Below are 72,089 nucleotides of genomic sequence, written 5' to 3'. Positions count from 1 at the left end.
ACATTGTACAACCCTAATATACGACATTTTACTACCCCATGTACAACATTGTACTACCCTCATGTAATGTACTGTAGTGCACTGTACTCCCATGATTTTCTTTTTTAATACAGGGAAGAAGGAACCAAAGGCCAGGAGCCCCATAAATTGTTCCCTTCAAGAAAAAACAAAAACAAAGGATCAGAGACCCAAATTCAAGATCTGTACATTTCGAGATGCCTGGACACACTGCGTTTGAGAGACTGGAGATCATAGGCAGTAGGAAATACAGACAGAAGAAGACAGTTCCAGAGTTGACCTGTTGCATATATGAAGAACTGGGAGGAACAGTTAAATCTTGCATTAAAGAGTTGGACAGAAAAGGGTTGAGAGTTTGTTGCTAGACGGGTGTTATGCGCCTGTCACAGTGGTGGGGATGCAAGCAGACGGTTCCGAGGAGCAGTGACCACTGAAGTAGCGACAGAAAATAGATAAAGATGCGACAGTGCTGCGAAGAGACAGAGGTTGAAGGAAGCCAGTAAGAGCAAGAGAGTTAACGAAACGAAATGCCTTTGACCCACCTCATTGAGAAGTGCTGTATGTGGTGAGTCTCCCCACACATGAGACTTGTACTCTACACAGGGGTGAATAAACCCATGAATAAAGGCAACAACTGTGCAGGGGTAAAGTAGGCACAAAGTCAGCTTAGCACACCTAATCTCATGGAAGATTTTTCAAGAGAGGAAATATGTTTTTTCCAAGATAAATCCTGAGAGAATGAAACCCCAAGTATATTTAATGGTGAAGCAGGACTGGTCTGAATTTTATTAAAAATTAGACGGGACTCCTATGGAAGATTTTGTCAGGTTGATAGATGTAAGAACTGAGTTTTTGAACAAGATTACTTTTACTCAGTCAGAGATTAGTTGTGACAAAGACTCATCTCTTGTTTGTTGGGGTAACTGCTGGGATGCATGCTGTGGGAAATGAATGGAAAGGTGAAGGGTGGAGTCATCAGCATATGAGTGGATAGGGTTAGATGCACAGCCTGTGTCATTCATGAATAAAAGGAAGAGCATTGGTGATAGGACAAAGCCTAAGGAACACCACTATTGATAGATCTAGTAGAAGAACGGTGGCCGTCTACAACAGCAGCTATAGAACGACCAGAAAGGAAGCTAGAGATGAAGGCACAGATAGAAGGACAGAAACCATAAGAGGGCAGTTTGGAAATTAAGAAAGTATGGAGTAGATGAAAAGTTATTGAATGCCGTGAAAAGTAAATATGATGTTGCCAAGGCTGCAGTATGTGTGTGGATAGTGAACTGAGTGAATTTTCCTATTTGAAGGTTGGATTGAAACAAGGATGTGTAATGTCTACATGGTTGTTCAATCTGTATAAGGATGGGGTTATAAAAGAGATACCATGTAGGGCAGTGGATGTTGGAGTGCCGCTAATGAGAGAGGACAGTGTTTGGAAACTACGTGTACTGTTATTTGCAGATGATACTATCTTAATTGAAGACGAAGGGGAGCTGCAAGACTTGGTGGACGAGTTTGGGAGAGTATGTAAGAAACAGAATCTAAATGTAAACGTAGGGAAGAATAAAGTTATGGTCTTCGAGAGAAGTGAAGTCAGTGAATGTACAGTGAGGTTGGATGCGAAGGAAATGGAAAATGTGAGTGTGTTTAAGTACTTGGGTGATGTGATGAGTATGGACGGAAGTTTAGAGGAGGATGTGCTTGAAAGGGTACAACAAGGAAGAAAGGTTGCTGGTTCCTTGAAGGCAGTGATAAGAAACAGGGAAGTGAGCATGGAAGTGAAAAAGTTATTACATGACAGCATTGTGATACCAACTCTAACGTATGGAGATGAAGCTTGGACGTTGTTAGAGGGACATAAGTCAAGAGTGAAAGCAGTGGAAGAGTTATTTGGAAGAAGCCTGTCGAGTCACATGGAGAGAAGACAGACTGACAAATAAAAATGTGAAGGAGCGCTGTGGTGTGCATGTGGATGTGATAGGAAGCATTAGAAACACACTGAGGTGGTTTGGCCATGTGGAGCGGATGGAGAGTGAGAGACTGACGAGGAGAGTGTATGTGAGTGAGGTGGAGGGGGAGAGACGGAGGGGAAGGCCAAGGATGAGATGGAGGGATGGAGTGGAGAGGTATATGAGAGAGGGGGTGTGTGAATTGGGAGCACGGCAGTGAAATGGCGGGGGACAGGGTGACGTGGAGGCGATTTGTTTGTGGGCACCCCGTATAAGGGATTAAGGCATCTGGAAATAGATAGATAGATAGATAGATAGGTATTTTTGTAAACTGTAACATTCCAGGAGCACGGGAAGTAAGATACTAATAAAAATCTCATCGCAAAATCCATAAAATGAAGCGTAGTGTACAAGTGACTCTTTGTGTCAATAGTGTTCAAGTAAGAACCACTTTATCTGCAACACAGTAGTGCCATAACCTCATAGTATTAATTTTGCAGCTTGAATGTACTAAATACCCCTTCATTACACCCACTGATACATGGTAGCTCTGTAAAACAAATATATTTTGAAATTTTATTGAAACAATACATACGGAAATATGAGATTTACTGAACAAAATATACATGTTTCTGACTACTGTGTCTAAAATACATTGTTTCACTTCTGTCATCAAAAAATATCAAACTACTGATGTTCTTTGAACAGAGAAATACTTTAGTAATTATATCTATGGCAACACAGGCTCATAAAGTGAATCAACTGACTATTGTCTCAGACCCAGAACTTTGCTAACTGTAGCCTATAACTTGAACTGACTTTTCCATAGTGGGTGAGTTTCTTTGTGATTATCATAACTAAAAACATAACTGAATATGAAGAATATAAAGGTATTATCTCAAAGAAGACACTTAAAAAATGAATCACCATATGAATATTGTCAAGGACACAGAACTTTGTTATCTGTTTGACTTGAACTGACTTTACCAAACAGGTGTGTTTCTTATGTCTTTGTTATGGTAAACCAAATACATAACTGAATATGAAAAAAAAAGTAATGACATCATCTCAAATCAATGAACCTTCATCTTCATATGATTCTTGGGCCTCAATACGTAAGCATTTACCAGCTTTCCCAAGGCATGTACAGTCGTCAGCATAAATTCGCTGCAAGTCCACTCGTGTGATGTGAGTTCTTTGTCTGCCAACAGTGTAAGGGGATTAGTTGCCACATAGACTTTTTTTCACTTTAAAGACGTGTTTTAAGATGTGGTACTAGAGACTGACTAGAGTACAATATTCTGCATACCGTATTTGATCAGTATAAAAAAGTGCTAGAGTTGACAGAAGAATGTTATGGAACGACGTATGAGCGCATCATTCTGGTATTCCTCATTATAACGGTGTCTAAGCACCTCTCTCCCCCTTACTCCTCCTGTCCCCCCTACCCCTCCTCTCCCTCCTACACCCCACCCATGTTAATGTCTCTCCACTTTCTCCTCTCTCCACCCTCTCTACCTTCATTCATTTATCCATGGCACTAACCCGACTGGTGCATCACAATTCTCTTGACATTTACTAAACCCAGCCCATCCTGTTCTCAATTGCTCCCAATGCCTTAATAAAACTAACTGCAGCCAAGGTTAATTATCAATATTCCTTCCTGTTCGAGTCCCATTCTTGCCCTCACAATCTCCTTCCCACTCCCTTTATTCCAGTTGTCATTCTTTTCTCCCCGTCACCACCAACAGCTGCTAGATATAGAAACATTTGAGGTTTCGGTCTTGTGATGTATTCCTCACTTTTTTTTTTTTTTTTTTTAGAATAAGCCTGGCAGTCGGTGGCTATTATTTCAGCAGGCGTAATCAAACAAACATTCGTGCCCATTCCTCTTACCTGTCTTTCTCTTTCCACGAAAATGTTCCCATTCTTCTCATACTGTTCACTGATTCATGAAGCAGTATCAGAACCATAATGATTCGAATTGCTGCATCATTTTTGAAGTTAAGGGTGGGAGAAAAAGACTATGGCATGACATGAATCTCACGAATGTAGAGAAACAAAAAGGTTACAGGAATAGACAAGAAATAGAGAAGAGTGCGGTTTATTATGTCGATTAGCGCCGTGGATAATATAAGGGAGACAGGGTGGGGAGAGAGGGGAGTGGAAATGAAGGAGAGCAGGGAGGGAGGTGTGGTGGGAGGTACTGTAGGCTCGGGAGGGTCATCGGGAGGGGTACGGGGGAGAGAGCTGAAGTTTCATCATTCCACATTCTTCTGTCGTCTTAATCACATTATTTTGCTAAACAAATATAAAAAATATTGCATTCTGGGCGATTTACGGTACTAATTCTCACAAACACGTCTTTCGAGAGTAAAAATTTTTTATGTGGCAACTAGTTCCCAAACACCGTTGCCAGACAAAACGACCCACATCACACGAGCAGGGTTGTAGCGAATATGTGCTGACGACTGTACATCCTATATAGCAGGGTACCTGTGCTTTTGCGCATAGGCAGTTGCGTAAACACTTTGATACTTTGCACTTGCAAGAAGCTGATTTTGCCGATGTTGGTTTGGTCATCATTATGGGTTGTAGTATGCCATTGACAACTCTACTGCCATACTGGGTGGCAGGTGGCACAGACAGTTTGCACATGTGGGCTCGCTTGTAAACAGTAAGTTGGTATTGCACGAAGTAAATGCTGATGAAAAACCTCTTCAGTAGAGGTAAGTTTCGCAGACCTGTTCTGCTTGATTCAAAAACTTGTTCCCTCAACACATTTATGTCTTCAGATGTCTAGGCAACATAAAAAAATGACCATAAAAGCTCCTGCTTCTTTGACAATGTCGTCTGTTAGATCCAGTTCAGCACCACTTTCACCGTATTATGATATATGAAAACTGTGCGCTTTATCTCTGAAAGTTGTCCAGCTTTCTCTGAAAGCTATCCAGCTTTCTGTGCTTTTTGTAAAGTTCTTGGTTGCTTTCCTTTTTCCACGACGGTAAATGTAGCTCACTCTGTCACCTCCAGAAATCACATCAGCGAATATCAGTGCACGTGCAAGGGTCTGTTTTTCTATCTGGTATTTATGTGACAACAACTGTACAAGTTCATGCCTTAATAAATACTTGTCCAGCTTCTGGATCCACATTTCTGTCACAGACTGTAAATGACAGTAGTGGTACATGGACAGGACAACAACGTCTGTGTCTGTTGCTTGGACAACAACACGTGACACTTCATGAAGCCTAGTTGCATACGCAAGATGAGCTATTATACGGGTATCTGTTCTTCGTGTTCTTCACATCTGAGTTCTTCAGTTTCATGAACACTGTCTCTAGTAATCCTTACAGTCTTATCTTTGCTGGAAAATGTACCACAAAGGACAAAGGAGGTACCTTTTGGTATAAGGGTGTTTTTCTTTGCTTTTTGGTGACTTGAATGTTGCATATCAGTAAGACTTAATAATACAAGTATATACCTACCTTTAGGATCGCGACTCTTTTCACAAAGAAAACAGCAAGTTTTAGCATCCATCTTTGTTGGTAAGGTTGCTTGACTCGTTACACTACCAGTTGTATCCATTGGCAACCTGCCACTCGGTTCCCCTGCTCCTTGTTCCTGTCTGCCTCTAAGAGCTTCGATCTTATTAACTTGTAATTCATATATCCGTTTACAATTTTATATGTCGTATCTACAGCCCAATTGGCGGTAGTGGACCAAATCTGGGCTTAATTGGATCAAAGTTAAGTTTTTAGCAAATTTGTAATTTTGGGGAAAATCGAGAATTTCGCATTAAACGCTTCAAAAAATAGTTTCGCAACTTGATTTTGAAAAGTATGTTACTTTTTGATACACCTTAGATATCCTTCTTAACAGCTAAAGGTACTGCGAAAAATTTATCTGTCGGGTTCAACAAAACTCTATTTTTTGCATGATAGCCTAAAGTTGCTTCCTGACTAATCATACAGTTAGCCAGTTATTTTGACAAACGTAATATTTACACATGTGTTCTTCGACCTCTTTGTATTCTTGTCTTCAGGTCCCTTGTTGATGTTACACAAGAGGTTACCTTAGGGTCCTCAGGTGGTCATATTAAACATACCCTCATAGTTGATGTTACACAAGAGGTTACCTTAGGGTCCTCAGGTATAGTTTATACTAAACATACCCTCATAGTTGGATTGTTGATGTTACACAAGAGGTTACCTTAGGGTCCTCAGGTATAGTTTATATTAAACATACATTCAGAGTTGATGTTACACAAGAGGTTGCTTTAGGGTCCTCAGGTATAGTTTATATTAAACATACCCTCATTGTTGATGTTACACAAGAGGTTACCTTAGGGTCTTCAGGTATAGTCTATACTAAACATACCCTCATAGTTGGAGCGAAGCCTCTTTATTGTGGCTACACAGTAACAGGAAGTAACTAGTTATTCTTAATTTGTTATTGTTATTATTATTACTGCGAGTCATAAAGAAACTATCTTGATATTCACTTGACGTGATGAAAAAAGATGAATGATAATATCTGACCCCATCTGACAGTATTTAATTTCTTTCCATCCATCTTATCTATGTCTCCATTGTCAGACGTCTTAATCCGGTAAGGGGTGGCCACTGAGAGAGGGAAGGGGGGAGGGAGGGAGGGGGTGATAGAGAGATCATTACAGAGACAGAGAGACAAAGATAGACGGAGAAGGAGAAAGAAAAAGATAGATAGATAGAGACGCACAGATAGATAGACATATTTTGATAGATGGATCAGACACAGAGAGAGAGACAGACAGAAAGACAGACAGACAGACTGATAGGTAGATAGATATTTTGACACACACACACACACACACACACACACACACACACAGACACACACAGAAGAGAACAAATTTTTTTTTACAAAGTAATAGGATTGCAGGTACGAAAGTGGTACACAAACAGGATGGAATAAAAAGGAGGAAGGTAGTAGAACCATGTCATGACAAGTATATAAACAAGATGATAAAGTTGATGTACTCAAATGTGGATGGAATGGTATCTTCATTACTAGAGATGAATGATTATGTCAGAGAAAATGAACCACAAATAATATGCCTAACTGAAACAAAATTAACACCAAGGCTATCCAATGACATACTAAACTTAGAGGAATACAATATATGGAGAAGAGACAGAAATTTAAAAAAAGGAGGAGGAATTATAATAGTAACTAAGAAAAATCTAAAAGTCAATGAAATAAAACTAGATATACCATCACAAGTAGAACTGATTGCAGTAGAGATCAACACATCTGAAGGGAAAGTAATTGTAGCCAATTTGTACATGCCACTCAGATGAAACATATGGGAAAGAGACGAATATGAGGACCTGGCAGAGAGTACAATTCAGAGTTTAAGATCATTACTACATAAAATGGAAGAGAAATCGGAAAGAATTATACTAACTGGAGATTTTAGTACAAATATAAATTGGAATACTCTAGATATAATTAGCCAAGAAAGCTGTTGGGACCAAAAGCTCCTGGATCTCGTGCAAGAGTTTTTCCTAACGCAACATGTGAGGGAAACCACCAGAAAAAGAGGACTCGATGTACCTTCAGTGCTAGATCTAATATTTACTAGGCAAGAAAATGATATTGACAGTTTAATATATCACCCTCCACTCGGCAAAAGCGATCATGCAGTACTAAATTACAACTTCAGGATAGCATATGACATAGTTAACAGCAATGAAAGTTACAAAAAGAGCCTAAACTATAAAAAGGGAAATTATCAAGACCTAAAGAAGTATTTCTTAGAAGTTGATTGGGAAAATGAACTTAGAGGACAAGATTTAAATACTGTATATAAAAAATTCTGTGAATTTTATGAAACAGGAGTCCAGAAGTACATCCCACAGCACAAAGAAGCAGATAAGAAAATACAGAAATGGCTCAATACAGAATGTAAAAAATCAAAAGAAAGAAGAGATTTCTTGTGGAATAGATACAGAAAACACAATAGTGAAATGGCGTATAATAATTACAAACAGGCAAGAAACGATTATACAATAATAAGGAGGGAAGCCCAAAAACAGTTTGAGTATATAATAAATAAAAGTACTGATCAACCAAAGCTGTTTTACAGCTCCATCAGAAGCAAAACCAAAGTAAAAGATATAATACAATCCATTACGGACGAGGGAATCACTTATACGCAAGAGAAAGATATTTGTGAAGCACTAAATAAGAATTTCCAATTAGTTTTTACGGAAGAAAAATCTTTTGAGAGGGACTATGTGGAACATGCATATCCACACATACTACCAGATATACAAATAGCAGAAAAAGTAATACAGGAGGAGTTAAGTAAATTAGCAAGAGGAAAAGCAAGTGGTCCTGATGAAATTTCATGTTGGGTACTACGAGAATGTGCAAAGGAGTTAAGTAAACCATTATTTTTAATTTTCAAGGAATTCTTGAGTCAAGGTAAACTACCTGATATTTGGAAGAAAGCAAATATTGTCCCCTTATTCAAGAAAGGAAATAGACAAAATCCACTCAACTACCGACCGGTATCACTGACCAGTGTTGTAAGTAAGGTATTAGAAAAGCTTATAGGAAAAGCTTGGGTAAATCATCTAGAAGAACACAGTATGATAACAGAAAGACAGTTTGGTTTCAGAAAAGGAAAATCATGTGTTACTAATCTGTTGAGCTACTATGACAGAGTAGCAAACACAATACAGGAAAGAGAAGGATGGGTGGACAGTATCTATTTAGATTTCAAGAAAACTTTTCACATAGTACCACACCAAAGACTCTTATGGAAACTGTACCATCAAGGAGGAATTCGAGGCAAACGGTTTTGTTGGATGCAAGATTTTCTCATAAAAAGAGAAATGAGAACAGTACTAAGAGGAACCTTCTCATCATGGAAAGAAGTGACTAGTGGAGTACCACAGGGTTCAATGCTGGCACCAATCATGTTTTTTGTGTATATAAATGATATAAACAGTAACACTGGAAATGAGAGCTATCTGAATATGTTTGCAGATGTTGCAAAAATACAAAGGAGAATTACTAACACAGACTCTTGTAAAGAGCTACAAGAAAAATTAAATAAACTTCATGAATGGAGTAGTACATGGCAAATGGAATTCAATGTGGACAAGTGTCATGTAATCAAGTTTGGTAAAAGTGGAAAAAGACCTGATTTTGATTTTAAGTTAGGAAATAAAACCCTATACACATCAGAAAAAGAGAAGGACCTAGGTGTGATTATCAATAACAGACTATCTCCGGCTGACCACATCAGCGAGAAGGTACGGAACATGTATACACTGCTTGCAAATATGAGAATAGCATTCACATACATAAACAAAGACATGCTAAGAAGGATAATAACATCATTCATTAGACCAACCCTGGAATATGCATTAGTAGTCTGGAGTCCTCATCTCAAAAAACACATAGACAAGATTGAAAAAGTTCAAAGGGCCACTACAAGATGGTTACCAAGCTTCATTGATCTAAGCTACGAAGAAAGACTAAATAAACTGAATCTACCAACACTACAGGAGAGAAGGAAAAGAGGTGACATGATAGTGCTATATAAGTGCATATCAGGGAAGGAGAAAATATACATAAATGATTACTTAACATATGGAGAAGCATCAGCAAGAGGACACTGCAAAAAACTGCATAAGAAGAGAGGTGATAAAGACGTAAGGAAATTCAGTTTCCCAAACAGAGCAATTGATCAATGGAATGCACTACCGAATGAAATAGTGTGTGCCAAAACAATTCACAAATTTAAGGATATGTACGATAAATATTGTTTAAGACACGGGACAGTAGGAGCTTGACTCATTCCTGTAAAGATACAATTAGGTAAGGTAAGAACACACACACAGGGAGGGAGGGAGATTAAGGTGAGGAGGTAAACTAGACAGACAGACGGACAGACAGTGAGACAGTCAGACAGACTAAGATACAGATAGACAGACACAGAGACAGACAGACACACAAACAGGAAGAGAGAGAAGGAGGTGAACGGGTGAAGTAGGAAAGCGTTGAAGGTGACGGGGGGGGGGGAGGCTGTTATTATTAAGCTGTCTGTTACCTTTTTTTCTTTCTCTGTCGGTCTATCTTATCTATCTATCTGTCTATATGTATATATGTATATCTATATTTATCTATTTTCTTTTCTGTCTATGTATGTATGTCTCTGACTGTCTATCTGTATATCTATCTATATATATCTTTCGGCCTATTCTGTCGGTCTATCTATCTACCTATCTGTTTATATATATATGTATGTATATATTTATCTGTGTACTTATCTATCTATATATGTATGTCCGTCTGTCTGCCTGTCTGTCTGTATATCTATCTACATATATATATCTTTTTGCATATCTATCTATATATCTATCTATCCATGTCTTTGTCAGTGACTATCTGTATCTATCGGTTAGTCTATCTATATCTATTCATCTGTCTATCTATCTTTCTATCCTTGTCTGTCTATATATAACTATATCTATCTATCTATGTATATCTGCCTGTCTGTAGGTCTGTCTATATATGTGAATCCTATCTATCTATCTGTCTATCTATCCAGTCTATCAGTCTATCCATATATCTATCTGTCTATCCATACACCATTCTATCCATCTATCTAACTATCCACTTTTATTACCTGTCTATCTTTGTCACTACGTCCTGTTTGACGTAACCTTGCCACCATAAAGATGCCATATTATTATTATTATTATTATTATAACACCACACCAGTTGTGAGTTATAATGTTCTTGTTATTATTATTGTTATTATTTTATTATTATTATTGTTATTATTATTATTATTATTTATTATTATTATTTATTATTATTATTATTATTATTATTATTATTATTTCAAGACTACCCGTCATGTGTGAGGCAGGTAGACTGTAATAATACTGTAAAATGAAAACTTGACTATTATATATCCATCCTGGATGACTGCCAGTGCTGGTGGACTGACATGTGAACTCAAGTTGTGACTCTAAACAACTTTTATTAATAACTTTTCATTCTACAGTCAGTACTTTCTGACATTTGAGTTTTCTATACAGACAGACACACACACAGATACAGTTCATGCAAAAAAAAAAAAAACACCATCGACTTCGTCTACGTGGCTCAGTTATTATTATTGTTATTATTATTATTAATATTGTTATTATTAATATTGTTATTATTATTATTATTATTATTATTATTATTATTTCTTACGAAGAAGTAAACTGCTCGTATTCGCTCAATTTCAACGCCACAGCCATCGTACTTGGCCACCTGAGTGCCCCAGCTGGCGGCTTCATATGACCCAGTATCATCCAGTTCCCAGTACTGGTTTTCCAGTTACAGCCAAAAATCTATCAAAATAGTCTATTCGCGGATTCTCAGAAACGCTAAAAGTACAGACTTTAAATTTTTGTGGGACATAACCATGGTCGGGGAGCAGGTCTGAAATGACTATGGGCCCATTTGGCTCAGTAGTTTATGAGATCAGCCGGGGGTAAATGGAAAGTAGTTTGGGGTCATTGAGTGCACCATTTAAGAAGCCAAGATAGAACTGAGTTACAATCAGCAAACTTAGTACATTTATAGAAAATCATATGCCGTGCATGGTTTCCATGTACTAATGACCTTGACACAAAACTCTAGGCCACAGCCAAGGTCAAAGATCAAAATATGCTTATTTAAACAAATTATACTGCTTAATAATGGGCCTACGGAAAAAATAAAAATGATTTAAGAATCGTCAGACTGTGGTCTTTAAGGCCTGGCGAGTAAATAAGACAGCAGGAGGTGGTGTGCCCTGCTGTTAATAATGATGTAGAATCATCAAACTTGGTGGACATGTAGACTTGTGTGTACTGTCACATGCACCACACGGATGACCTTGTCGTGTGGTGAGTTATTAAAATGGCTAATTGTAATTTCCATTGTCTAGTTATTATTATTATTATTATTATTATTATTTTTGTTACTACTACTACTACTACTACTACCACTACTCCTTCTACTACTACTTTTACCTCTACTACTTTTTATTATTATTATTATTATTATTATTATTATTATTACAGTATTATCATCATCATCATGATCATCATCATCATCATCATCATCATCATCATTATCATCATCATCATCATCATCATCATCATTATCACATCATCATCATCATCATCATCATCATCATCGTCGTCGTATCGTCATTATTATTATTATTATTATTGTTATTATTATTAATATTATTATTATTATTATAAGTATTATTATTATTATTTTCATTTTTATGATTTAGATGGTAAGCATAATTTCCATGGGACTTTACTGACTATACTGATAGTATCGAATATTATTCTCTCTCTCTCTCTCTCTCTCTCTCAAAAGACGAAGTCCTCTCTCTCTCTCTCTCTCTCTCTCAAAAGACGAAGTCCTCTCTCTCTCTCTCTCTCTCTCTCTCTCTCTCTCTCTCAAAAGACGAAGTCCTCTCTCTCTCTCTCTCTCTCAAAAGACGAAGTCCTCTCTCTCTCTCTCTCTCTCTCTCTCAAAAGACGAAGTCCTCTCTCTCTCTCTCTCTCTCTCTCAAAAGACGAAGTAAGAAAACTTTCTTTGCCTGGACCCAGAGACAGACAGAACCAGTATTCCCATTGGGTAAGGAAGTTCCCTAACGCCTTTACCTAAGCGATTTATTTTGTAAAAGCTTGATGGTCTCTTCTGTGTTACATAAATCCTTCCAATATAGCCATACTTTGCATAAATAGTGTACAAAAGGATAGTAACCACCCATATCCAAAAATAAATCACTAAAGAAGAGGTGCTGGGGAGCTTCCTTAACCCGAGGCATCTCGTTGACGCGTGTATACGTTACCGCGTTTTGTCACTGTGACACTTGATGACGTATCCATACGTTTTGCAGTTGTAAGGTCCGTCATTTGCACATTTTTCAAGTTTCATGGGTGATTTGCATATGTGAGAGACCTTCTATCCACCGGCAGGTGGGAATACTGCCTGGCCCCACCTGACCCCACCTCTCCCCTGCACACCATTTTCTCGGCAACTCACCTGTTAGCAGTGACCTGGCCAGTAAAGACATGTCGCACCACGGTCTCGCCAATGACGAAATTCAAGGCGATAGTGATTCCTGAGGTGGAAGACAAAGGAAGAAACAAGTCAGAGGAAGAAAGAAGAGTGATGAGGCAGTAACGTCGTAAAAGAAGGTGCCATATGTTGATGTGTTTGGTGAGTGAACAAGGGTTATATTGCCTATATTATTGTGTGAAAACCAATAAACTCTTGTATTACATATAATTTCGTACCAAATAAATAAATATTTAACTATTAAGAGTGGTTTGGAATAGTTACCCCTCCCATAGAAAACATCTTCTCTGGAGCCTGGCCTGAGAGAACATGGTACCAAGGGGAGGGTTCTCTTACCTGTACTGTGTTTCTAAAGTCACTAAGCACTTTCTGAATTTTCGATTTTTCTCATAAAAAGCAAAGGTTTTAGCCAAAAAAAACTTTTTGAAAATCTGTCGGGATTGGGGGGGATCATCGGTGAAAAATTGTCAGGATGCGGCGGGGTAAGTGACGAAAATACGTTTTGAATTTCGCAGGGCTGCGCAGTGTAATGGATTTTCTGTGCATATTTTCAACGCGCCTATGCATATTTTTGATGCATATATTATCATCACATATTTTCAACGCATCAGGTGGAGGGATGGAGTGGAGAGGTATATTAGAGAAGGAGTGTAAGTTGGAGGGAGGGCAGTTAAATAGCAGGGGACAGGGTGACATGGAGTCGATTTGTCTGTGGCCACCCCTTACGGGATTAAATCGTCTGGCTATAGATAGATCCAAACGTGATGTATAATAAAACTACAAAAATGATCAATGTCAATATTTCTACTTCCCTCATCAAAACTCACAAGCAGTCACTTAAACACGTAGCCTCGTCGATTATGGAAGCTCCCTAACACTTTTTCCTAGCTAACTTATTTTCTTTAATGCACCTTAGTCACCCCTCCTGTGTTATATAAATCATTCAAATATCGCCATACTTTGCATAAATAACATGCAGAAGAATATTAATCATCCATATCCAGAAATAAATCGCTAAGGAGGAAGTGTTAGGGAGCTTCCTTACCCAACGAGAATAAGTAGCTTCCAAAGTGTTGTTAGCAATGATACACAAAGCTCCAACATCCAGTGATACAGCACGAACTGTGATATTACAGCACCGCACCCGCCACTGTGCTGCGTGCTGACGTCATATGTAGGCAACAGTCAACTCTGGAACTGTCTCCCTATGTCTGTATTTCGTATAACCTCCAGTCTTTCTAACGTAGTGTGTCCAGGCATCTCAAAAAGAACGCATTTTGAATTTGGCTCTCTGTGATCTTGTTTTTTATTTTTCTTGAAGGGAGCGATGTTGCTGGCTTCTGGCCTTTAGTTCCTTCTTCCTTGCATTAATATATATATATATATATATATATATATATATATATATATATATATATATATATCTATATATGTGTGTGTGTGTGTGTGTGTGTGTGTGTGTGTGTGTATTTATAATTTATTTCCTCCTTTTTGGTTCCACAGTCCTCACATTTACGTTATTTCACATTCTGAAAATATTTAAATGTTGTATAAGGCAGTGGTAAGGATTTTTTCTTTTTTTGTCAAGATAACCTTCCTGGTGAGTGATAAAGTGAGTGGCAAACGATGGCAACTGTTGTGGGTGTGGGTGTGGGAGGTGTATATATACCGGGTGTTGAGGTGAGGTCTGAGGAGAGGTTAGCCATTCCCTGCCATTACCACTGCTACCATTGCAACTACCACCGCGACCACTACCACCACAACTACTGCCACCACTGGTGATGAAGGGGTTACACGAGAGCGTCCTGGTGTTGGTGGTGACGATGGGCCTTGTGTCCGCCAACCCAGGTTAGTAATAATAATAATAATTACTATTATAATTATAATTTTAATTACCAGTAAGGTGGAGTTGTGGGCGCATGAGGAGCGGGAGGGCGCCATGTTATCAAAATTTCCCTGTGATATAAAATTATAGGCGGAATCTCCGATATTTAACTGCTAGAGTTGATGCCAATGTTATTACACAAATACTGTTTAAATCTGATTTAGTAATTGAGGTGTTCACAGATTAGAACCAAACACTGCCTTTGAAAACTGTAGATTCCAAGGGGTTGCTATGCCTTAATTGGTGAGTTTTTAGTTGATAACAAAATTAATTGAATAAATGTATCACATTCAGAAAGAATTTCAACTCTACTTCACATTAGAGAACAAAAATATTCTTCTAAAATTATTGTGAAGAAGTTGGAATGGACAAGGCGCACAGATAAGAGATGAAGAAAAGCACAGAAACAAGAGCATTCCACCGGCTACAAATACATGTTTGTGGCTACGGTGTGGAATGTAGTAATGCATACAGGTCTCCAAATCTGCAGAGGGCAAAAGAGCTGAGGTAAGAGGTGAAAAAAGCACAGAAACCAGATAGCATTCAGGATGGGAGGAGATTTGGAGACCTGTTCCCAGTACATTCCACCAGCTACATGTTTGTGGCTAGAGTGTGAAATGTAGTAATGGGTATAGGTCACCAAATCTCCTTCCATCCTGATGCTCTCTTGTTTCTGTGCTTTTTTCATCTTTTATCTGTGCATTTTTGCCATTCCTACTCTATAACAATCATTTTTGATTTTTTTTTTTTTTCTAGTTTATGATCTTTCTGTCCAAGTATAATTAGGCATATAGCAAATGTAAGACTTGGATTGTTTCATGCATAGCATAAGCTATAGCTAACTACGGTAGAGCGATTCTGTGTGGACTGCAGCTTACTTGTAGAACATAGCTCCATTTATCGATGAAGTAGCCATAGCCAGACGTAGAGAGATAGGGAGGTTGGTTTTAATTGCAGATCGTCGATGCACCGCCAGTATAAAGTCCTGAGGCATCGTATGGCTCGTACTTGCCTCTGTCACCAGTATCGAAGAAAGTAGCCGAAGGGTTAGATTAGATGGTGAGAGACTGTAGGTGTATCGTGATGAATGACTGCACCTGTGTCACTAGTGGAGTGTGTGGGTCGCTGCGAGTAAAATGGTGCGTCGTGAAGTAAAGGAGAGCTCTCTCTCTCTCTCTCTCTCTCTCTCTCTCTCTCTCTCTCTCTCTCTCACCTTCCCGCTCTGATGTATCCTTATATCTCAAGTGAGGTGAGTTATAGTCACTTCTCAGGGTTACGAGGTTTTATTGCACAAAGTTATATGAAGACTGGACAGTGTAATGTAACGTAACCTAACGTAACATAACCTAGCGTGTCGGCGAGCCACCTAGCTATCCTACTCCAACCCCTTCTCTCCTCTGCTCTCCTCTCCAACCTCCCAGCCTGTATGTACCGACCAGTGCATAGGTGTGTCTTTGTCTGGTACCTTTCCACAGGTAGTTTTCCATGACGTCAAATGACTGGCTCAAGTTGGTTATACTGCATTCTCGTGACATACCTGTATTGCCTGGATTAAAGAGTTTGTGATTCATCGACATTCTTGAGCTAGAATATGTGCTCGACTCTCCTTATACATCAGACATGACTTATTGTGTTACTCATGTCAGTACCTATATTTTAATTTCTACCGTACAACTATTACATACTGTCGTAACATGGTAATGTCTACATATCACTACTGAGAGACTAACACGAGGCTGCCTTCCCGTGAAAAGAAATGTTTTGGTACGCTCTTTAACTGTAGGCTGGCTGTAGCTTACCAATATTGCGCAAAATGACGTACTTACGGGTGACCGCGATGCGGTTTTGAAGCTGTTCTTCGCGAACCATAGCCTGAATGCCTTTCTAACAGGTAAAAAAAAACTTATGCACTTGATAAGCAGCGTTTTGGTGTATAGTACGCTTGTGTACTCCTGTTTGTTTTGGAGTTATGACTGATGAAGAAGTAGGAAAAAAAGAAGGAAAAGAGAGAAAGAAGAACAAATCCGATTTTTCTGCAGTTCGATTTTGCGACTCCTACGAAGGTTAGTAAGACTTTACGAGTAGGTTTTGTATCTGAATAGCGAAGGTCTCTTAGTTCATAAGCTTAGAACGAACTTTGCCACCGTTTTCGCGCGAACGCTCTTATACCTATGTACAGTTGAGTTCATGATTCCCTGGACACATCTGGAGGTATCTGGCATCCTCTTACTACACGACGTAGTATTAATCTATACGATTTGTGTCGTGCCCGCCGATTGGTTACAGAGGCTCAGTTCCATTGGTTAAGAATAAAGAATTACATTCTAAGCATCTCTAGAATGTATTGCGTGATATTGTCAGTATAGTGGTAGTGATATCACATGGTTCAGTCATACTGGGTAGATGTATCAGCATTATTTACATACATCTACAGTTGGCTAAACTGTAGTAATATGAGGAACAGGAGCCAATGGCAACCTATGTTACATGTAGTTGGCTTCGCTTCGGAGGATCGAAATAGAATTCATACTGACCAAATTAAGTTACAGTATTGTTTCTGCATAGCTAATTGATGTTTAACATATAACATTTTGGTTTGGCGGTGCCTTAATCCTCCGTTGATGTGTCCTAATATTGTTTAATCTAAGGAGCACTGCATCATTTCATACACTGTGTAACGGAACCCCGTGTGTGTGTGTGTGTGTGTGTGTGTGTGTGTGTGTGTGTGTGTGTGTTCCCATTATATCCTGTGTGTGTGTGTGTGTGTGTGTGTGTGTGTGTGTTCCCATTATATCCTATGAGCTTGAGAAATCGACATGAAACTTCAGGATATCAAGATATGGCAAAAATCTTAGCCGAGTTCGAAAATGGGCACTTGGGGTCAAGGCCAAGGTCACCAAAATGGCTGTCAAAGGTCAACCAATTGTTATCGCTAGCCTTTAGCACCATTATATCTCATGAACGGCTTGTGCTATCAAAATAAAACCTTCAGGGTATAAAGATATGGTCAAAATCTTTGACTTGGCCAACAGCATATTCTGGGGGTCGATTAACATTCGGCTCCAGAGTGCTTTTCTTTCATTTATATTCAATTTGCTTACACATATTTTTTTACGGGACAGTAATTCGAACCTGACAGGTTCCTGCGTCCTTCTGGCGTCGTGGATAAGTGTTTGGTTAGCATCAGCGGATATCATACAGGCATACCGATATTCATTTTGCAATTATTCATAGTCAGTGTAACCCTGCATGACTTAAAACGTGGGCTCCCTGACCCTAACCTGGGAGGGATAGGCATCTCTATATCTCGTTTCTTACTGTGCGTTACATTATTAATAACTACTTTTGAGGTCACCGATCAGTATATTAATGCTCAAGTTCACATCATAACATGGGTGAAAATCATACACATGCAAATAATTACTATTATTCTGAAATAAAATACCGGACTGTTGCGCAGTTACAGGGACAATTGTTCACGCAAGCGACGCTCACGTTATCTAAAGTAAACCCCATTGCTTATTCTGTATTCTCTAATTGTTTGTTATTGTTGTAACACAGATAACTGTCCAGGGAAAATAAGTAATAATTATTACAATTATGAATCACATTATAATAACGGTAATGTGAAAAGAACCGACGTCCCTCTCAGTGAAGTTCCAACACTCTCTCTCTCTCTCTCTCTCTCTCTCTCTCTCTCTCTCACACACACATACACACACACACACACACACACACACACGGGGTTCCGTTACACAGTGTATGAAATGATGCAGTGCTCCTTAGGTTAAACAAATTAGGACACATCAACGGAGGATTGAGGCACCGCCAAACCAAAATGTTATATGTTAAACATCAATTAGCTACGCAGAAACAATACTGTAACTTAATTTGGTCAGTATGAATTCTATTTCGATCCTCCGAAGCGAATCCAACTACATGTAACATAGGTTGCCATTGGCTCCTGTTCCTCATATTACTACAGTTTACCCAACTGTAGATGTATGTAAATAATGCTGATACATCTACCCAGTATGACTGAACCATGTGATATCACTACCACTATACTGACAATATCACGCAATACATTCTAGAGATGCTTAGAATGTAATTCTTTATTCTTAACCAATGGAACTGAGCCTCTGTAACCAATCGGTGGGCACGACACAAATCGTTGCCTTCATTTATAGATTATTACTACGTCGTGTAGTAAGAGGATGCCAGATACCTCCAGATGTTCTTACCTAATTGTTCTTACCTAATTGTATCTTTACAGGAATGAGTCAAACTCATACTGTCCCGTGTCTTAAACCATATTTATCGTACTTATCCTTAAATTTTTTCATTGTTTTGGCACACGCTATTTCATTCGGTAGTGCATTCCACTGATCAATTGCTCTGTTTGGGAAACTGAATTTCCTCACGTTTTTATCACCTCTCTTCTTATGCAGTTTTTTTGCAGTGTCCTCTTGTTGATGCTTCCCCATATGTTAAGTAATCATTTATGTCCATTTTCTCCTTCCCTGATATGCATTTACATAGCATTATCATGTCACCTCTTTTCCTTCTCTCCTGTAGTGTTGGTAGATTCAGTTTATTTAGTCTTTCTTAGTAGCTTAGATCCCTTAAGCTTGGTATCCATCTTGTAGCGGCCCTTTGCACTTTTTCAATCTTGTCTATGTGTTTTTTGAGATGAGGACTCCAGACTACTGATGCATACTCCAGGGTTGGTCTGATGAATGATGTTATTATCCTTCTTAGCATGTCTTCATTTATGTATGTGAATGCTATTCTCATATTTGCAAGCAGTGTATACATGTTCCGTACCTTCTCGCTGATGTGGTCAGCCGGAGATGGTCTGTTATTGATAATCACACCTTCTCTCTTTCTGATGTGTGTAGGGTTTTATTTCCTAACATATAATCCCAATCAGGTCTTTTTCCACTTTTACCAAACTTGATTACATGACACTTGTCCACATTGAATTCCATTTGCCATGTATTACTCCATTCATGAAGCTTATTTAATTCTTCTTGTAGCTCTTTACAAGAGTCTGTGTTAGTAATTCTCCTTTGTATTTTTGCATCATCTGCAAACATACTTAGATAGCTTTCATTTCCAGTGTTACTGTCTATATCATTTATATACACTAAAAACATGATTGGTGCCAGCATTGAACCCTGTGGTGCTCCACTAGTCACTTCTTTCCATGATGAGTAGTTTCCTCTTAGTACTGTTCTCGTTTCTCTTTTTATGAGAAAATCTTGCATCCAACAAAACAGTTTGCCTCGAATTCCTCCTTGATGGTACAGTTTCCATAAAACTCTTTGGTGTGGTACTGTGTCAAATGCTTTCTTGAAATCTAAATAGATACTGTCCACCCATCCTTCTCTTTCCTGTATTGTGTCTGTTACTCTGTCATAGTAGCTCAACAGATTAGTAACACATGATTTTCCTTTTCTGAAACCAAACTGTCTTTCTGTTATCATATTGTGTTCTAGATGATTTACCCAAGCTTTTCTTATAAGCTTTTCTAATACCTTGCTTACAACACTGGTCAGTGATACTGGTCGGTAGTTGGGTGGATTTTGTCTATTCCCATTCTTGAATAAGGGGACAATATTTGCTTTCTTCCAAATATCAGGTAGTTTACCTTGACTCAAGGATTTCTTGAAAATTAAAAATAATGGTTTACTTAACTCCTTTGCACATTCTCGTAGCACCCAACGTGAAATTTCATCAGGACCATTTGCTTTTCCTTTGTCTATGTGTCCAGGGAATCATGAACTCAATTAGACAGGACGTCATTTTGAACTTGCACCATTCCTACTTTACATCCTAACATTACTTTTATCACGGAGTGGCTACCACACTCCGTGATAAGGGTAATTATTAGCTTCTGCCTAGCGTGAGAGTCTGGTCGGGTCGGGCCACCCATTTCCAAACTTAATAACATGACTCTCTCGCTTAGCTCGCTTGGTTGTGTTTATTTATTTATTTATTATTATTATTATTATTATTATTATTATTGTTGTTATTGTTATTATTGTTGTTGTTGTCATTGTATGATTATTGTTCTTATTATTAGCTTCTGCTTAGCCTAACGGTCGGGTCGGGTCGGGCTGCTCATTTCCAAACTTAAGTGAGAGTAATCATCGGTTACTCGCTTCGCTCGCTTGTTCGTACTAACACTGCCTAACTAAAACTTTCCGTCTAACTATGTACCATCCTCTTTTCAGGTCATCATGACCCCTTCGCGGGATTGCCTCCTGGTGCTACGTGTGTGCCAGGCTCGGAGTTCAAGATTGATGCCTGTAACTGGTGCAGGTGTACGGACACAGGCGTTCCTGTGTGTACCTTGATTGGATGCCGTACGTACTTTCATTGTCTCTTTGTCTCTCTCTCAGTTATTATTATTATTATTATTTTTTTTTTTAACACAAAGTACGGACAGAAAACATATCGTAACTATTCTGTTTAGTATAGTTTAGTTTATGGTGGATGGGGGCGCCCATCATCCACTCACTCAATATAGAGTGATGCCATATGAGCTCTACACTGAGTGACAAGCCAAGTGGTTTCCTGTACCCAGGAAACCATTCACTACGCTGGTTGGTAACCATATAACTAGGGTTTCTGGCAGGGTTAAATGTCCCCCAGATTCCCCTATCCAAAATCACTTAATCATGGCAGTCGTTTCAGAGAGCCTCGGAGGGCCCAATCCCTGCCCAGGGCCCCAACCAAATGGGCAGACTTGCGTGGCCATGTGGAATGTGAGAGGTGTGAATGAGGAGAGCAAGAGGGAGGAAAGGGTGAATGTGTTCAAGAGTGTGAGATATGCTGTGATGGCATTGTGTGAAACGAAGATGAAAGGGTGTGAAGTGGAGGAGTGGGAGGGTGTGAAATATGTAAGATCGGGAATGAATGGGGAAGGAAGATGCAAGGAAGGAGATATTTTGTTGATGAATGAGGTGTGGCAGAGTGGAATGAGAGACTACAGATGTTCCAACTCGAGGTGTTTGTATGTCAAGTTCAAGTTTGAGGTGCAAGTGGCAGTGATTGTGGCATATGCACCGTGTGAGGACAGTAGTGAGAGAGAGAAAGACAGATTTTGGGATGCGCTGGATGAGGTAGTGGGAGAAATGCCCAGGAGCTACAAAGTGATCATCACAGGGGGATATGAATGGAAGAGTAGGCACTGGTCCTGAGGATGACATAGTGGGTTGTTATGGAGTACCAGGAGAAAATGATAATGGGACGCGACAATAGGATATGTGTCAGGAGAGGAGGTTGTGCATTTGTAACTCATATTTCAAACACAAAGATGCACATAAATATACATAGTATAGAGGAAACAGGGATCATGTTGAAAAAAGCCTGATTGATTATGTACTCGTATAGAGGTCAATGACGGGAATGGTTGCTGAAACGAGGGCCGTGAGAGGACGATGTGGAGGTCTGTGAGATCATATGATTGTGGTATGCAAGATCAACCTGAGAGGAGTGAGGTGGATCAGGAGAGAGAGGAGCAGCCAAGGAGAAAGACTCAAAGTTGAGAAGCTCAGGATCAAAGAAATGGTAGATGATTACAGGACCAAAGTAGAGGAGGAGTTAGAATCAGTGAACTAGAATGAAATGGATCTGGACAGCCTGTGGAATGCATATAGGGATTGCTTAGTTAGGAATGCTAAAGTGGTGTGTGTATGGCAAGAGTAACAAGAAGAAAGGTATGGCAGGGTGGGATGAGAAGGTTAAGAGAGCAGTGGAGGTAAAGAGGAAGAAGTGGCTAAAGTGGTTACAGGACAGGGGTTCAGTTGAAATGAGAACTGAGTATATTGAGAGCAAGAAGTACATAAAGAGACTAGTGAAGAGGAAAAGAAGGAGGTAAATGATGATCTGCGAAGAAAAACGAATACGAACTACTCTGAAAATAGGAAGTTACTCTGGAAAGAGGTGTGGAAATGTAGAAGTGAAGGCGGAAAGAAATGTGATGGTGTCAAGGATGCAGGTGGTAGATTATTAACCCATGGAGATGAAGTAAGGACCAGATGGAAAGATTATTTTGAAAGCTTGATGAATGGGAATAGAGAGAACAGAGCGACTATAAACATAACTGGTTTTGGGGGTGTGCAGGGAAGGAATACAGTGCCAGGAGATGTGACACTCGCACAGGTGAAGAGTGCTGTGAAGCGGATGAAAAATGGGAAAGCAGCAGGGGTTGATGAGGTGTATGCAGAGATGCTTAAGTGTAGTGGACAGAGTGGAATGAAGTGCTTGTTGGAGATATGTAAGAAGGCATGGATGAGTGAAACTGTGCCTGCAGAGAGGAAACAAACTGTGATTGTACCCCTGTGCAAAAATAAAGGTGAGCGAAGTGAGTGCAAGAATTATCGTGGGATAAGTTTATTGAGTGTGGTAGGGAAGGTACATGGAAGAATTATTATAGAGAAAGTAAGAGAGATATCAGAAGTCCTAGTGAGTGATGAACCGGGTGGCATTAGGAGTGGCAGAGGATGTGTGGATCAAGTATTTGCAGTGAGACAGTTAGCAGAGAAGGCTTGTAAGAAAGACCATAGGTGTTTATGGCATTCATGGATCTGAAGAAAGCATACGACAAAGTAGACAGAGAGGAATTGTGGAAAGTTTTGCACATGTATGGCGTAGATCGTAAGCTGCTAGGAACTGTCAAAAGTTTTTATGATGGTAGCGAAGCATGTATAAGAGTTAATGGGCATCTAAGTGAAAGGTTCACAGTCGGTGTGAGCTTGCGACGAGGTTGTGTGTTATCCTCATGGTTGTTCAGAATACAGTATATATGGATGGGATGATGAAAAAACTAAACACACGAGTAATGGAGAGAGGGATGGCATTCGTAATGAATGATGATGGATGGAATACCTCAAATATGTTGTATGCTGATGATGCAGGACTGCTTGCAATTACCGGACAAGAACTTGGTAGGCTCGTGCAGAGTTTTGCTGATGTCTGTGAGCGTCGTGCCTTGAGAGTAACTGTAGAAAAGAGAGTAAAGTGATGGTTATTGAGAGAGAAGGTGACTCCCAGTGTGATGTTACAGTGAATGGAGAGAAACTGGAATTGGTGAGAGAGTTCAAATGCCTGAGTACATTGACAGAAAAGAGAGGAAGATGTGCAGAAGAAGTGAAAAGTAGAATGACACAAGGAAGAAAGGTAGCTGATGCAATGAAGGCTTGAGTGTTGCACCTGCACGAGGCTTACATGAAGGAGTGTTAGTGCCAACTTTTACATATGGCTGTGAGACTATGGTGTGGCATGAAAATGAAACATCAGGAGTGAGGGCAGTGGAAATGGGAAAGCTGAGGAATGTATGTGGAGTATAGAGGGTGGATTGGATACGAAATTATGTGATTCGTGAAAGGTGTGGAATGAGGAAGTCGGTGGACACCAGAATCGAAGAGTGTGCTGAGATGGTATGGTCATGTGGAGAGAATGGATGACAATAGGGTGGTGAAAAAGGTATATTTAAGCAAATTTGAAAGAGGGAGGAGGCGAGGTAGGCCAAGGAGAGGGTGGAGAGATATGGTGGATGAGAATGTGAGGAAGAGAGGTTTGGAAGTCAGTGAGGCTAGGGAACTGACAAGAGATTGAGCTGGCTAGATGAATGTTGTGAGAAGTGCATAACCAGGGATTTTGGCACCCCTTTTTAACGTGGCAGCATCTGGATTGACTCAATCGGATACGTTTTTATGAAACTACAGAACGTGGTGGGTGTTTTTGGCTTATACGATAGAGCCAGGATTCCCGGGCTTGAATGATGAGTGAATGGAAGCGTGGCCCATTGGATTGGGCAAATCTGGGCTGTCTGGACATTGTTACTCCTCACCCTGCCCTTGGGTGGGAAAGGAAGTCCGGATGATGATGATGATGATGATGATGATGATGATGATGAATTACTGTTTAGTCCTTATTTCCCTAACACCTTTTCCTAAGTGATTTGTTTTGTTATTTACACCTTACTGTCCTATTCTGTGCTGGATGAATCCTTCCACTTTCATCATACTCTTCCCTAATAAAGTCTATCTATCTATATATTGCCAGACGCCTCAATCCCGTTTGGGGTGGCCACAAACAAACCGCCTCCAAGTCGCCTTATCCCCCGCCATCTCACCGCCCTGCTCCCAAATCACCCCCCCTCCTCTCATATACCTCTCCACCCCATCCCTCCATCTCATCCTTGGCCTCCCCCTCCCTCTTCCCCCCTCCACCTCACTCACATACACTCTCTTCGTCAGTCTATCACCCTCCATCCTCGCCACATGGCCAAACCACCTCATTGTGTTCCTCGTAACACTTCCTATCACATCCACATCCACACCACAACGCTCCTTTATATCCTCATTCGTCAGCCTGTCTCTCCATGTGACTCCACAGGCTCCTCTTAAATAACTCATTTCCACTGCTCTCACTCTTGACTTGTTTCCTTCCAACAACGTCCAAGCTTCACTTCCGTACGTTAGAGTTGGTATCACAATACTGTCATGTAGTAACTTTTTCACTTCCATGCTCACTTCCCTGTTTCTTATCACTGCCTTCAAAGAACCAGCAACCTTTCTTCCCTGCTGTACCCTTTCAAGCACTTCACCCTCCAAACTTCCATCCTTACTCATCACACTACCCAAGTACTTAAACGTACTCATATTTTCCAGTTCCTCATCATCCAACATCACTGTACATTCACTGACTTCACCTTTCTCAAAGACCATCACTTTACTCTTCCCTACCTTCACCTTTAGATTCCGTTTCTTACACACTCTCCCAAACTCATCCACCAAGCCTTGCAGCTCCCCTTCGTCTTCAATCAACAACACAGTATCATCTGCAAACAACAGTACAGGGAGTTTCCAAACACTATCCTCTCTCACCAGGGCCACTCCAACATCCACTGTCCTACCTTGTAACTCTTTTATTACCCCATCCATGTAAAGATTGAACAACCATGGAGACATGACACATCCCTGTTTCAACCCAACCTTCAAAGAGAAAAATTCACTTAGTTCACCATCCACACGCACTGCAGCCTTCGCACCATCGTACATACTCTTCACAGCATTCAACAACTTCCCATTTACTCCATATATTCTTAACACTTTCCACAATCCTTGTCTATCCATCCTGTCATATGCTTTCTCCAAATCCATGAAAGCCGCATACAACTTCTTTCCCTTCTCTAGAAACTTTTCCACTAAAGATCTAAGAATGAATATCTGATTTACAAAACCTCTTCCCTTCCTAAAGCCTCCCTGTTCTTCTCCAACTAATTCCTCTGTTCTTTCTCTAACTCTGTCAATAAGTATCCTACCATACACTTTTCCTATTATACTAAGAAGACAAATGCTCCTATGATTACCACACAATTCTTTTTCCCCTGTTCTTTCTCTAACTCTGTCAATAAGTATCCTACCATACACTTTTCATATTATACTAAGAAGACAAATGCTCCTATGATTACCACACACTTCTTTTTCCCCTTTTCCTTTGTACAAGGGAATAATTATACCTGACTTCCAATCCTCCGGGACTCTACCTTCCTCCCAGGCCAATCTGCACATCTTCCACATCCATTCTACTACTATCTCTCCCCCATGCTTCAGCATTTCACCACACACTCCATCAATTCCTGGGGCTTTCCCCGATTTAACTTTCTTCATTTCTGCCACAACTTCTATCCTACTGATTTCTTCCTGTCTTCTCACCTCCCTCCTTCTCCCAGCCATTCCCCAGCCACTTATACTCCCATTACTTCCATCCTCTATGTTCAACAATTCCTTAAAGTGTTCTCTCCATCTGCTCACTTTGTCTCCCTTCTCTGCTAGTAATCTACCATTTTTATCTTTCACTCCCCTGCTAACTTCACTTCCACCCTGTCTTACTGTTTTCACCTCTTTCCAGAACATTTTATTATAGTTCCTCCACTTTACACTCAAATTCCTTCCAAATTCCTCATCCACTCTCTTCTTACTCTCTCTTACTAATCTTTTCACCTCTCTCTTTCTTTCCACATATAACTCTCTCTTCCGCCTCTCAACTTCTTCCACGCCCCTATTTCTCATCCATTCATTGTATGCTTTCTTCTTTTGTGCCACAGCCTGTCTCACCTCTTCAGTCCACCACGCTGTTCCTTGCACCCCCTCCGTCTTCTCTTCCTTCCACACACCACATCACATGCTGCACATATTTCTTCTGTAAATATCCTACACACACCTTCCACGTCTCCCAACTGCTCCAATTCATATTTGCCCAATCGTTCCTCCACTTCTCTCTTAAACTCTGCCTTTTTCTCATCCTCTTGTAACCTTTCCACTCTCCTTGCAACTACTCCTTCCTCTCGTCTTTCCCTTCTTCTATTCCTCCATCTTACTTGAATTCTAATTCTGGCCACCACCAAGTAGTGGTCAGAAAGTCCACTCCCCCAACCTCTATGAGCTCTTGCATCCATTACACACCTTCGCACCCTTTCATCCACACACACATAATCAATCATTGCCTTCCTTTCATTCAGTTCACCACCCACCCTTCTCATCACTCGCCATGTATACCTGTGGATTATTTTATGCCTGAAGAGGGTATTGGCTATCACCAACCCCCTCCCAGCACAAATGTCCACTAATGCACTCCCATTCTCATCTATTTCAGCAGGCACACCCCACTCACCAACTATTCCATCCACCTTCACATTCCCAACTTCACCATTCATATCACCAATCAAAAGCACTCTCTCATTCCTTCCAAACTTTTCCATGCACACTTCTACATTTGTCCAGAACTCTTCTCTCACTCTTCTAGCACGATCTTGTGTTGGCGCATACACACACACAATCGCCCACATTTGTATTCCAACTTTCAACTTTACCCACACAATCCTTGACCCAACTGATCCATACTGTCTTATGCTCTTCTTCCATCTTTTACTCACAACTATACATACTCCTTCCTTTGCCCTCTCATTCTCACCTACTGCACATATACCCCATCCATATTCCCATTCTCTCACATTTTCTTCTCTCCATTTTGTTTCAGTTATACCACATACATCCATTTTCGCACCCTCAAGCACCTGGACAATCTCTCTCTCTTTCACCTCATCATTCGCTCCCCTTACATTCCACGTACTGATAACCATGTCCTTTGTCCGGTCCTTGGTCGTCATCGTTTGGTCAGTCCTTGTCCGAGGCTTATTGTTTGTTTTTTAGTTAGTTGTTTTCCAGGGAGAGGCACTAACCCTTCGCCAACCCTTTTAGTCGCCTTTTACGACAAGCAGGGATACTGGGGGAGTATTCTTGAAAACCCCCCCTACCCCATGGGGTACAAAAGGATATTAACCACACATTTCCAAAAATAAAATGCTAAGAAAAGGCCATTTCACACGGGATGCAGTGCTAGCTCTGCTGCAGATGGGAAGCGACATGGCTTTCAATTGCTTGTTTTCTTTTGAGTGAGGCTGTTCAGACTGGATGCGATACCATGTAACTGTCATGCGTGATGTCGCTTGCATAGCTTTACAGATTGCCACCTCTGAGGTTTCTCTCAACACAGCTTCCGTCACGCATGCGTACAAGAGTGCTTGAGAAGAGAGTTGTCACAGTTTGCCAGTGTGTCCTTCACACTTGGGGACTGCCTGTCCTTCACACTTAGGGACTGCCTGTCCTTCACACTTAGGGACTGCTTATCCTTCACATTTAGGGACAGCCAGTCCTTCACACTTAGGAACTGCCTGTCCTTCACATTTAAGGACTGCCTGTTCTTCACAGTTAGGGGCTGCCTGTCCTTCACACTTAAGAACTGCCTATCCTTCACACTTAGGAACTGCCTGTCCTTCACACTTAGGAACTGCCTGTCCTTCACACTTAGGGACTGCCTGTCCTTCACACTTAGGGACTGCCTGTCCTTCACACTTAGGGGCTGCCTGTAGTTTGTATCTTGTTTCTGGATATCTCATTCAGTCACTGATAAGACTTCATTCAACTGAGTGGGAGACATTCTAAAATAGTGCCTGAATTCTTCCTGATCATGTGAAAGTTCTTGAAAAAGACAATGGTATTCACCCAGCTTTAACCCATCCCATCCAGGTGACATGTATACATGTCCTCCCAGGGCCTTCCGGGGGCCATGTATACATGATCTAGTAATTCTTGCCATTGTTTGAATATTCAGCTGGTTAATTCCACCATACACAGCCACTGGCAACTCTCCTGCATGCATCACAGTCATGCTCCAGTTGCCTGTGTACCTCGGTCTGGGATAGACCTATGCAAAAAAATATTCCTGTGTTCCGACCCTCGGGTGACCGCCTGCGACCGCCAACTTCAACACCATTGAAGTCAAAAGGCTCTAAGAGGAAACGCCTTAGTAATAGTGCGATAGAAAAGGAGTTGGATCTGCTGTTATTGCCAGTGGTGAGTGGGGAAAGTGACTCCTCCTCTGAGGAAAGTGACATCGCCATACTGAGTGTGGAGATGTATGCCTCAGAGGAGGAGAGTGACCATGATTTCTTCACTGTGCGGCGATGTTTTTTCTGTGCACGATCATCAACCTTCTCTGATGATGAAGGGTCAGATGTTGTTGATGGTCCTGCAGAGGATGATATTCACTCAATGGTGAAGGTGGAAGGGGAGGTAGGGAGTGAAGAAAGGGAGGAGATGGAGTATGGTGGGAGGAGGAAATGCTGCAGGCTGAGCCGCGCACCAGAGCGGCCTACAGTGGGAATTTACACCCGTCCTTCATCATCACAACCTTCACGTACACGGCCTGCATCGGTTCCCACATCGCCATGTGCCTCACCACGCTGGCCTGCATCACTACATGCCTCACCACATTGGTCTGCTTCACCACATGCCTCACCACACTGGCCTGCCTCACTACGTGCCTCACCATGCTGCCCTATCTCACTACATGCCTCACCATGCCAGCCTGCCTCATTACATGCCTCACCATGCTGGCCTGCCTCATTACATGCCTTACCATGCTGGCCTGCCTCACTACATGCCTCACCACGCTGGCCTGCCTCACTACATGCCCCATCACGCTGGCCTCCCTCACCATGTGCCTCACTACGCTGGCCTGCCTCACCACGTGCCTCACCATGCTGCCCTATCTCACTACATGCCTCACCATGCTGGCCTGCCTCACTACATGCCTCATCACGCTGGCCTCCCTCACCATGTGCCTCACTACGCTGGCCTGCCTCACCACGTGACTTGCCACACCAGCCTGCCTCACCACGTGGCTCACCACGCCGGCCTGCCCCACCACGTGCCTTATCACCACAGCCCAGCACATCAGGCTATGTAGGTGCAAGTGCACGCCGGCAGGAACGTGCCTGACAACGCCTATCACCATCGCCATCACCACCACGATCGCCGTCACCAGCATCATCACCTGCCTCATCTGATGGTAAGTCAGCAGACTAACCACCATGCTACCATGCAAGGGGCCATGGCAGGGCACGGGGCAGGCCACGTGCACGGCAGACAAGGCACCTAGGATTGGTAGGTTTGAAGCTTTTGCCTGGGAGGAAGGGACGGGGTTTCAGCCCGAGGTACCTGTGTCTGATGACACAAATGCAGATGTGCAGCCAGAATTCCCATGTAATCGATCTTCTGCAGTGGACTTCTTCCTTGCTTTTTTCACTACTGCAGTGATGGAGTTCATTGTGAAAGAAGTGAATAGTTTCGGGGAATTCTGCTGCAACTGAGCTGAAACCTCGCACCTGAGAGAGAGGTGCGAAGATGAAACAATGGACTGCGACGAATGTTAGTGAAATTTATGCTTGTCTAGCTCTGACTATGTTGATGCATCATGTTAGGAAACACAATACACATGATTACAGGCGTGTGGATGATATTGCTGCAATGCCAGTATTTGGTAAGTATATGCCACGGGACCACTACCTTGACATCCTGAGGTACCTGTATTTTTCCACGAATATGGGCCCACATTAGAACGACGGGCTGTGGAAAATTCGCTCGATTCTGGAGATGATGAAGGAAGATTTTCATTTTTTTTTTCAGACCATTTCAGAAGGTTGTTATCAACCAGTTGCTTGTTTTGTTCAGGGGACGTCTTGCCTTCATTTAGTACATTCCCTCAAAGAGACATCGTTTCGGAATATAGTTTTTTGTACTGTGTGCTTTCAAGACTGGGTACAGTACATGTTAGATTACATTGTGTGTGCAGTGAATGATGCAGCGTTGTCGAAGGACGTTCCCCATTGCTTCTCTGGCTCAGTTGTCAAGAAGCTGATGGACAGCTACTTGGTGGCAACCATATCCTGTACATGGATAATTATTACATGGCACCAAGTCTTGCAAAGAACCTGCAGGAACACAAAATTAGATCATATGGCACTGTCTGTGCAAAGAAGAAGCATCGGCCATCCTTTCCCAAAGGCACCATGAAAGGGGAGTGCAGGACCTTGAAATCAGGTAAACTCCTAGCAATTCACTGGCACAATAAGAGAAGGTGAATGTCCTCTCTATGGTCCACGAAGGTAGGTTGATCAACACAGGCAAGGTCGATAGGAGAACGAGGCAGCCAGTCTTCAAGCCTGATGCTGTTATCAATTATAACGTGAACATGCGACTCGTCAATAAATCTGATATGCAGCTCGGCACCATCGACTGTCTGAGGAGGTGTTGTAAGTGGTATAAGAAGGCATTCCTACATATACTGGACATCTGTGTACTGAATGCCTTCATTCTGTACAAGGATGTTACACAGACTAGCACATCCCTCAGATAGTTCGAGAAGGATGTAATTTATGGCCTTCTGGAGAGATACGGACAGGTAAAACCTTCCGTGAAATGGAGGCACAGTGTGCAGCAACTGCCTGACCCCCTGCAGTGCAGGGACTACCTCAGAGGCATTTCATGGAAATACTGCCTTCAACAGCTGCAGGCAAAGAAGCCTTCCAGCGTTGCTATGTTTGCACCAATTCATTGCGCCGACCACAGCAACGCCGTATGATGATGTGGTGGTGTGCTGGATGTGAGGTGGCAATGTGCACTAACTGTCTCTTCGATTTCCACTCAAAGACCGAGTTGTAGGAGTCTGGGTATTATGCACAAGTTAGTTTTGTGTATACTGGTATGTTGTTTTTTGTGTGAATAGAAAAAATGATTTTACTGCTCTGCATATACTAATGTAAATAATGGAAGAAGAAAGTTTGTTTCATGATAAAGTCACTCTCTTATTTCGTTTTCAAAATACTTCTTTATACATATTTCTTATGATGAAAAAGTACAAATCACAGTCAAGAGAAAGTCACGGTGGTAAGTATTTCTGATTATGGGCAGTATTTCCCATTAGGGGCAGTACATAAATAACTACCGGTACTTTATTCATAATATTTTTTTTATAGCTTTTTTGTAGTAGTACTTGTAGTGGTAGTAGTAGTGGTAGTATATGTTGTAGGTGTGGTACTAATAGTAGTAGTTATGCTAGTTGTAGTAATAGTAGTAGTTGTAGTAGTAGTAGTTGTAGTGTTAGTAGTAGTGGTATAGTGGTAGTAGTGGTAGATGTAGTATTAGTAGTAGTTGCAGTAGTGTAGTTGTAGTTGTAGTAGTAGTAACAACAGTATTATTTCTAGTAATTGTAATACCCAGACTCCTACTCGATCAGTGGTGCCAGAATCGGACGACAGTGCTAACCAAACAAACATTTCTGTATGTGTGTAAATGTGTGTGTGTGTGTGTGTGTGTGTGTGTGTGTGTGTGTGTGTGAGAGAGAGAGAGAGAGAGAGAGAGAGAGAGAGAGAGAGAGAGACAGTCAGAAAGCATGTGAGAGTGTCTGTCTGTCTGTCTGTCTGTACAGCAAGGCGGGGTGGTGGTGGTGCAGGCGAGCGGACAGCCTGCCTTCAAGGTTGTTGCTACGGTTACTGGCCTACCAGCACCAAGTACGACAGCTTATGGAAAAATATTCACATAAACAGTGTTTGTAGTGAATTTTGGTCTTCTGGAAGAGTTATCAAAGTGTTATTATTGTGGAGGGCTACCGGAAGCCTTAGTTGTGCCACCGAACCTCCACAACGCATACGGACACCGGCAAAAAAAAAAAAAAAAAAAAAAAAAATGCCCTCATTCCCCACTCACTCACTCTCCTTACATGAACTTCCCGGACCATCTCATGCAATCAGCTTGAATTCGAAGGATTGATGAGTAATATGACACCTTGTTTGTTATATTTGTTTAAGTTTTAAGTGAGATATGATAGTTTAAAAATGGACGATTTTCCAGATTTCTCTCGGGAATGCCCAGCTGGTGGGAGCGCTCGTGACAACATCTGCCGGAGGGGAGAGGTTAATCTTTACACATTTGTCTCATACTCATTTCTTTTTCATTTTCTTGGTAATGGCTAGAGTGAGCAATAACAGCTCCTCCTCCTCCTCCTCCTCCCCCACCACATAAGACCACTCGGTACTGTCATCCATGGCTCCAGTGATACAAATCATCGCAACATCCGCAACGTAACTCGCTGACATCGCTACGGTGTAAAAGTCGCATCTTAAGCATCACCAGCGTACGACCGCAGGGCAGTTAGCATCACATCCGGTGTGAAACGGCCTGAAGAGGTGTAAGGGAGCTTTGTCTTTAAGTTGGCCTTAAATTGCCACCTCTACCCTGAATGTTGAGTTGTCATATTAACACTAGAGTATCATGCTAGTCACGAAGAAGTGCAATGGAAAGGATTTATATTAAAACTAGAACATGATGCTAGTCACGAAGTGCTTTGGTAAGGATGTATTACGTTAACAATTGAATTTGATGCGAGTCACGAAGAAGTACTATAGAATGGGTGTATTGTATTAACTCTAGAATATGATGCTAGTCACGAAGAAGTGCTATGGAAAGGGTGTAGAGCCATAGCATTGGCTTTTTCTGCCACTGAGCTACGTGAAATAAACTGCAAAACGACTATAATCTGGGCCAAGTTAAGGTGAAAGGAGTATATGCACATAGAATCATCCCTACTCAAACATCACCACACCCTCTATGACAATATCCCTAACACCTACCCATAAGCGATTTGTTTTACTTATTGCACCTTCTTTTCCTCTTCTGTGTTACAAAAATTTGTGACAAGTTAGAGTTAAAGAACTATATATAGTAATAAATATTATTTTTCTCTTTATCTTTTTCTACCACATCCACGCCCACACCAGCAGACTGAGCCATCTTGCATTACTTATTCATTTCCAAATCTCACTACCACACCCACGCCCACACCAGCAGACTGACCCATCTTGCATTACTTATTCATTTCCAACTCTCACTACCACACCCACACCAGCAGACTGAGCCATCTTGCATTACTTATTCATTTCCAACTCTCACTACCACACCCACGCCCACACCAGCAGACATACCGATTTATTTCTGATTCTGCTTCATTTTTCTTACTAATACTTCTTCCTTATCGATATATTTCTGATTCTGCTTCGTTACTATATTTTTACTAACACATCTTCCTTACTGATTTATTTCTGATTCTGCTCCATTACTATATTCATGTGAGTTATTCATGCAATCTGGGTCGATATAAAAAAGACAAAAGAATCAAACCAGGGGATATTAATGAGTAGTTTGGAAAATAATTCGCTAAGGAAGACGTGTTAAGGAGCCTCCTTACCCGACGAGAATACGGGCCACTGACCGTCCTGCCGTTCCTTCTGTCTATAAACTATCTATCTGTCTGCCTATCTATCTATCAGTCTATTTATCTATATGTCTATCTATCTGCAACCCTCTCGCTATTACGACCCAGCAAGATACCTGGAACCACTGTCTGACTCACTTCTTCATTTCAGCAGCATTCGTGGCCTTTCCCCTAACGTTCTCTCTGTTGAGCACCACCTCTCCTCCTCTATACCTCACTTTCTCTTCCCAACTGAGATTCAGCTGTCTGAGGCAACTGATAGCAAAGCCATTCTCTGTATCCTCCTTCTCTCTCTATACTCATATCAGAGTCAAACGTGCCTGTTGTGTAATGTACGCAACAGCATATCGTGCTCTCTTGTTCCTGAATTGAATCTTCTGAATTCTCTACTCTCTGGCTTCGACTTTCCCATTATTCTCTGACTAAATATATCTGTGCTGTTTACATATCCTCTAATTCTACTATAAAAAATTCCTCGACTATATTACTTCTCCGATGGAACACATCCTTTCCATTTCTACTTTCTCTGAAACTCCATTCTAGGATATTTCAATGTTCACCACCACCTTTGGCTCTTCTTTCCTTTCACTGATCCACCTGGTGAACAAGCCCATGCCTCATCTATCATTAATGACCTAGAGCAGCTTGTACAGCACCCTACCTGTATCCCTGACCGCCTTAGAGAGAGCTCCAACACTTGACCCCTTCCTGATCCTTCTACTTACACTGTTAATTTTTCCTCTAGGTTGGGCTCTTCCATTCACAACCTTGTCACCCCAACCTGTCCTATCTCTCCAGTAAGGCCTGTTGACCCTCCCAAGAAGCAATGGTTGTGGCACTTCGGAGCTGCTGATTTGGAGGCTCTCAAGCAGTGCTTCTTTGATCTTCCCTGGAATGATTATTGCTTTCATGGCCGAGCACCATCTGAGTGTGCCTTACACATTATGGAGGTTATTCTCTCGGGAAGTGAAGCATACATTTCTTTCTCATATTCTTTTACTAAAGCCAAAAGAAAAAAAAAAAAATCTTGGTTTAATCATTCTTGTTCTAATGCTGTCCACAGCAAGGACAAGGCCTACAAAAAGTAACAGTGCCAACCCACTCCTGAATCTCATCTCTTTCGTGTTTCTGCCAAGAATCATGCAAAGTCTGTTTTTCACTCTGCTAAAAATAATTCCATTCGTATTAAATGCTCTGAGCTCTCCAACTCTAATTCTTCCCGCTCCTTCTGGCACTTTGCCATAAACCTTTCTAACAATCATCGTTCCCTCCCCTTTTCCACTCCGATGGCTCTATAGCTAATTTTCTTCTACTGATAAAGCAGAACTCTTCGCTCAACCTTTCTCTTCCAATTCCACCTTGGATGATACTATTGCTGTTCCTCCATCACTTCCCGCCTCTGACTTCCTCTTGGCTGACGTTGAAAGCTCTTTAGTTGATTTTTTTTTTTTTTTTTCATCACTGGCCACAATGTTAACAAAGCATATGGGCCTGGTGGGGTCCCACCTGTCGTCCTCAAGAACTGTGCTTCTGTGCTTATACCCTGCCTAGGTAACTCTTTCGCCTTTGTCTATTAACTTGCATCTTTCCTTCTTGCTGGATGTCTGCTCTCATTCAGCCAGACTTAAAAAATGACGACCATTCCCAACCCTCTAACTATAACCCAGTTGCTGGAACATCCTGTGTGTTAAGTTTTCTAGTATATTCTTTACAAAAAAAAATAAATAAATAAAGCATCTTTCCTATTACAACCTCTTCCTGATCGTCAGTAAGGGTTCAGCCAGGGGCACTTCGCTGGCAAACTTCTCACATACCTTTCAGACTCCTGGTCATCCTACTTTTGGGACTTTGGCGAAAGCTTTGCCATTTCACTCGGCCTCTCAAACACTGTCGATCGAGTCTGGCATAAATCTTTAATTTCCAAACTGCCCTCTTACGGTTTCTATCTTTCTATCTCTGCTTTCATCTCTAGCTTCCTTTCTGGTCGTTCTATAGCGGCTCTTGTAGATGGCAACCATTCTTCTCATAGAGCTATCAATACTGGTGTTCCTCAGGGTTCTGTCCTATCACCAACTCTCTTCCTTCTATTCATCAGTGACCTTCTAAGCTGTACATATAACCCTATCCACCCATACGCTGATGACTCCTCCCTTCACCTTTCCATTCACTTCCCACAGTGTCCATCTCAGCAGTTACCTCAACAAACAAGGGATGAGGGTATGGCACACCTAATGTCTGACTTGGTTCATATCTCTGGGATCAAAGTAATTTTGTTGTTTTAAATGCATCAAAAACTCTCCTTACATCTACCAACCTGATAATATCTTCCACAGGAGAACTCTCCAATTCTTAATAGTATCCAGCTCAGCCCTGTATCATCTTTGAACATACTTGGGGTCTCATTCATCCAATATTAATCTTGGAAAGAACATATTACCTCACTTGTAAAATCTGCTTCAATGAGACTGGGTGTGCTAAGCCGACTCCATGCCTTCATTACCCAGGCACAGTTGTTAGCTTTATACACGGATGTTATTCGCCCATGTGTGGAGTATGACTCTGTGTGGAGGAATTCCCCACATATTGCTCATCTTAACCACATGGAGTCAAAAGCTTCTCGTCGCATTAACCCTCCTTCTCTTAATAGCTTCCTCCAACCTCTGTTTCTTCCAGCGTACCCATCACCAGGACCTGGTCCAACCTGCCGTGGCAACGCCGTGTGGAAGGTAGGGGGAAAGATCTGCCGCTGCTGGAAGGAACGCAGTGTGTGTACGAGGTATCACTGTAAGTTGTGCATTTGTGTTGTTCTAAATATTTCACTGGCAACCTACTCTTTATTGCCTTACTTACAACAAACTTATTTTCAGTACTTCAGTCTTTACACACACACACACACACACACACACACACACACATATATATATATATATATATATATATATATATATATATATATATATATATATATATATATATATATATGAAAAATGGAACCAAAGGCCGGAGCCCGGAAATCGTTCTCTCTGAGAAAAAACAAATACAATACAAATACAATTCAGGTGCTATACCTCCATCACTTCCCCACCAGACTTCCTCATGGCTGACAATAAAATTTCTTCAGCTGATGTATTTTCTGCCATCACTGGCCTCAATACTAACAAGGCATATGGGCCTGATGGGGTCCCTCCTGTTGTTCTCAAGAACTGTACTTCAGTGCTTACACCCTGCCTAGGTAAACTCTTTTGCCTTTGTTAACTTGTACCTTTCCTTCTTGCTGGAAGTTTGGTCTCTTTCAGCCTGTTCCAAAGAAGGGTGACCATTCTCAACCCTCTAACAATCGTCCAATTGATTTAACATCCTGTGTCTCTAAAGTTTTCGAGTCAGTTCTTAGCAGAATAATTTTAAAGCATCTTTCCTATCACAACCTTCTTTCTGATCATCAGTAAGGGTTCCGTCAGCAGCGCTCCACTGGCGATTTTCTCACATATCTTTCAGACTCCTGGTCATCCTCCTCTCAGGATTTTGGCGAAAGCTTTGCCATTGCATTTGACATCTCAAAGGCTTTGCATAGAGTCTGGCATAAATTTTTAATTTCCAAACTACCCTCTTATGGTTTCTATCCGTCTATTTGTGCCTTCATTTATAGCTTCCTTACTGGTAGTTCTACAGCCGCTATTGTAGACTGCCATCGTTCTTGTAGCTATATCAACAGTGGTGTTCCTCAGGGCTCTGTCCTATCACCAACTCTTTTCCTTTTATACATCAATGACCTTCTAAGCTGTACATCTAACCCTATCCACTCAAGCACTGATGATTCCACTCTTCACCTTTCCATTCTGTTCCCGCATCGTCCATCTCAGAAGTTACTTCAACAAACAAGGGATGAGGCTACGGCACACCTAATGTCTGACTTGGTGCGTATCTCTTACTGGGGTAAGAATAATCTTGTTGCTTTTAATGTATCAAAAACTCAGTTCTTACACCGATCAACCCAACACAACCTTCCACAGGAGTACCCATTAATGTTTAATAATGTCCAGCTCAATCTTTCATCATCCTTGAACATTCTTAAGGTTTCATTCACTCGGGACTTGGAAAGATCATATTGCATCTCTTGTAAAATCTCCTTCCATGAGATTAGGTGTGCTAAGCCGACTCCATACCTTCTGTACCCCTGCACAGTTGTTGACTTTATACACGGGTTTTATTCGACCTTGTTTAGAGTACAACTGTCATGTGTGGGGAGGCTTCCCACATACAGCTCTTCTCAATAGGGTGGAGTGAAAGGCTTTTCGTCTTATCATCTCTTCTCCTCTTACTGGTTTCCTTCAACCTCTGTCTCTTTGCCTCTCTGTTACATCTTTATCTCTTTTCTATCGCTACTTCAATGGTCACTGCTCCTCTGAACTGTCTGCATGCATTCCTCCACCTCTACGACAGGCGCGTAGCACCCGTCTAGCAGCAAACTCTCATCCCTTTTCTGTCCAACTCTCTAATGCTAAAGTTAACTGTTACTCCCAGTCCTATATTTATGGAACAGGTCAGCTCTGGAACTGTCTCCCTCTGTCTGTATTTCCTGCTTCCTATGGTCTCCAGTCTTTCAAACGCAGTGTGTCCAGGCACCTCGAAATGATCGGATCTTGAATTTGGCTCTCTCTTGTATTTTGTTTTTCTCTTGGAAGGAACAATTTTGCAGGCTCGCGGCCTTTGGTATGGTATGTAGGTGGACTACTGGGCCCTTAGAGCAGGCTGTGAAGCCTATGCCCAGAGTCTGAAACACAAAAAAAGAAAAAAAATATATGTAGGAGTAAACGGGAGCAGTACATGTAGAGAGTTGTTAACCAAGTCCAGGATAAATGGGATACATTTTCACCCAGAACTCACTTAGACTTAGGAAGTTGACTTCATCTTTTCCCGAGGGGTTGTTTGTGTTCCAAAAACTCTTCCTGGATCTCTGTAGGAACGTCATCTACAAGACGTTTGAATGTGTCCCTTGTCATAGCCATGGTAACTTGATTGGTATTTACATCTGTGAAGTATCACCGGAAGTCGTCAGTGAGACAGTTAAGGTGCCGTATAATCCCTGCCTTGAGCACGTGGTTGATGACATCTCTGATGACTTCAGAAAGTCAGTGAAATTGGGCTGCGTGACCGTCTTTAATTCGTCTCCTCCAGAGCTGCGGTTATTCAATGAATGTATTTATAATGTTTGCTTGGTGGATGATGTTACTCTGACCACCCTGAAGTTTCTAGCTGAGCTCATTTAGAGCTTTGAACATATCTGCTATGTATGCCAAATGAGCCTGAAATACTGGCATGTTCATCTCGGTGAGTAGGTCATCTTTACTATGACTGGCCAAGAAAGTCTTCACTTCTTCACTAACATTATAAAACTGATCGAGCATGTTGCCCTTTGACACCCAGCGGACTTGTGCGTGGAACCACTGGGTTTGGTGTTCAGCATCCATGTTTTAACACAGGTCATGGAAAAGTCGTGTATTCAGGGCTGACCCTTTGATGAAATTGATTGTTTTGATGATGGTCTTTAAGTGGGCGTTCAGGGCTGCTGGTAATGTGTTGGAAACATGAAGTTCTTTGTGAATCATGCAGTGTATCCCAATCACTGCAAGATTCTTAAGTTTAAGTGCCAAGAATCCAGATCGAGTCCCCAACATTGCTGAGGCTCCGGCTGTAGGCACCCCGATTAAATCCTTCCATTGAAGTCCTTCTTTATCAAAGAAAGTTAAAATAAGTTCCATCACATCCTCTCCTTTTGTTGTCATGACCAATGGACGACAAAAAAGGAGGTCCCCTTCGATGTCTTGATCATCAACATATCGGGGAAATACGAGAAGCTCAGAATTATTTGTTATATCAGTGGTCTCATCAAACTGAATGGCAAATTGCTTTGATAACGAGAAGCTCGGAATGATTTGTTATATCAGTGGTCTCATCAAACTGAATGGCAAATTGCTTTGATAACTTTGTCTTGTCAGTCACTTGATCTTTAATGTTGTTAGCCATATCATCTATCCGTGACTTGACGTTGTTATTAGACAGCGGGATTTGCTTAAGTTTGTTAACTGCATTATCACTAAGTTTTGCATGTTAGGTGAATCCACTGTTATCCAGCCTCAGTCTCTTCAAACTATCTGATTTCTGCTTAAAAGATGATCAGTTCTTTTCAGCTAACCCTGGGTGAATCTTTTCAAGATGCTGCTCTAGCTGAAATGGTTTCATGGAATCATTTGCTAGTACGTTGTGGCATATTAAGCATTGAGGAAATTCTGTGTCGTCCTTGTCAGTGTAGGAAAATCCATATTGGATGTAGTCTTCCTGGTGGCATCTCTTCTTATTCCTTGGCATGATGATGGATGACCAGTTCACTACCTGTCAATTAGCAATACCCTAGTAAAGATCAAGTGGAGATACTCATCATTCACCAGAAATTAATCAGAAGGTACTCACTCCATGATCCTGGTATATTACACCTCTACAAGAGATTGAATTTTTTCTAACTGTTGTGGAATCACACGAAATGCAGAAAACATGAAGTAGGCGTCCACACTGAAAGTGGGGAACGTGTTTGAACGAGCAAGCGAACAAGCCAGGCAGTGCTGAATTTTGTCTCATGTGGCTCGTCATCTTCCCTTGATTTCCTGACCTGAAAATACTAAAAAGAACTTATTATATTACACCAAAAATATTCCCCCACACTTCCTAAAACCAACTCTCTCAGCAGTCGTCGGAAAATACTGCTGCGCTACTCACGCATCCTTAGACCGTTACTTCTTGCTGCTGCCGGCTGTTGCGCTACTCTGCCTTATAAAAAATCGTTTTACATCAAAAGTATTCCCTCACACTTCCTAAAACCAACTCTCTCAGCAGTCGTCGGAAAATACTCGCAACCTTAGACCGTTACTTCTTGCGAAACCGGCTGTTACACTAATCTTCCATATAAAATATCACTTTCTCTATTTACAGAAAAACTATTGGCAATTATGGGCTGTCCATGAAATGAAAATAATTGAGGATTTTTATAGGATTTCGATATTGGTATCTGTCTTGTAACTTCAGAATTGACAGATTTTAAAAAAGTTCGTTACTGTACTACACAGTTTTCCTCCGGACCCCTGGCGGCAATTCTTGCTGATGCGATAAACCTTTCGCTCGGGTAAATATGTCGGGGGTCCAAACTGTGACTAAAATAATTTGGTGTTCTGTGCCGCTTCGCTCGGTCGAACAAAGAAAAGATACGTATTCCCCAGGATTCAATCAAGCTTCAGGGCATTAATTTGGTTACTACTGAAGTATACTACACCATTTCACAGTTACAGTACATACTTTCTTACATCATTTTCTTCTTACTGTGTGATATATTTTTGAACGTGGAATTACACGAAGAGCTGGTTTGTTGGAGCTGTCATCACAAGAGTTACAATACAGGGTTTTCCTTTTACATGCCTGCTTTCCTTTAAGTTTACATGTATGCATTCTCATTTCTGTTCGAAGGTTATAAAAATGTTACCAAGTCATTCACGATGCATTTCACATTGTTATTCATGAAGCATTCTATTCTAACCAGCACACATCATTTTTCCATACCTTATTAGCTGATTCATCACCAGGAAGACTACTGTAAACACACCGATTTCTCCATTTGTGAACAAAATATTCCATTACCCCACAGATCACATAATTTATTCAATAATTCACTATTCATTTCTGGTGTTATTTAATCTTCATTTACCTGAAAAACCTGCCTTACATCAGGGAAACTGATTACTGCGCGGCAGAACCAGCTGAGCAGTGCGGCAGGACCAGCTGAGTGGCTCAATGTTGTTGTCTGGGAATACAATAGTTGCCACACGCCACCAGCAGGTCCCACACGCCAATCCTCACTCTTGAAAAGCACAAATTAAAAGCCAAAAACCCTTTGGCCATAAAACATACGTACATAAGATCAATTACCGACAACACATGAAAAAAGCCACTCTAGCTATTTTGGCCTTATCTGTTTATCCCTCCCTCCCTGGAATGACCAAATTTCCCCCAGGGGGGAATTCCCCTACTTTGGGAACCACTGGGCTAAAAAGTGAAGTGATTTATTTCTCTGAATGTTACTCCGTCCACTTTAACTGTACTGTCTTTAACTTGGCCTAAAATTGCTGCTTTTCCCTCGTCACTGCTATGTAGTAACAGTAAATCAACACTAGAATATGATGCTGGTCACGAAGAAGTGCTATGGAACGGATGTAGAACCAAAGTTTTGTCTAATTTCCCTACGGAGCTACGTGAACTAAACTGCAAAGGGGAGAAAATCTGAGTCAACTTAGTGTAGAAGGACTATAGGTGAAAAACTGCCATCCCTCCTTGAATTGTGAGTTGTAACAGATGATGTACAATACTGTGTGGTGGTAGTCACGAAGAAGTGCTTTGGAAAGGATATAGAGTACATTTTAAATATCTACAATGACAAAGTAACACTCCACTGCCCGGATATACAAACGTTCCTTAACCCCCTTCAGCGGCCGAATGAATAATAGTGGACTGCAGGAGGAGGGCAACTTCAGCCTGCTACTACTACTACTACTACTACTACTACTACTACGAATTACTACTACTACTACTACTACTACTACGAATTACTACTACTACTACTACTACGAATTACTACTACTACTACTACTACTACTACTACTTCTATGTTTACTACTACTACTACTACTACTACCACAATTACTACTACTACTTCTATGTCTACTACTACTACTACTTCTGTCTACTACTACTACTACTATACTACTACTACTCCCGGTACTACTACTACTACTACTACTACTATTACTACTACTACACATCTTTCACCATGGCCCATATTTCATCTTTTGTGGCTCGGTGGCAGAAAAGACAATGCTACGGCTCCACATCCATTCCATAGCACTTCCTCGTGACTAGCATCATTTCGAGTAGTAAATCTATCATGGCCGGTAACCTCGTCCGCTAAGTAAGCGCCCTAACACCTTTTCCTGATCGATTTATTCAGCTTTTTACAGTGTCCTTTGTAAAATAAATCTTACCAATACTGTAATACTCTGCATAAATAACGTGCAAAAGGAAATTGACCAGGCGTATCCAAAAATAAATTGCTAAGGAAGAGATGTTAGGGAGATTCCTTAACTGACGAGAATACGAGCTTATAAGATGGAGACATGGCAATTTTAGGCCAAGTTAGAGTGAACAGAGTATCTCTCTCTCTCTCTCTCTCTCTCTCTCTAATTACATCTCTGCACTTCCTCTTTGGCAACAGGGTAAGCAGCGGCAGGAAAGGTGACTGCGTTGGTGTAGCGGGCATCCTAAACCAGTCAAGAAGAGATGGAGACTGGGTATGAGAAGAGGATGAAATTTGAGATGAAAATGGGAGATACTAATGAAGAAAATGGAGTGGAAGGATGCCAAAACAATGCAATCTGAAAGTTACTGGAATAAAGGAAAATGAATAACCAGTTTATTCCATTTTTATTTACTTCCTTGTACACCATGATTCCAGTTCCTTACCTGTCTATCTATCTATCTATTGTCAGACGCCTTAATCCTGTAAGGGGTGACCACAAACAAATCGCTTCCACGTCGCCCTGTCCTCTGCTTTTTTACTGCCCTCCCCCAACTTACACCCCCCTCTTTCATATACTTTTCCACCCCATCCTCCACCACATCCTCGACCTCTTCCTCCCCTACTCCCCTCCACCTCACGCACATACAGTCTCGTTAGTTTCATGTTCTCCTTCCCAGGTACAAATAAAAAAAAAATAAAAAAAATAAACTATTGCAGCTCAGAACATGAAATAATAATGAGGCATGAAGTGCGTTGTTTTCTGGAGGATTCGTGTCATTCTCACCGACAAGGAGAGTATGTTTTCACCCCTGTTTGTTTGTTAGCACAATTACTCAAAAACTGAAAGAGAAATTTGGACAAATTTTGGTGGATAGATAGCCCATATCTCAGGGAAGAATCAGTTAACTTTTGGAACCGATCCGGATCGTATTACAGATTCTGGATCCGGAAAACACTTTTTTGTGAAACCCTAACAAGTGATGAGAAAACCTAGCCCATTATGAAGAGTGGTTTGGAAATTACGTTGTCCTTGTTGGAAAGATGCGCTCCAATGAGTGCCCCTCTTTCACTCACAAGTGCTCGTGGGCCCTTCAGGCCCCTCGCACTTGCTCCTGCAAAGGGCTCTCGTGCTGCGATAGTATATTTTAGTTGTAGCTGTGGGCAAAAAATTCTACAGAGATCCTATGCCAGGCGCCGAGAGCGGCGTTTTTTGGTCAAAATGTGATCACTCATTAAATATAGTAAACGTTTTTCAATCGTGATGGGACCAAGTTTTTTCACATCAGCGAATTTTTTGTGATTTTTGTGCCATTTTTGGTGCAATTTGAATGTGTAGCTTTTGGCTGCTCAACACACACACACACACACACACACACACACACACACACACACACACACGGCTAGTGCTATTGTACAGTATATTAGATGTACATTAGCTTCCAAGCCTCTTAGCCTAATCTACCGCAACCAAAACTTAACTAAGCTTATCTAACCTAACCTAACCTTACCTGACCCAACCTAACCTAAACCAACCTCATCAACTTTAATCTTATCTAATACAACCCAACCTAGCCCTAACCTAACCTAAGCTCATCAGTAAATTTTCAGTTCCAGTCACTCTGGAATTTGCACATGGAATCTTGGTTTTTCTAATATTTTGAAATTTGGGGCAACTTTTCTGAGTACCTTTTCCCTTGGATGTCTTTTGTTGTTGAGATATCCCTCCTCCCCCATCAATAAACGCACCAGTTTTAACGGAAATGGATGAAACAGTTCGACTTATCAAACCAATAATAATAATAATAATAATAATAATAATAATAGCAATAAATCATAGGAAAACGTATGTTTTGTCATCGCACCAACCAGTACCTAGCCAATTTAGGCCTAATGTAACGTTTACCTACCATAATTCCTTATTTTGTTTGGGGGATGACCGCCAAATTAAAAAACAAGACTGGGGCCCATAACCAAGGTATATGAGTTAAAATACAAATAAACAAAAAGCGGTGCCAAGATACAGCAAATCTGTCTTCTGCAGTCATTTTAGTGCTGAGATAATTATAAACACAACAGGATATCTAGTCAACAATGTCAAATAACAAATTTGGAGTAAAACGGGTGACCCCCTACCATAAACTCGGGGTGACCCACCCCTGATGAAATGAGGCATGATTTAGGATGCAGATTTGAAAGGGGAACCTTTAGGTTTTAGTTTCATATTGATATGACGACCTTCAAAGGAGTTATGGTGAGAAAGCAATTTTTACCCATCCCTGTTATTTTACATTTTTGGCCCTACAGCCTGGGCTTTGGCCCAATTTGGCCCATAATTCAATCAGGTGACCAGAAGGTCATAGCCAATTATCTCTGTAATTTTATTCAAAATCTCACCATTAGTTTTAGCGTAGAGTTGTTAACCGTCTTGCACACCATTAGTTTGCATTAGGTTTCCAAGCCAGGCACAACATCAAAACCCTGCTTAGGCTGCCTCCGCTCGTGCGGAAAGGAAAAGAATTCTAAGGCCAAATTTACCCTCAGGAAATGCTTATATTTTTACAAATCGTAGCCCATCATCTTCGCTGATGTTTATACAATAAGCAAAAAAAAAAAAAAAAGATGAATAAATGTAAAGAAATGAAGTGAGAAGAAACCTTATTTAGGTGAAAACTAGCTTCTAATGACTTCCCAACATCACTGTACAAAATTTTTCTCAGGATATGCAGTTGCAAAGTACATGCCTATATGCAGAATTTCACGAGTTTTCCAGTGAGGACAATGACAATTTGATATGTCCAATAGTTTTCGAGTAAACTGGAAAAAAAAAAAAAAGCTTAAAAATGTCTGATTTGCTTATCATTTCGTATGTTATTACTGACACCGTAACAAATATATATGTAAATTATTTACAGTTTTGTAGCCCAAAGGTTAGGGAAGCCCATGATACAATAGACATTGTTATAACCCTTTTTGTTATTGAGGAAATGAATTTTGAAGTTAGGATGGGTTGGGAGCGGTAACAGCATGGAAACTCGTGCCTGTAAGCTCAGTACAGTATGTTTATGTTTTGAAACTTTTCCCAAATAATTTGCACACAAAGGTTATTTTCTATCTCTCTATCTATAGCTCGACGCCCTAATCCGGCAAAGGATGGCCGTAGACAAAACACCTCCAAGTCACTGTGTCACCCACCATTTGACTGCCCTCCCCCCAACTCACTCTCCCCTCTCTCATATACCTCTCAACTCCACCCCTTCACATCATCCTTGGTCTTCCTCTCCCTCTCCCTCCCTCCGCTTCACCTAAATCCACCCTATTAGTCAGTCTTTCGTTCTCCATTCTCTCCACATGTCCAAACTACCTCAGTGTATTTCTCCTAATTTTCTTAACCACATCCACATCCACCCCACAACATTCCTTCATTTCTTCATTCGTCAACCTGTCCCTCTATGTCACTCCACATGCACCTCTCAAGCAAGTCATATCCACTGCTCTCACTCTTGACTTCTTCCCCTCTAGCAAGGTCCATGCCTCGCTTCTGTACGTCAGGGTAGGGATCACAATACTATCATGCAGTGACTTCTTAACGTCCATGCTCACCTCCCTATTTCTCATCACTGCTTTCAGTGAACCAACCACATTCCCTCCCTGCTGTACTCTTTCAAGCACTTCATCCCCCAAAGTTCCATCCTTAATCATCACACTACCCAAGTACTTAAATGCACTCACATTCTCCATATCCTCACCATCCAACCTCACCGTGCATTCTGTGACTTCATTCCTCTCAAACACTGTAACTTTACACTTGTTTACATTAACTTTCAGATTCCTATTCCTACACACTGTCCCAAATTCATCACCAAACCCTGCAACTCCCATTCATCTTCACTCAACAATACTGTATCATCAGCAAACAGCAACACCGGAATCCTCCACATCTATCTATCTATTGCCAGACGCCTCAATCCCGTTTGGGGTGGCCACAAACAAATCGCCTCCAAGTCGCCCTGTCCCCCGCCATTTCACTCCCCTGCTCCCAACTCACACCCCCCTCTCTCATATACCTCTCCACCCCATCTCTCCATCTCATCCTCGGCCTCCCCCTCCCTCTTTCCCCCTCCACCTCACTTACATACACTCTCTTCGTCAGTCTTTCGCCCTCCATCCTCTCCACATGGCCAAACCACCTCAGTGTGTTCCTCATAACGCTTCCTATCACATCCACATCAACACAACAACGCTCCTTTATATCCTCATTCGTCAGCCTGTCTCTCCATGTGACTCCACAGGCTCCTCTTAAATAACTCATTTCCACTGCTCTCACTCTTGACTTGTGTCCTTCCAACAACGTCCAAGCTTCACTTCCATACGTTAGAGTTGGTATCACAATACTGTCATGTAGTAACTATTTCACTTCCATGCTCACTTCCCTGTTTCTTATCACTGCTTTCAAAGAACCAGCAACCTTTCTTCCCTGCTGTACCCTTATAAGCACTTCTCCCTCCAAACCTCCATCCTTACTCATCACACTACCCAAGTACTTAAATGTACTCACATTTTCCAATTCCTCACCATCCAACCTCGCTGTACATTCACTGACTTCACCTCTCTCAAAGACCATCACTTTACTCTTCCCTACATTCACCTTTAGATTCCGTTTCTTACACACTCTCTCAAACTCATCCACCAAGCCTTGCAGCTCCCCTTCGTCTTCACTCAACAACACAGTATCATCTGCAAACAACAGTACAGGGAGTTTCTAAACACTATCCTCTCTCACCAGGGCCACTCCAACATCCACTACCCTACCTTGTACCTCTTTTATTACCCCATCCATGTACAGATTGAACAACCATGGAGACATGACACATCCCTGTTTCAACCCAACTTTCAAAGAGAAAAATTCACTTAGTTCACCATCCACACGCACTGCAGCCTTTGCACCATCGTACATAGGCTACTCTTCACAGCATTCAACAACTTCCCATCTACTCCATATATTCTTAACACTTTCCACAATCCTAGTCTATCCACCCTGTCATATGCTTTCTCCGAATCCATGAAAGCCGCATACAACTTCTTTCCCTTCTCTAGAAACTTTTCCACTAAAGATCTGAGAATGAATATCTGATCTACACAACCTCTTCCCTTCCTACAGCCTCCCTGTTCTTCTCCAACTAATTTCTCTGTTCTTTCTCTAACTCTGTCAATAAGTATCCTACCATACACTTTTCCTAGTATACTAAGAAGACAAATGTCCCTATGATTACCACACACTTCTTTTTCCCCTTTTCCTTTGTACAAGGGAATAATTATACCTGACTTCCAATCCTCCGGGACTCTACCTTCCTCCCAGGCCAATCTGCACATCTTCCACATCCATTCTACTACTATCTCTCCCCCATGCTTCAGCATTTCACCACACACTCCATCAATTCCTGGGGCTTTCCCTGATTTAACTTTCTTCATTGCTTCCACAACTTCTATCCTACTGATTTCTTCCTGTCTTCTCACCTCCCTCCTTCTCCCAGCCATTCCCCAGCCACTTATACTCGCATTACTTCCATCCTCCACGTTCAACAATTCCTTAAAGTGTTCTCTCCATCTGCTCACTTTTTCTCCCTTCTCCACTAGTAATCTACCATTTTTATCTTTCATTCCCCTGCTAACTTCACTGCCACCCTGTCTTACTCTTTTCACCTCTTTCCAGAACATTTTCTTACCGTCCCTCCACTTTACACTCAAATTCCTTCCAAATTCCTCATCCATTCTCTTCTTACTCTCTCTTACTAATCTTTTCACCTCTCTCTTTCTACATATAACTCTCTCTTCCGCCTCTCAACTTCTTCCACGCCCCTATTTCTCATCCATTCATTGTATGCTTCCTTCTTTTGTGCCACAGCCCGTTTCACCTCTTCAGTCCACCACGCTGTTCCTTGCACCCCCCTCCGTCTTCTCTTCCTTCCACACACCACATCACATGCTGCACATATTTCTTCTGTAAATATTCTACACACACCTTCCACGTCCCCCATCTGCTCCAACTCATATTTGCCCAATCGTTCCTCCACTTCTCTCTTATACTCTGCCTTTTTCTCATCCTCTTGTAACCTTTCCACTCTCCTTGCAACTACTCCTTCCTCTCGTCTTTCCCTTCTTCTATTCCTCCATCTTACTTGAACTTTAACTCTGGCCACCACCAAGTAGTGGTCAGAAAGTCCACTCCCCCAACCTCTATAAACTCTTGCATCCAGTATACATCTTCGCATCCTTTCATCCACACACACATAATCAATCATTGCCTTCCTTTCACTCAATTCACCACCCACCCTTCTCATCACTCACCATGTATACCTGTGGATCATTTTATGCCTGAAGAGGGTATTGGCTATCACCAACCCCCTCCCAGCACAAATGTCCACTAACGCACTCCCATTCTCATCTATCTCAGCAGGCACACCCCACTCACCAACTAATCCATCCACCTTCACATTCCCAACTTTACCATTCATATCACCAATCAAAAACACTCTATCATTCCTTCCAAACTTTTCCATGCACACTTCTACATTTGTCCAGAACTCTTCTCTCACTCTTCTAGCACGATCTTGCGTTGGCGCATACACACACACAATCGCCCACATTTGTATTCCAACTTTCAACTTTACCCACACAATCCTTGATCCAACTGATCCATACTGTCTTATGCTCCTCTTCCATCTTTTACTCACAACTATACATACTCCTTCCTTTGCCCTCTCATTCTCACCTACTCCTGCACATATACCCCATCCATACTCCCATTCTCTCACACTTTCTCTCCATTTTGTTTCAGTTATTCCACACACATCCACTTTCGCATCCTCAAGCACCTGGACAATCTCTCTCTCTTTCACCTCATCATTTGCTCCCCTTACATTCCACGTTCCAATTGCATCTCACCCTCATTTATTAGAGCCACCCCCACATCCCCTGCCCTAGGTTCCACCTTTACTACCCCATCCATGTATATATTAAACAGCCATGGAGACATCACACATCCCTGTTTCAGTCCCACATTTAGATCAAAGAACTCACTCAGCTCACCATCCAATCACGCTGTAGCCCTAGCTCCTTCGTACTTACATGTACCGTACTCTTCACAGCACTCATCAATTTCCCCTCCACTCCATATATTCTTAATACCTTCCACATACCTTGCCTATCTATTGTGTCATAAGCTTTCTCCAGGTCCATGAAGGCAGCACACACTTTCTTTCCCTTCTCCACTAAACATCTTAGAAAAAATATCTGACCTACACGCCCTTTTCCCTTCCTAAATCCCCATTGTTCTTCTCCAATTAGCTCCTCTGTCATATGCCTAACCCCATCAATGAGTATTCTACCATATATTTTTCGAGTCACACTAAGATGGCAAATACCCCTATAGTTACAACATACTTCTCTCTCCCCTTTTCCTTTGTATAAAGGAACAATTATACCTGATGTTCAGTCCTCTGGAACCCTTCCCTCTTCCCAGGCCAATCTACACAGCTTTCATATTCACTCCACAACGACCTCCCCACCATACTTCAGCATTTCACTTCACACTCCATCAGTTCCTGGGGCCTTTCCCAACTTGATCTTCTTCATTGCTTCCACTACTTCCGCCCTACTGATCTCTTAATCCCTCCTCTCATCTCTTCTTCTCCCAGCCATTCCTCAACCATTTATACTCGCACTACTCTCACTCTCTATATTCAACAAATCCTCAAAGTGCTCCTTCCATCTCGTCAATTTGTTTACAAAAATATGCATAAATAACCACCAGCTTGCTCATACTTTCTTCGAATTTGTGACATGACCTATACTTTCCGAGTAAAATGCCTGAGAGAAAAGCAATGAAATGCACCACATTTACTCAATGAGAATATATAGTAAACACACACATTTATAACTTATATATACATTGTATGAAAACTAGACAAATAAGCTGGTTACTCACATCCTCTAGCAGTGTTGTAATGCTTCTGGAATGTAGAGATGGAGTAGCAGACAGGAGGAAAGGTACGATCACATCACATGTGTGTGTGATTATTTGTGATTGTGTGTGTGTGTGTGTGTGTGTGTGTGTGTGTGTGTGTGTGTGTGTATCGGAGGTGGTGATAAGAGGCAGCTGTCTCTGCTGTGATGGTGGTAGAGGTGGTGCCAGTGATCGTAGTGGTAGGTACCAATGATGGTAGTGGTGGTAGTGGTGATGATAATGGAGGTAGCCTTGACCATCAAGGGTGGAGGGTGGCTTATCATGTTGCTTCACTATCTTTCCTGATCACCCCAGTCACTCTCAGAAGCACACTCCCCAGATTCTTTCTCTGTGTCCTCCTCATTTTCAGCTTCAGGGAATAAATTTTTCAGGTACTCCACCTTGGTAACCCTTTCCCTCTGTCATGGTTACTTTCAGTACTGAAAGGGAACAGTTACAAGCGGCTATAGATATGAAATTTGGATTTCTCCAAAACTATATAAACAACACTTATACACCTTCTTCACTGACACACTGCACTATATACCATACTATCACTATAATACATGTAATGTATGGATAGGTGACGTAATAGAAAATAAGGAATAAAATGGCTGGCCGCACGCTAGAACACCCTTCTTGCCTGACTGCCAAGAGGACACTGAGCTATTAGTAGGCCGTTTGTGCTTGTGGCAGGCTTCTGAGTGTTACCATATATTTCCCTCAGACCTGACCACCTTAACCTATGACTCACCAAAATTTGATGCACTTTCAGTCGCTGGAAAGGTTTCTACGATCATTTATAGGGAAATTGCATCTCAGTGCATCATTGATTACTCTTCAAACTGCAAGCACTATGACCTGTATTGCATCATCGTGCGTGAGACGATCAGTTAGACAGACAAACAAACAAACAGACAAACCGAGTGAAAACAATACCCTTCCAGTTCGTTGGAGGGGCAGGGACGGGTAACAAACGAACTGGTCATCTGTCATAGGGAAGGAAATATTTATGTACAGAGAGAAATAAGTATTTTCCCAAAGTTTGATAAGCACATAGCGGAAAGTTCAAATCATTTGAAACACAGCCTGGTAGAGACTGGGATTTCATTGTGTTTCCCCAGTTGTAAATTTTCTTCAGACGGAACTGGGAAGATATTTTTATCTTTGTACACAACTCTCTCTCTCTCTCTCTCTCTCTCTCTCTCTCTCTCTCTCTCTCTCTCTCTCTCTCTCTCAATTTGTGTTTGAGTAGAGCCACTGAGCTCTATAACATGGAGGGGCTATCTCCGCAGCCAGCGTGTGACTTTGTCCGCCATTTTGAAACACCCTACTCATCGCCTCCATGTTAAGGCAATTGGAACACTGTTCTTAGCTTGCTGCCTCTGTTTCCCTGCTGCTTCTGTGTATACATATTGTTATGAAGGGGGATTTGCCGGTTAGGTAGTCTCGTGCCTTCGAGACGTTTCTGGTACCGTAAGTTTCGGTACGAGTCGTCAGAGTTGCCAGTTTGCCTGGTGTTTGTGAGCATAGTTATTTCGTAAGTTAAACATTCATTTATTTTTATGCTCTTTTTCTTTATAATGTGTTATTTAAGTGATTGCTTGTTAAATTATGTAATTTAAGTTCGTATGGTTAATGTAAGACAACTCTAGAATGTTTTGATGTCTCGTAGTTGGTAACTGTTGTTCCTAGGGGCTGATGCTAGACAGTATGCCCTAGAATGTTGGGGAAGTAGAAGTTTCGAGAGCAATGCAAGCTTATATAAGGATGCGGAAGAGCTTAGTTAGTCAGTCAGTTTGGAATTTAATCGGGTGTCAAGTCAGTTTGTGTGAAGTGCAGTCAGTTTTGGTGTATATTTTTGGTACTTGTGAAAACAGTGGCAAACAGTGACGGGTTATTGAAGTTTGTATATCAGTGGAACTTGAAAAGACAGTGAAGTGTATTAAGTGTAATTACTGTCAGTGAAGATTATTTTCAGTACTTGTGTAATAAGTGAAGTGTTAGCAAGCATTAAGAGTACTGGCTGTGAAGTGTTGTTAAACATTAAGTGTAACTGCAATCTATAAAGTGTGTATAGCTCCAGTGCTTGTGAGAACAGTGAAGTTGGAAAGCATTAAGTGCAATTATTTGGAAAATAAAGACAGTGAACTTTAAGGAGCCAGTGTTTATTTTCGCCTCAGCTGATCTTGTGTACTGCACACCTAAAGGCTGACCATAAGAAGAACAACTCACTGGGCAACGTCCTTCCTGTACTGTACTACTGCTGTTGGAGCCTGTGGCAGTGTGGGACGAGGATGTAACACTGGTGTCAGGAGTGAGGATTATTTCATGGCTGCAGTGAGTCTAACCTTCGACATGGAAGCGGAAGGTGTGAAAACAAGGTCTAGAGCTGGACAGGAGGAGGAAATTTCCCTGGCGACAATCGTGAAGCTAATACAGGCACAGAGTGATAAACTACAAGCACAGAGTGAAGGACAGGAAAAACTCCAAGCACAATTACAAGCACAGAGTGAAGGACAGGAAAAACTCCAAGCACAATTACAAGCACAGAGTGAAGGACAGGAAAAACTCCAAGCATAGGGCACAAAGTGCCCAACTACAAGCAGCACAGAATGGAGGACAGAAAAAGCTCGAAGAACAATTACAGGCACAGAAAAAAGAAATCAAAGAACAATTGCAGGCACAAAACGAAGAACAGAAGGAACGATATGAACAGTTTCAGGAGGCACTACAGGAGCAACAGAGGGAATTACAGCTGAGAATGAAAGGACAGCTAGATGTTCATGGGGGAAATGAAGAAAGAACAGAAACATTGAAGGAGGAGGTAACGCTGAGCTACGGCAACAGAAGTATGAGGTAAGAAATAATGTGACAGAGTGTCAACAGCATGTAGACGAACAACTGAAGACAATTGGTGAGGAAATAGTGACAGAGTGCAAACAACATGTGGACAACCAGCTGAAGATTAGTGAGGGAATAGTGATGGAGTGCAGACAGCATGTAGATAACCAGTTGAAGCATGTAGTCGACCATGTGAAAATAATTAGTGAGAAAATTGAGGCTGTAGAGAAATATTGCACTGCTGAGCCTCAGGTTAGTGTACAGGGAGCATATGAAGGGAGTGGACAGTGTATGGTGAATCTTGATGGATCCCAGGCATCTAAAGGTAGCATTACAGGGTTGAATAATCAGAGTGCAGAAATTTTAAGTCCTGGCCTTAAATATGATGCCCCAGTTCTTAGGCCCCAAACTAGTGAAGTGCATGGCTATAATGGGGGTCCAATTAAAAAGAAACCTCAGGAATTTGATGATAGAGTATCTTGGGACGGTAACCGGGCACAGTTTGAGTTACTTGTGGATCAGAATGGTTGGGATGATAAGGAGAGGGCAGTGGAGCTTGCTACTAGCCTTAAGGGTGCTGCAATGGAAATTCTGGGCCAGATATCAGTCATGGAGAGGAACAGTTATCAGTCCCTAGTAGAAGTGCTGGAGCGCAGATATGGAACCATGTACCAGACTGAGGTTTATAGAGCAAGATTTTGGAGCCGTGTACGGTCTCGAGGAGAATCCCTACAGCAGCTTGCTCATGACCTGGAGAGTATGGCATATAAGGCGTACCCTGGAGCAGCACCTAACCTGTTGGCTATTCTACTGAGGGACCAGTTCATCGATGCTCTTGATAGTGCAGAGTTGAAAGTGCAAGTGGAGCAGGCACAACCAAGAAGCATGCAAGAAGCACTAGCCAGGGCACTAGAATTTGAGTCCTATATCAGGTCCAGTACATCCACCTTTCAGGCAAGTCGTAGTGCAGGATTCAAGGCAAGAAAGGGGCAGGTATGTGAAAAGGAAAAATTTGAGGGAAGTTGCTGGTACTGTGAAAAGCCAGGACACAGAAAAGAGGACTGCTACAAGTGGAAGAGGGAACAGGAGAAGACCAGAGGAGGCTGCTGGTACTGTGGGAAGCCAGGGCACTAGAAGGAAGATTGTCACAAGCGGAAGAAAGAGCAAGAACAGAGCAGTGTGAGGAAATCATCAGCTGTAACAAAAGCTTGTTGGACGTGTAGTGAGGTGGGACACTTCAGTTCAGAGTGTCTGAAGAAGAAAAATGATGATAAGAAGAAGGTTGCAGAAGACCAGAAAGAAACGGAAAACTAGTGGAGGCTGGTGTGAAGGGGCAACCACCAGCCAGCTCTTCCCAAGTAGCCCGACCACCGAGAAAATGCAAGACGACGGCGATTGATAGTGTGCGAATAATCGGAAAAATAGACGGAAGGAAGTGTTCCCTGGTGATTGATTTGGCCTCAGAGCTGACTTTTGTGAGGCCTGACGTGTTACATCATCGGTATCTGCCTGAGTCATCAGAACAACTGTGTGGCATAACTGGGCACTGTGCGGAACTGAGGGGACCCCTGGATGTCCGGATTGAAGTGGCAGGGCAAGAGGCTACTCTACCAGTCTACGTGGCCGACATGGAAGATTCTTGTCTTCTGGGTCTGGACTACCTTATGTCCATGGGATGTGAGCTGGACTTCTGCTCCATGAAGATGAAGGTTCGGGGAAGGTCGGTTCCTGTCACAGCAGTGAAACGTACCAGTTCTGGTGGCGAGGTGAGGGCGCTTCGTACTACAGTGATACCCCCAAAATCAGAACTGTTGCTCCAGTGTAAGGTGAGTGGCTCTTTTGACAGCTGTATAGGGGTAGTGGAGCCTGATGTATGGTGCAAGTCGAAGGCCGGGGTGATGGTGGGGAGAACATTGGTGGAAACAGGTGCAGAAGAAGTGCCGGTTCTGGTGGCCAATTTCTCCCATGAGCCACAGAAGATCAACGAAGGAGAAATTGTGGGACTGTGCCAAGCTGTGGACCCTGAGTGGCATCAGAGGAAGGCCTGTACAAGGAGCATAGTCAAGGAAGACGGGTACGTGCCAGACCACCTACAGGACCTCTTGTCAAGGAGTTCTCAATGCCTGGATGGTTCACAAGTGTTAAAGTTGACGCAGCTGCTGATGGAATATGCTGATGTCTTTTCCACGGGAGACCTAGACCTGGGGTGTACTGATCTGGTGGAGTAGTATAGACACCGGGGATCACCGCCCAATTAAACAGCCAGCATGGAGGATGGCGCCAGCCCAATGGCAAGAAATGGAAATGGTGATGGAGAATCTCCACAGTCAAGGAGTAATAGAAAAGTCCAGTAGTCCTCGGGCATCAGCAGTGGTTCTGGTGACGAAAAAGGATGGCTCAGTAAGGTGCTGTATAGACTATCGAGCCCTGAATGAAGTGACAGTGAAGGATGCATACCCCTTACCAAGAATTGATGACACCCTGGATGCTCTGTCAGGTGCTAAGTGGTTCTCCACCCTAGACATGAAGGCAGGATACCACCAGGTCATGGTTGCACAGAAGGACAAAGAGAAGACAGCTTTTTCATATGGGCGGGGTTTATGGCAGTTTAAAGTGATGCCATTTGCCTATGCAATGCCCCAGCTACTTTTGAACGCCTCATGGACTGCATACTTGAAGGACTGCACTGACAGATGGCCTTGATCTATCTGAACGATGTAATTGTGTTCGGACAGACTTTCGACCAGGAACTGGAGAGTTTGTCGGAGGTGTTGAAAAGGATCCGTGCAGCGCACCTCAAGCTGAACCCCAAGAAATGCTACTTGTTTAAAAAAGGAAGTAAAGTACCTGGGACACATTGTAGGTGAAAGCGGTGTCCGTACTGACCCAGAGAAGGTGGCAGCTGTGGAAAACTGGCCAGTTCCAACTTGTGTGAGAGAGCTACGGAGTTTTCTGGGCTTGTGCACCTACTATCGGCGTTTTGTCAAAGACTGCAAAGATAGCTGCATCTCTTCACAAGCTGTTGGGAAAAAGGCAGAAGTTTGCATGGACAGCAGACACTCAGAAAGCCTTCAACGAACTCAAGCATGCATTGGCAAGCTCTCCAGTATTGCCGTACCCAGACCAGAATCAGCCATTTATCTTGGACTGTGACGCTAGTGACCATGGTATTGGTGGAGTCCTGTCACAGAAGAAGGATGACAAGCAGTATGTGGTTGCGTATTACAGCAAGAAGCTCAGCCCACTGGAGCGGAACTACTGTGTGACCCATAAGGAGCTCTTGGCAGTGATGAAGAGCCTTGATTTTTTCCATCCCTACCTGTACGGGTCAAACTTCATCATCAGGACGGACCATGCTGCACTCAAGTGGCTGAAAACGCTGAAGAATCCAGAAGGACAACTGGCACGCTGGCTCGGGAAGCTAGACCAGCACAGTTATGAGGTGCAACACCGTCCTGGGTGGGTACATAGCAATGCTGACAGCCTGAGTCATCGGCCTTGTGATCCAGAGTGCTGGCAGTGTAGTAAAAAGGAAGATCACAGTAAGAAATGCAGCCGTACTGCAATGACAGGGCCAGCATCAGTTGAAAACCTGCAGAGGATGCAGATTTACAGCCAGTGCTAGAGTGGTTGCAGCAGAGTACAGTGCGACCATTTTGGGAAGCAGTTTCCAGGTTGAGCCCTGCGACCAAGAGCTACTGGAGTCAGTGGGACCTTCTACACTTGAGCAATGGACTACTGGAGCATCAGTGGGAGACAGCCGATGGCCTCAACAAGTATTGGCAACTGGTGGTTCCGAAGATGAGGTCAGAGATCTTGGATGAGTTCCATAACAAGATCACTAGTGGGCACCTGGGAGTGAAGAAAACTTTAAGCCAGCTGCGACAGAGGTTCTACTGGATTGACATGCGTCAGGATGTTGAAGAGTGGTGTCGGGCCTGTGATGTGTGCTGTGCCAAGAAGGGACCCAAGAAACGTGGCTGCGCCCCTCTTCAGCTGTACCAAGTGGGTGCACCAATGGAAAGAGTTGCAGTGGACATTGCTGGACCTTTGCCACTCACTGAGAGAGGAAACCGGTATATATGTGTCACCATGGACTACTTCACAAAGTGGCCAGAAGCCTATGGCATCCCCAATCAAGAGGCTGCGACTGTTGCTCAGGTGTTGGTTGATCAGTTTTTCTGTCGTTTTGGGATGCCACAGGAGCTACATTCAGATCATGGTAGAAACTTCGAGTCTGCTGTGTTCCGTGAGTGCTGCAAGTTATTTGGGATCAAGAAGACCAGGACGACCTCCCTTAGGTCACAGTTAGATGGGATTGTGGAGAAATTCAACTGGACCCTGGTGCAAGAACTGGCCAAGTACTGCATTGATGGACAAACAGACTGGGACCAGAAATGACCTGCTTTGCTGATGGCATATCGGTCTGCATCCCACGAGTCTACTTGCTACACTCCCGCAAAACTGATGTTGGGCCACGAGTTACGTTTACCTGTCGACTTGTTAATGGAAAGACCACCTGGTGAAGAGCTGCCTACAAACACCACCGGCTATGCGAAGCACCTTCAGGAAAAGCTGGCTGAGGTACATCATCAAGTGCGAGGAGCCCTCAAGTTTTCAGAAGTGATGAAGTGCAAGTTTGATGCCAAGGCAAGTGAAGTGAGCTTCAAGGATGGTGACCAAGTCTGGTTATACAATCCTCAGCGTGAGAAAAGACAGTCACCAAAGTTGCAGAGCCCATGGGACGGGCTTTACACTGTGTTGGACCGCCTATCGGACTTAACATATCGGATTTGGGGAGGCAGGAAGTCTCGCCCAAAGGTGGTACACGTGAATCGTCTGTGGCAGTACCATGGGTCAGGACAGTACAGCTGGGATGTCTCTGAGGAATTGTGCTCACCCTGCAGCCGAGGATGTTGAGGACCAAGGAGCTGAAGTGCAAGAAGATAGTGACAGTTTCCCAAGGGAAGAAGTGAATCAAGAAGAGGATCAAGACCTTCCTGGAGGAGTGGACTATGTGGAGGAACAAGGACATTGTCGGAAGCGGCATAGAAGAAGACCTAAGTTGAAAGATTATTTTGTGTAAAGTTAGATGTTTCAATAGAATTAGGGTTTATGTTTATGTTTGTGTACACTGTGTAGTTTTGTCGGGACGACAAAGAACTAGGGAGGGGATAGTGTTACGAAGGGGAATTTGCCAGTTAGGTAGTCTCGTGCCTTCGAGACGTTTCTGGTACCGTAAGTTTCGGTACGAGTCGTTAGAGTTGCCAGTTTGCCTAGTGTTTGTGAGCATAGTTATTTCGTAAGTTAAACATTCATTTATTTTTATGCTCTTTTTCTTTACAATGTGTTATTTAAGTGATTGCTTGTTAAATTATGTAATTTAAGTTCGTATGGTTAATGTAAGACAACTCTAGAATGTTTTGATGTCTCGTAGTTGGTAACTGTTGTTCCTAGGGGCTGATGCTAGACAGTATGCCCTAGAATGTTGGGGAAGTAGAAGTTTCGAGAGCAATGCAAGCTTATATAAGGATGCGGAAGAGCTTAGTTAGTCAGTCAGTTTGGAGTTTAATCGGGTGTCAAGTCAGTTTGTGTGAAGTGCAGTCAGTTTTGGTGTATATTTTTGGTACTTGTGAAAACAGTGGCAAACAGTGACGGGTTATTGAAGTTTGTATATCAGTGGAACTTGAGAAGACAGTGAAGTGTATTAAGTGTAATTACTGTCAGTGAAGATTATTTTCAGTACTTGTGTAATAAGTGAAGTGTTAGCAAGCATTAAGTGTACTGGCTGTGAAGTGTTGTTAAACATTAAGTGTAACTGCAATCTATAAAGTGTGTATAGCTCCAGTGCTTGTGAGAACAGTGAAGTTGGAAAGAATTAAGTGCAATTATTTGGAAAATAAAGACAGTGAACTTTAAGGAGCCAGTGTTTATTTTCGCCTCAGTTGATCTTGTGTACTGCACACCTAAAGGCTGACCATAAGAAGAACAACTCACTGGGCAACGTCCTTCCTGTACTGTACTACTGCTGTTGGAGTCTGTGGCAGTGTGGGACGAGGACGTAACAATATTTACCACAGTACAAAAATATATACAGATTATGATTTTTTCTGCCCAGTTTAACGAATTATATGATCCATTTAGCTAAGAGTATGACTACAACAACGTCATAGGTTACTGCAGTGAAGAACACAACCGAATTAAATGAATATATTTATTATTGTAAAGGTTACAGTTTCTCTTTATGTCCACTTTAACCTGATGTGTTTAATTATGAGAGTAAAAATAAAACTGAGGTCAATGGAAAAAGCACATATATTAAAATAATGTATTTTGCCATCATAAAGTATATATAAGTACATTATATACAATACAAAATGGTCGTTATCTATTAGCTATTGACGGTACTACTTACACATCATCATATACATAAACATACTTCCAGAATTATTACTTACTGATTTTTAAATACAATCCACCTAGGCAGCTTCTTTATTACTTTACTACCAATAGCTTCCTCTGTGATAAATATGCTAATGTGATGCACCTTTATAATACTGTAGCATTGTGTGACCAGTTTTAATACTTTGTGAACACGATTGTACTCAATAAGGGTGTGATGTACCCTCAATTAAGGTGTGCTGTACCATCAATAAAGGTGTGCTGTACTCTCAATAAAGGGGTTATGTACCCTCATTAAAGGAGTAATGTACCCTCAATAAAGGTGTGGTGTACCCTCAATAAAGGTGTGCTTTACCCTCAATTAAGGTGTTATGTACCCTCAATGAAAGGTGATGTACCCTCAATAAAGGTGTGATGTACCCTCAATAAAGGTGTGATGTACCCTCAAGAAAAGTGTGACATACCCTCAATAAAGGTGTGATGTACCCTAAATAAAGGTGTGATGTACCCTTAATATAGGGGTGATGTACCCTCAATAAAGGTGTGATGTACCCTCAAGAAAAGTGTGATGTACCCTCAATATAGGTGTGATGTACCCTCAATAAAGGTGTGATGTACCCTCAATAAAGATGTGATGTACCCTCAATAAAGGTGTGATGTACTCTACTAATACTGTAACAATGTGATAACAATTTAATCAATTTGTGAACACGATTGTCTTCAATAAAGGTGTCAAACATATGAGTGTTTAGACAATCAAATGTTTTCTGAAAAGTAATACTGTGTGGGATGTTGCGTAACACAGCTGTGGAAATAACCAGTGGCATTGGATGGTGTTTTAAGATTTTTTTTTTTTTTTTGTTCTTTCGCAAAATTTGAAGCATTTCTGAGTTTCATGACAGACTTTAACTACACTCTCACTTGCCTAGAGGAGGCCTGCCTTGTCTCTCTAGCCAATAAAGGTGCTGAAATAACTATAGACTTTACATGTTGACACCAGTGCTTCTTGACAAGGAAGAATCTTTCTTGGCCATTAACATGTCCAGTAATCTTATAGAATTAGCAACAAGATATATTTCTTACCAGTGAAATGTAATGCCATCCCTCTTCAGTGAATTCCTGTGCCCATTTTTGCATCCGTAAGCTGCACACTGGACCATGGCACTATATTTTCCGGACTCATCGGCTGATTTAAAAAAACGCTGCGTCAGGCGAGGTGCAACATGGCTGCCACTACACCAGCGTCGCCCTGGCGGCGGACACACAAACTAGGTGGCGCTTCCCATGAGAAAGCCCCTCCATATTACAGAGCTCAGTGAGTGAAAGATACATAGACCATCCTGTATTAGGTACACATTTACACGCAACATAAGCATTTAAATAAATAAATAAATAATGTTCATAAATTCAGCCCATGGCCTTTAGAATATGGCATAAAAATTGACTTTTTTTATAATTTGGAATCGAAATGTGACGCCCGTATGACTCTATATCCCAAACAGTTTATTAATTTGCAGGTTCATTTACATGTTTACCAGGTCTTCAATGCATTTTGTTATTATCTATCTATCTATCTATCTATCAATTGCCAGACGCCTCAATCCCGTTTGGGGTGTCCACAAACAAATCGCCTCCAAGTCACCCTGTCCCCCGCCATTTCACTCTCCTGCTCCCAACTCAAACCCCCCTCTCTCATATACCTCTCCACCCCATCCCTCCATCTCATCCTCGGCCTTCCGCTTCCTCTCCCCCCCTCCACCTCACTCACATACACTCTCTTCGTCAGTCTTTCACCCTCCATCCTCTCCACATGGCCAAACCACCTCATTGTGTTCCTCATAACGCTTCCTATCACATCCACATCAACACCACAACGCTCCTTTATATCCTCATTCGTCAGCCTGTCTCTCCATGTGACTCCACAGGCTCCTCTTAAATAACTCATTTCCACTGCTCTCACTCTTGACTTCTGTCCTTCCAACAACGTCCAAGCTTCACTTCCGTACGTTAGAGTTGGTATCACAATACTGTCATGTAGTAACTTTTTCACTTCCATGCTCACTTCCCTGTTTCTTATCACCCCTTTCAAAGAACCAGCAGCCTTTCTTCCCTGCTGTACCCTTTCAAGCACTTCACCCTCCAAACCTCCATCCTTACTCATCACACTACCCAAGTACTTAAACGTACTCACATTTTCCAATTCCTCACCATCCAACCTCGCTGTACATTCTCTGACTTCACCTCTCTCAAAGACCACCACTTTACTCTTCCCGACATTCACCTCTAGATTCCGTTTCTTACACACTCTCTCAAACTCACCCACCAAGCCTTGCAGCTCCCCTTTGTCTTCACTCAACAACACAGTATCATCTGCAAACAACAGTACAGGGAGTTTCCAAACACTATCCTCTCTCACCAGGGCCACTCCAACATCCATTACCCTACCTTGTACCCCTTTTATTACCCCATCCATGAACAGATTGAACAACCATGGAGACATGACACATCCCTGTTTCAAACCAACTTTCAAAGAGAATAATTCACTTAGTTCACCATCCACATGCACTGCAGCCTTCGCATCATCGTACATACTCTTCACAGCATTCAACAACTTCCCATCTACTCCATAATATTCTTAACACTTTCCACAATCCTTGTCTATCCACCCTGTCATATGCTTTCTCCAAATCCATGAAACCCGCATACAACTTCTTTCCCTTCTCTAGAAACTTTTCCACTAAAGATCTAAGAATGAATATATGGTCTACACAACCTCTTCCCTTCCGAAATCCTCCCTGTTCTTCTCCAACTAATTTCTCTGTTCTTTCTCTAACTCTGTCAATAAGTATCCTACCATACACATTTCCTATTATACTAAGAAGACAAATGCCCCTATGATTACCATACACCTCTTTTTCCCCTTTTCCTTTGTACAAGGGAATAATTATACCTGACTTCCAATCCTCCGGGACTCTACCTTCCTCCCAGGCCAATCTGCACATCTTCCATATCCATTCTACTACTATCTCTCCCCCATGCTTCAGCATTTCACCACACACTCCATCAATTCCTGGGGCTTTCCCCGATTTAACTTTCTTCATTGCTTCCACACCTTCTATCCTACTGATTTCTTCCTGTCTTCTCACCTCCCTCCTTCTCCCAGCTATTCCCCAGCCACTTATACTCGCATTACTTCCGTCCTCTACGTTCAACAATTCCTTAAAGTTTTCTCTCCATCTGCTCACTTCTTCTCCCTTCTCCACTAGTAATCTACCATTTTTATCTTTCACTCCCCTGCTAACTTCACTTCCACCCTGTCTTACTCTTTTCACCTCTCTCCAGAACATTTTCTTACAGTCCCTCCACTTTACACTCAAATTCCTTCCAAATTCCTCATCCACTCTCTTCTTTCTCTCTCTTACTAATCTTTTCACCTCTCTCTTTCTACATATAACTCTCTCTTCCGCCTCTCAACTTCTTCCACGCCCCTATTTCTCATCCATTCATTGTATGCTTTCTTCTTTTGTGCCACAGCCTGTCTCACTTCTTCAGTCCACCACGCTGTTCCTTGCACCCCCCTCCGTCTTCTCTTCCTTCCACACACCACATCACATGCTGCACATATTTCTTCTGAAAATATGCTACACACACCTTCCACGTCTCCCATCTGCTCCAATTCATATTTGCCCAATCGTTCCTCCACTTCTCTCTTATACTCTGCCTTTTTCTCATCCTCTTGTAACCTTTCCACTCTCCTTGCAACTACTCCTTCCTTTGTTATTATTATTATTATTATTATTATGAGTAATACTACCATCATCATCGCTACTACTACTCCCATTAGTACTACTACCACCACCACCACCACTACCACTACTTCCTCCACCACCACCACTACTACTTTCACTATCACTACCACCACCACGACCACTACGAACACTACTACTGTCACCAATACCACCGCCGCTGCCACTGGTTACAACAACAACAACAACAACAACTACTACTACTACTACTACTACTACTTAAACAGCATACTTCAACATCACAATAAAACAAAAGAAAGAAAGAACTGGGTTATAATAATGTAACAAATTTGTCTATAAAACTGTATCTGGCATCTACCATTTAAAAAACAAAAACCAGTATGGCATCACAAGCCCATTTTTATTATATTTACTAATTTATCTACTTCTCTATTTATTTATCTATCCGCATATCTATTTATCTATCTATCTGTCTATTTATCATTTCAGTTTCTATATATCTAATAGGCAAAAGCTCCCTAGCACCTCTTCCATAGCGATTTATTTTTGGGTACGGCTGGCTAATATTCTTTTCCACTTTCTCTATGCAGAGTATGGCGATAATAGATGAGTTACGTAATACGGAGATGGAGTGTAAGGTGCAATAGGCAAAATAACTTGGTAAAAGCTGTTAGGGAGCTTCCATAACCGACGAGAATATCAGCCCAGTGTTTGAAACTGACAATGTATATATTTAGAAATATATACTCCTTTTACTCTAACTTGGCCTAAAATTGCCATCTATCCATCTTGAATGCTGATTTGTAACAACAGATTAACACTGGAATATAATGCTAGTAATGAAGACGTGCTATTGAAAGGATGTATCATATTAACACTAGAATATGATGCTAATCATGAAGAAGTGCTATGGAAAATATGTACTATATTAAAACTAGAATATGATGCCCTAGGGTAACCCAAGTCCTTGTGCCAAGCATAAATGACCCTGACCCATTATTGAAGGTCATATACTCATTTTTATTCTAAAAATTGTGTATTTGAAATTGAAATATCTCAGAAATTGAGATACAGCTATTTGGTTGCTGAATAATTTTGGCTTAATATTTTGCCGTTTAGCCTGGTAGAAAGTTCCTAATTCAAATCTGCTTTGCTTTTTCTTTGCAACAAGTTTTAGAGAAAACCACAAAAGTTTTAAAGCTGTAATTTTCCAGATATATAGCTGTGGCCTCTCTTATGATCTGAAAGGAATATGGTTACAGTCAAGCATACAGTTAGCCAGTTATTGAGACATGAAACATTTACACGTGTTCATGTCTTCAGATCTCGTTGATGTTACACAAGAAGTTACCTTAGCGTCCACAGATCTTGTTTAGATTGCACGTAACTTATAGATTGTTTATAGTCTCTTGGCTGAGGCTTTTTTTTTTTTTTTTTCGTTACTGTAGGTTTAGCTATTTGTCTCTTACGTATGTAGTATAAATTAGCGATTTGTCTGCTAGGTTATTAGTTTTAGGGTCTTTAGATTGTTTTTTCTAATAAATGATATAAGGTTTAAAAACAAAACAATAAAAAAAAAATGAAAATTATATATATTTGTACGTGTGCATGAGTGTGATTGTATAAATGCATGGATGTGTTTTATATATATATATATATATATATATATATATATATATATATATATATATATATATATATATATATAGAGTTGAGGCGAAGCTTCCTTATTGTGGTTATACAATAAGAGGAGGTAACTAGTTATTTTTATTATATTTATTGTTATATATATATATAGTTGAGGCGAAGCTTCCTTATTGTGGTTATACAATAAGAGGAGGTAACTAGTTATTTTTATTATATTTATTGTTATATATATATATAGTTGAGGCGAAGCTTCCTTATTGTGGTTATACAATAAGAGGAGGTAACTAGTTATTTTTATTATATATATTGTTATTATTACTGAGAATCACAAACATCTTGATATTCACTTGACACCAGGGAGAAAGATGAACAATAATATGACCCCATCTGGAACTTATGTTTATCTGTCCATCTGTCACTCTATCTATATATCTATCTCCGTCTTTATGACCAGACGGCTTAATCCGGTAAAGGGTGGCGACACAGAGAGAGAGAGGGGAGGGGAAGGGAGGGAGGGTGACACACACACACACACACACACACACACACACACACACACACACACAGGGAGGAGGGAGATTAAAGTGAGGAGGTAAACTAGACAAACAGATACAGTAGACAGAGACAGTGAAACACACACACACACACACACACACACACACACACACACACACACACACACACACACACACACACACACACACACACACACACAGGTGAGTGGGTAAAGTACAGTAGGCAGGGGCTCAGCCAGAAGCATAATTCGGAGGGGGCCACAATGACTAACCATGAGAAATTAAAAACACACACACACACACACAATGCACTTCACCATTTGTGTTGATGTTTGGCAAAAATCACCCATCTTGCTGGTTTTTTCAATACCTCAAAATGCTAAAAAAAACATAACTTCAATCACACACTTCTGAACAGGTAAAACAAGGAGCCATCCGACGCATAATGTAGCACAAAAGTTAAAATTATTTCTATTACCTTATATAAAAGCCAATAGCAAAATTAAATGAGCATTATTGCTCAAAAAACAAAAAACAAAAAGAAACTTACATTTATCCAATTAACCAATCTGAAGTTCGTTTAGTTTTTGTTTCGTTTTTAAAAGCTCCATCATGTTTGATCCGCCGGCCTTGGTCATCTAATGGCGGCTGTCCATGCTGCTTGATCTGTGGCAGCTTCCCTATTCAGTCCCTTATCCCTGACATTAGCACTAATCAATTTCTGCACCACATTATCATCCCTCATCCTCTGCACATGCCCAAACCATCTCAATCTACCCCTCCTCATCACAACACCAATGCACTCCAATTCCATCCTACCTCACAACTCTTTCATAAACCTAGCCACCCCCCAACCCCCACGCCTTGCAGTTAAGGACGCACTGCACTATACATATTCCGTAGTTAAGAGTTCCATTAAGTTATCTGTAGCTATTTAGGCTGAAAATTTTCAATGAGAATTATGCTTTTTATAATCATGAAAGGCTTTGTCCATCTCTTGCATCGTAAAAGGTACAAATCCTGCTAATAAGACAGGTCCACCAATGATATACTGCCGAAAATCATCATCAGTATACAGTACAGCATCACAAACTGGCCAGCTGCATTTCTCAGTTCCTCTCCTTTCCAAAAATTTCATTGTACAGCTCTTCTTCCCTACTTTTTACACTATACCAATATATGTTTTTTTGCCATAATCCACATCACAGTATTTGCATGATGCATGCAACCTGAAAATGAGAAATGCATGCCCTAAAGAGATAAAGAGTTGCATGATGCATGCAACCTGAAAATGAGAAATATTTATTTGTTGACACCCAAAATCACCATAAATACAGCAAACTATAAAACATAGTAGTATATAATGCATGAAAAGTAGATTTTTCCTTGCGAAAATCACAAATGAAATTGTTGTCCCAACTCACCCTGGGTAAAAAAACAAAAAATAAAGAATAAAATAAAACGGTGGCCGAGTCGAGAAAATTGTCTATTAATCCTTCAGCACTGCTCAGCTGTAAAAATGCATTTTCTGGATAAATTACAAAAAACTATAACAACTGAAGATTTCACCCACCAAAAAGAACACCTTTAGCTCTAAAACTGACTGTGGGAGAGGAAAATTGGCAAAATATGTGTATTTTCAAAAATGAATTTCTACAAAGGTCAAAATGCTACCCTTTCATATTAGTACATTTTTCATGCATTATTTGTGGCTCTATAGAAAAGTAGTATTAACAACATTTGTATCGTTGGGGCAGGGCTATTATGAACGGGCACCATTTGGCATTGCAGTGCCCACTGTTCCAACTCATCCCGTGTCCCGCACTGTCCCAACTCACCACACTCAACGCTAATGTCTATGAAAATCCATCATCAGTTAAATACTTCACTTAGTTCAATGATGATTAGTTTACTTCAGTGATGGTTGCCACACAGGGCACAGGTAGCTAAAGCCTGAACTATATCACAAGAAAAATCTTAAGCAATCATTGGCTTCCAGTTTCTGTGTGCACCCACACTTATGTTGAGCTCATGGCATGACATTATCATTTGTTATTATTACTGGCAGTAATAATATCCCCTACAATGCAATGCATTTGCTAAACATAAACTGACCTTTTAGAACTTGAACTCATGAAGTCCATTTTTTTTCTTTTTGTGACAAAGAAGGAACCAAAGGCCACGAGCCCGCAATAACTGTTCCCTCCAAGGAAAAACAAAATACAAGAGAGAGCCAAATTCAAGATCTGATCATTTCGAGATGCCTGGACACACTGTGTTTGAAAGACTGGAGATCATAGGAAGCAGGAAATACAGAGGGAGACAGTTCCAGAGTTGACCTGTTGCATGAATGAAGGACTGGGAGTAACGGTTAACTCTTGCATTAGAGTTGGACAGAAAAGGAATGAGAGTTTGCTGCTAAACGGGTGCTACGCGCGCGCTGTAGGGGTGGAGGAATGCATGCAGTCAGTTCAGAGGAGCAGTGACCATTGAAGTAGCGACTGAAAAGAGATAAAGATGCAACAGTTTGGTGAAGAGGCAGAGGTTGAAGGGAGTCAGTAAGAGGAGGAGAGTTAATGAGACGAAAAGCCTTTGACTCCATCCTGTTGAGAAGAGCTGTATGTGGGGAACCTCCCCGCACATGGGAGTTGTACTCCACACAGGGGCGGATAAAACCCGTGTATAGAGTCAACAATTGTGCAGGGGTAAAGAAGGAACGGAGTCAGCTTAGCACACCTAATCTCTTGGAAGCAGATATAAGATGTGTAATATGATCTTTCCAAGACAAGTCTCGAGTTAATGAAGCCCCAAGCATGTTCAAGGATGATGCAGGATTAAGCTGAATATTATTAAACATTAGTGGGTATACCTGTGGAAGATTTTGTCGGGTTGATAGGTGTAAGAACTGAGTCTTTGATGCATTAAAAACAAGATTATTTTTATCTCAGAGATACGAGCCAAGTCAGACATTAGGTGTACCATAGCCTCATCCCTTGTTTTTTGAAGTAACTGCTGAGATGGGCATTGCGGGATCCGAGTGGAAAGGTGAAGGGTGGAGTCATCAGCGTATGAGAGGATAGGGTTAGATGTACAGCTTAGAAGGTCACTGATGAATAAAAGGAAGAGAGTTGGTGATAGGACAGAGCCCTGAGGAACGCCACTGTTGATAGATCTAGGAGAAGAACGATGGCCGTCTACAACTGCAACTATAGAACGACCAGAAAGGAAGCTAGTGATGAAGGCACAGATAGAAGGATAGAAACCGTAAGAGGGCAGTTTGGAAATTAAAGATTTATGCCAGACTCGATCGAAAGCCTTTGAGATGTCAAGTGCAATGGCAAAGCTTTCGCCAAAGTCCCGAAAGGAGGATGACCAGGAGTCTGCAAGGTAGGTGAGAAGATCGCCTGTGGAGCGTCCCTGACGGAACCCATACTGGCGATCAGAAAGAAGGTTGTGATAGGAAAGTTGCTTTAAATTATTTTTATTAAGAATTGACTTGAAAACTTTTGAGATACAGGATGTTAAAGCAATTGGACGATAGTTAGAGGGTTGGGAATGGTCACCCTTCTTTGCGATTGGCTGAATGAGAGCACACTTCCAGCAAGAAGGAAAGGTACAAGTTGATAGAGAAAGGCGAAAGAGTTTGCCTAGGCAGGGTGTAAGCACAGAAGCACAGTTCTTGAGAACAACGGAAGGGACCCCATCAGGTTCATATGCCTTGTTAGTAAATATATATATATATATATATATATATATATATATATATATATATATATATATATATATATATATATATATATATATATACTTGATTGCTGCGGCTGCTTCCGTTTCATAATAAAGTGATCCAGGGAAACCCATGGAATACGTCTTTTCACTTTTTGTTTTTGTTTTTGTTTTATGTGTCCGACTCTGGGCATAGGCTTCACAGCCTGCTCTCAAGGCCCAGTAGTCCTCCTACATACCATACACGTCTTTACATGTCACCACTTGGGCCTAACACCCATCGTCCATAATGAATACATGCTAGGGCTGTCTCATACAGGACTGGTGTATTGGCATTAGCGGGGGTATTTTTACGACATGTCGGCGGGTCTTCTGGTAGATCAGTAAAGTCTGATTTCATGAAATTCTCATCCTTATACTGTTCCCTGCCCCAACGGGGATTTGAACCTGGGTCCGGTAGGACTGCAGGCCACCTCTCTACCGATTGAGCACCACAGTACAGCGTGCAAGTAACGTAATTAGCAAGTTCTGGTCACTGATGAGAGTTGACTGATAACTGATGGCGCAGGCGGGTGATGACGTGAATGACAGTGACCCCAACACCCGGTATATATACACCTCCCTCACCCACACCCACACTAGTTACCATCTATCGCCACTCACTTTATCACTCACCATCAACGTTATCTTAATCAACAAAAAAAGAAAAAAAAGAAAAAATCCTTACCACTCCCTTATACAACAGTAAAATATTTTCAAAATATGAAATAACTTAAGTGTGAGAACTGTTGAGCCACTGATGAGCCAAAGAGGAGGAAATGAATTTTATATATATATATATATATATATATATATATATATATATATATATATATATATATATGTATATATATATATATATATATATATATATATATATATATATATATATATATATATATATATATATATATATATATATATATATATATATATATATATATATATATATATATATATATATATATATATATATATATATATATATATATATATATATATATATATATATATATATATATATATATTGCCAGACGCCTCAATCCCGTTTGGGGTGGCCACAAACAAATCGCCTCCACGTCGCCCTGTCCCCCGGCATTTCACTGCCCTGCTCCCAACTCACACCCCCCTCTCTTATATGCCTCTCCACGCCATCCCTCCATCTCATCCTCGGCCTCCCCCTCCCTCTTCCCCCCTCCACCTCACTCACATACACTCTCTTCGTCAGTCTTTCACCCTCCATCCTCTCCACATAGCCAAACCACCTCAGTGTGTTCCTCATAACGCTTCGTATCACATCCACATCCACACCACAATGCTCCTTTATATCCTCATTCGTCAGCCTA

General features: G+C 41.5%; 1 protein-coding gene across 1 annotated transcript; it reads left to right on the top strand.

Moving 5' to 3' along the window:
• Window positions 1-14,843: 14,843 nt before the first annotated feature.
• Window positions 14,844-44,172, top strand: LOC145395439 (uncharacterized). Its single transcript, XM_080269043.1, has 4 exons — window positions 14,844-14,960; window positions 21,237-21,368; window positions 37,360-37,470; window positions 43,997-44,172. The coding sequence occupies exons 1-4, from the start codon at window positions 14,894-14,896 to the stop codon at window positions 43,999-44,001; spliced, it is 315 nt and encodes a 104-aa protein (XP_080125169.1). The 5' UTR covers window positions 14,844-14,893; the 3' UTR covers window positions 44,002-44,172.
• The last annotated feature ends 27,917 nt before the right edge of the window (window positions 44,173-72,089 follow it).

The sequence above is a fragment of the Coenobita brevimanus genome, chromosome 31 (genome assembly GCF_032717465.1).
Source record: "Coenobita brevimanus isolate Jiangsu-jjx chromosome 31, ASM3271746v2, whole genome shotgun sequence".
Lineage (NCBI taxonomy): Eukaryota > Metazoa > Arthropoda > Malacostraca > Decapoda > Coenobitidae > Coenobita > Coenobita brevimanus.
The sequence above is the reverse complement of the archived record's forward strand: the minus strand, read 5'-3'. Positions and strand labels throughout refer to the sequence as shown.

Coding starts and splice junctions, on each gene's coding strand:
- LOC145395439 (XM_080269043.1), top strand. CDS start 14,894: ATGAAGGGGTTACACGAGAGCGTCCTGGTGTTGGTGGTGACGATGGGC. Junction 14,961..21,236: donor CCTTGTGTCCGCCAACCCAG/GTTAGTAATAAT, acceptor TCCTCTTTTCAG/GTCATCATGACCCCTTCGCG. Junction 21,369..37,359: donor GTGTACCTTGATTGGATGCC/GTACGTACTTTC, acceptor TGTTTCTTCCAG/CGTACCCATCACCAGGACCT.